Source organism: Notechis scutatus, chromosome 1 (genome assembly GCF_049901735.1).
Source record: "Notechis scutatus isolate UNSWTSFEM ecotype Mainland chromosome 1, rNotScu1.2, whole genome shotgun sequence".
Taxonomy (NCBI): Eukaryota; Metazoa; Chordata; class Lepidosauria; order Squamata; family Elapidae; genus Notechis; species Notechis scutatus.
Window position 1 is genome coordinate 278,200,847 of NC_142009.1, and position 72,089 is coordinate 278,272,935.

Here is a 72,089-nt window from a genome sequence, read left to right on the forward strand (position 1 = left end):
TCCCCTTGAAGCCCAGTACAATACTACTCAATGAATAACTCATTAATGATAATAGCCTGCTAAAAGCTGAATTAAACAGCTCATCCTTCATAGGTGACAGCCACTGCCATTTATGTACCAATATGACTTTTAGTATGTGTGTTTGTAAATTAAATAATGGTTTGACAAACACAGTACTAACTCCTTTTGTAACCTAAGGTTAATTTCAATTTATCTAGATCCCTTGTTTATGTGTCTCCTAGTACCAGGGAATGCATTATCCTACTGTATATATTAATTTTCTTCCTAAAGAGTGTTCATGGAAGGCAGTTGGCAATTTGTAAAAATTGAGTTTATGAGACTTATTTATTAAAAAAGAAATATTAGCAATAAAGTTTGAAATTGGTATTTTTATGAGTGCATTTCACTTGATTGATTTTTCAAAATTTATAGCCCAATCCAAGACTTTGGGTAGGATACAATAAAGTCCAAAGAAATATACTTTTAAAAACACGTGGACAATAATCATAATAAATGTTAAACAGGCATCAAAGACTTCGTTAAATTAATAGGGGTCAAAGGCTTACTGGAACAGTGCTTGTTTTCATAAACGCTGTAAAGTAGTGGCCACATGTTTTTATTCAATTAATTACCACTTTACCATTAGAAAAGAAAGGAAAACCAAGATGTAATAGTGGTTAAGATGCTTAACTAGAACTACTATCTTAGTCTACTTTTAGCTATGGGTGATTCTGGGGCCTAGTCATTCTCTTTCAGCCCAAACTCCTGACGAGATTGTTGTAGGGATAAAAATGAGCGATCCCTATGTAAGCCACCTTGAGCTCCTGGAAGAAAGGTGGCATATACTGTATAACAGATAAATTAAACCAGTAGAACCACCTAACTTTTTACGATTTATATTGACTGTTTCCTAGTATGATTTGATTGCTTATTGTACCCTATGACTATCACTAAGTGTTGTACCTTATGATTCTTGACGAATGTATCTTTTCTTTTATGTATACTGAGAGTATTTGCACCAAGTCAAATTCATTGTGTGTACAACTACACTTGGCCAATAAAGAATTCTATTCTATCAGTTGGAGTTTGCATTTATTTATCCATTACCTCTTCAAGCATAGCAAGCAATTGGGAAGGGGGACTGGGTGGGTGGATGATCTGTATTTAAGACTGCTGTATCAGAAAGATCTTTCGAGAGGGATACTGTTCCTTCTGCACTTGTGTATCATCAGTTCAGATTATTGGGTACATGGAAGATTTTGTAAAACCTTATTCCTTTAAAAGATATATCAAGAATGCACAGTTCTCAGGCTGCAAACAATTGCTGGTGGGACCTCTTGACCTTCCAATGACCTCCAAACTGCCTTTACTGTAGAAAAGCAGGGAGAAGCCGAGAATAGTGGCTGTTTTGCCACTGCAGCCATTGAGAACACAGCTGTTTTTTTTTTCCTGCTGATAAAAAAGGAAGCTTCACTGTTGCACTTTCCTTTCTATAGTAGTGTGGTCTGAAAATGGGGAGTACGTAAGAGAAATCACTGGCATGGAGGTGAGGGAGAAGAGGATGTGTGGCTTATGCATGCTGGTACTGGAAAGGTTTGGGTCTCTGAACCAGAATTTGCTGCAGCTCTAGGTTTCAAATGCATATGCCAACCCAGGTTGGATCCTGGCTTGCCGTCAAGTTTAGGCAGAAAGCAAGCTGCATGTGTAGCAGGTTAACATATAATTACATGCTTTAGATGAGACAATTAAAAGCTTTTGTAGGACAAGATATTAAATTAAATGATGGGCAGACAATATTCCACCCACTTTTTGATTTAGGATTTTTCTATCTCACATTTCTACGGTAGAATCAAAACTATGATTTATATGTAAGTTTGTATTTTTAAAGTTGATAATATTATACCAATATAAATTGGTTGAATAGATGGTGTCCTAAATACTAAGTTTGAGATCAGTTTGTGAAGTACAGAGAACTGATTAAATATTTTAAAAACAGATTAATTCTGGTAGCTCATGGGCCACTTTTATCTGCTGATAGTACAGTATATTCTGGAAAACTGATTCAGAAACTTGTTTAAGGACTTTAATGCTATACTAAATCACACGTAAGGAATTCATTCAAGTGATAGGCTACAAACTTTGCCTGTGAACTAGCATAGCCAAGCATCAGCCTGCACCTATAAATGCATTTATAGGCCAACAGACCGGCTGCATAATGTGGCATAATACCAGGTATAAAAAAAATATTAAACATAGCACATGATGCTTTCAACTCCCTATGCTCCTTCCTATAATCTTGAATGCAATTATTGTGGAGTACTTTGTGAAATATGACAGATTATCCCAGTCTAATTATATATTATTCTAAAATTGGTTGCTCTATAATAAATAGCTTTCAGGATAATATACAAGGAAATCAGAAGCCAAACCCCAAATCCATAGAATAAAAACAAAAGATCTAAACAATAAATTAAAAGGGATCGAGTTAAATGTATGAATATGCTATGTATCCCTTGTAAAGCAATACAATAATAGAAACATTCATTAATATGACCTGATTTATTTTAAATGATAGTTGAAATTCCACAGGAATTTATGGTTTCAAAATCTGCCCAATATTTCAATGACTTTTAATGGTTGTAAGACAATACTGAATGAAGAGTTATAGCTAAAAAGGTGCCTCTTGCCTCCACAGGATGAGGGAAGATTCAAGCTTTTATTTATGATCATATAATGTAAATGAATGTAGAAAGTTTTACCCACTTTCTCCTAGAGGAGACAGACATGCTAACAGTTAATGCATAAACAGAGAAGCAACAACTTTGTTTTATAATTGTTTATTAATATTAGTGATCTTACAAAGCTACCAATTTTCCCCATGTTTTACTACAGCAAAAGCAGCTTAAAATAGAAAGAACCCTTTTGTATAAAAAAGATCAATACCCTTCATAGAGACCTATGAAAAATCTCGTAAGATTGATAAAATGCTTTTTAAAGAATTGTTTTTTTTTTTCATAACTCTAGATACCATGTGGCAAGTTTTGGAACCAAGTTCCAGCTTGATTTGAATTATTAATAATCCCTTGCTTAATTGGCTGTATTACATAGTTCAATAGAAGAGATAATGTTATTTTATGATAACACTTCATGATCTTGAAGTAATTGATTTTTTGAGCTCAACATAGGAGAAAATTATACTGTTGCATTTTAAAACTTCATTTTTACATTGAGTAATTACTTCTATGCTGCATATTTAATACTTTAAAAAGATGAAGCCAAAGTTCACAGGCTATATGATTTGGAAAAACCATAATTGGATTGTTATGGAACATACTTAAAAGATGCAGTTCACAGGCGACCAATTGGTTGTTATGGGACATATTTTTTGTTGATTTAACAGAATACTGTATTGGAAGTTCTCACTTTCAAATGTAATACTTCCTTTTAAAAATTAACATTTTCAGGAATCCTATATGCAGTCTGTGAAATATATAATTTTTCCATTGAGATTTTCAAATGCATTTTTAAGTCAGGCACTGATTTCTGGAATGTAGAATTCATTCAATCGTGTGGATTGCACTGCAATCAAAAATAGGTTAGTTCATAAGCAACAATCCCTTTTTATTTACAACTTAATTAAGAAGGAAAAATTGGATATGAGTATTTTTTAAAAATGTATATACTCTGTGCTGCTGGTTTAGGACAAACATGCTTCCTGTATTTGGAAAAAGAATTACCAGTTTTTTCCCCCTCTGGTCAGACTGGCTGTGTTGTCATGGAATTTTTGCACCACCTTCTTGAGTTTAATATAGATTTTTCTTGCCTGTTCCACAGAAACTCTGGCATAGCAAAAAAAAAAAAAAAAAAAAGGTCCTTTTCCTACTTGCAATATCCTATATTAATCAAGGGGAAATTTTTGAGAGAATCAACAATCTCCCAGTGAAGCAGCTGCCTAATATTTTAATTGCTTCTGAAGTGATAAATAGTGACACTCTGACACAAATCAAACATGAAATGGCAGTCCATCAATAACTGCAAGCTTCACGTGGTGCTAATATACTTCAGTTAATACTGAGACAGAATACACAGAAATACATGCCTCACATTTTAACAATGTTTTAATAAATTATATTCAAATAGACCTAAAATTTCACAAAATCCAGTAATCAAAGATCTCCATGCATTCTACTAGCATTTTGGAAATAGGATGTATTAGAACCCCACTATTTCCATTCATAAAAGTGACACGTCAGTCAGGTGAAAAAAAAATGCAGTTCAGTGATTCTAACAAAGGCAACGTTTTAAACTGGATGAAATTTCAATCTTCTACAATAAGACTTGATGGCAGTTATTCACATCTTATACTTGAACCGCCTATTTTGTTCCACTGTAACTGCAATAGTCGTGTCTTCTTAAATTTAGCAGCGTAATAATTTCAAAAATGGGGTGGATAGCCTAGTATCCAGGTGAAAAGCAACAGTTGTGCATGGTTTGAAGATTTGGAAAGAAAAGGCATCCTGGTCTGAAGTTCAATTCTTCTTTACAACAGTCTTATCAAACAAATGCAGCATTAAATGCCCGACCAATTATTATTCTGCGCACCTCACTTGTCCCTGCCCCAATTTCATACAATTTAGCATCACGCAAAAAACGTCCCATGGGATAATCATTGATGTAGCCATTTCCCCCTGAAATGAAAGGAAAAGAGCTAAATGTTAAATAAGAGACAGAAATCCTGATGGTGGTCCAGCAAGGCAGGTGTTAGGGTGTGCAAGGCCTGGCTACAACTGTCCAAAGGTAAGTAGTAGGGCAGCTCCACCACCCCCAATCCCCACCCAAGCTTAATTTTTACCCCATGCACTCAAGTGGATGGGATCTTAAATAGAGCTTATTTTTTTTTGGGGGGGGTTAGGGTTTATATTGGGCACACGTGTAAAAATCAAGCTAGGGCTTACTATCAGGATAGGTTGTATTTTGGGGGGAACGGTACTAATAATGTATTCATATGCAAAGAAAGCTTGCATGCTAATTAATATCAATTTGAAAAGAAACAAATTATAAGATATAGTGGTAATCAGTAAAGATGAGACAGAAGTAGCTATATAATGATATGCAAACTTTTAATTAGTTGGTCTACTATACTAGTGGAACAATCAGCTATCTCGTCTCTTACCCAAACACTGGATTCCATCCAAAGCAACTTGAGTAGCACATTCTGCGGAATAGAGGATCACTCCGGCACAGTCCTGAAGAAAAAGACAAGATCACTTGCACTGAAATAGAAGGATGCAAAGCAATTCTAATTTGAAAAATAACCCAGTAGAATTGCATATTTCTTTCCATATCCCACTATGCATTTAAATATACATAATTATTACAGAGAAATTTATTGTTTTCTTAGGAGAGAATTGTTATATATTTGAATTTCCAAAAGAAGAAATGGCAGATAAAAGACAGCTCCGTGAAAAATGAAATGTAAGGCAAAAAATGGACAGCCAGTGAGTTGTCAGCCATCCCAGGTAAACCAGACAGGAAACACAAAATGTACTAATTATACTTTATTGCATGGCTACATTAAGAGAATTTTGCAAGTACAGACTTCCCACCGCTGCTTTTAACTGCTTGACACATTAGGGCAGGTCCTTCTTAATTTTCTTTTGACTCTTAAGCCACTGAGGACTCCTGCCTGTCTCTTCTGATTGTTTCCTAGGCAGCATCTCTCCCCAGTTTCTCAAGGTCATATTTCATTACATGAGCAGAACGGCTGTTCAAACTTTTCTGGACAAAGAGGGGATGGGAGATTGGCCACAAGTGCTCCAGATAGTTAGTTGCTCCCCATGAGGAGCAAGGCAACATTGGCTATGGCAGGTTTTGAGCAATGGGAGACAAGGAAATAACCATTTTGTTCATGCCATGGTTAGTGCCTTTTAAAGCAGTGGTCCCCAACCTTTTTGTACCAGGGACCAGTTTCAAGCAGAAACACTTTTTCAAGGACCGGGGGAGGGGGAAGAGAAAGAGAGATTCTATTTTCCATTCCCAAAACTTTGTTTACCCTACAACTAGCATTAAAGACACCTGACTGCAGTCTCTAGTTCTAGGTCTTGCCCAGCTGTGTAGCTACAAAATTTCATGCAGATGTTTCTCTTATCTCTGTTTGGTGAAAACAGGAATTGAATGAGGAGCATTTAGTCAGTGTGTTTTCCCTAGGAAGCTCCTGTAGTCCTTGTTTAGGGATCATTACATCAGCCCAGGAAGAAACTGCTTCAAAGAAGATGGGGGGCTTTTCCTGTCGCTGTAGCTCCTCCGAGCGCCCGTTCACCCCCACCCCTACGCGTCCGCCAGCGCGGTTCAACCCAGTGCTCCGTTCTGCCTGCCTGCCTGCCTGCGTTTCTGGTTGTTTCTCACGAAGGCAGGCAGGCAGGCAGGCGAGCACTGGGTTGAACTGCGGGCGGGCGGGCGGGGGTGAACCCGGTGGTTGAGGACCCCTGTTTTAAAGGACACTAAACTTATTACAGTGACTTCTTATGCTACACTATAAATAAATCTTTTGTAGATAGATAAAAACGTATTCTAGCAGTTAAAATGGAAAATGGGATATTTAAAATATGTTACACAGTTTGTGTCTTAATTTCCAGTAGTACTAAATCTTTAACGTACTCCTGGCAAAACAAAATACAGGGGAATGTGGAAATTAAAAATATTTTATAAGTGGACTCACAGTCTGGGAAACACAGTATGTTCATTTGGAAAGATGGGCAAAAGTGGTTATTGCCTTGAACGGATAATCCATTTAGTAATCACCGAATCAAACATTAAATTGTTGATTTTTTTTTAAATCTGATTTTCTGATAAGTTGCAGAGTTATGAATTTTACTGCTTTATTTGCTTTTATAGTTTCTCAGTTTCAGTGTTATGAATAGAAATATACGATAGAAAAGCTAAAATAAAATAAAAACAATATTTTCCCGCAAATTCACCTTTGCATTGATGTGTCCTTGATCACACGCCTTTGCTACGTTATATACATACTGCCGGCATGCCATCAATCGGGTATACATATCAGCCATTTTACCCTGCATCAACTATATACAGCAGCATAAAAAGGTGAAAAAAGCAAAATGTTTGAAGTTATTTTCAAATGTTATGTCTAAAAATCTGTATTAAATTGGCTTCCATTCCTGAACATCACTATAGTGAGACTTATAATAGCAGTAAAAAAAGAAACAATTAAAAATGTATTTCATTATTGGTATATAGAAGACAGAAGTAACATACATTTCCAGCTGCTGTCCACAAACCAAAGTGCAAAGTGAAATAGAAGCAAAACTACTTGTGTTGGATTAGCAAGCCTTAGTGAAATGTCACTAGAAGAACAGTTATTACCGGAGGAAAATGGTGATAATAGTAATTGGATGAAATCATCCCTTGAATCACAGTAGCCTTTGTACTGCTAAAGTACTTTGAAAATCCAAATCCCTACTTGTTCTCCAAAAGGGAGCTGCAAACTAAAATAGTTATTTGTTCGTTAAATTTACATGGTCCCCAACTCACAGCTATCCTGGGCAGTGGGTGTATGGAAGTAACATAAAGAGCAAATCTAATCCAAATGTTGCTTCCCAAAGATACTAAATTTCAAATTTAAGAATATTCTAGCAGTTAAAATGCCATTATTTTCTTACTCTGAATCACCCAGTATTGAAGTAAGGGGAAAAGTACAATGGTTTTGCACTTCGTTTCTTAGAATGCAAATATTAACATAACTAGGATAGAAACAATTAAAAGGCAATTAATTCAAAATCTATTTAATACGATTCTTATTGATGATCAGATACTAGCCAATTATTGAATTCTTCCCTGAAAGTTAATTGGTGTCTCTTTCATTATGCTTACCTGGAAGTGGCCAATTTTCTGCCCAAATGCTTCCCTGATATGCAGATATGGAACAGCATGATCTAGGACTGACTGCATGATTCTGCAAGGGAAACAAATGTACTAAAATTGATTTTATAAATTTATAGCATATTTCTGAAAGGGTGGCCCATAAAAATTCAATGAAAAACATAGTGAATTCAGAAAATCATGAAACTAAAAGGGCATTAAGAAAAATGATAGATGAGCAGTAGCAGGTGAATAAAAGAAACTGACCAAATATTAAGAAATGCTTTGAACCTATCCTGCCCACTTAAGCATTTCAGTAAAATAATATATTCCAGAAAAGGTAAAATTACAAGTGACAGAACTATACAAAACTGTGTTGGTCCATTTAGAAACTGTAGTAATTATAACAGGATGAAGGCTCTTAGGATAACCTATACCTCATTAAAATTAAAAAAGAAAAGCAAGAAGCCCATGTTGAGAAAGTCTTCTGAATCAGACTATAAAACAAAAGACTAAAACGTACAGTTATTTGACTAGATAATATGACCCTTCTTTCCTATAATTAGCTAACAATGTATTAAATAGCAAACTTTCAATTTCCTCAAGATAAATTAGGGGAATTGAAAACAGAAATTAGGGGAATAGAAACGTGTATATTGGGAAGGATGAAGGGAATCTTAATAATGATATTTGATTTCAAAGAAAACTTATTTCAAATAAGTTTTATCATTGAAACTTAGTATAAAATATTTCAAGTAATTAAAAGATTATGAAGTTGGAACCAAATAATATTTCCATATTTGCTAAATAAGCATAATTAAAAACTCATTTCACTCATAAAACTATTATGCAAACTTGAAAAATGCAACACAAAGTAATTTTTGGAAAAATTAGACAAAACAAATGCTGGGAGGCAAGGTGGGGGAGGAGGGAATTATAGCTTCCAGCTTCTCTATATAATGGTTCATTGGAAAACTTGGTCTCTTGTGTTTTTCATTCTGCTCATGGAATGCTGAACTGCAGTATTACTGTCTTATGATTCACTGGTTAGGCAGCCAGAAATTATGGTAGGCTGCACTACTCTGCAGATAAGAATCAATTAGATTAACCTTATCTTATTCAAATTTGACTCAAAATACTTCATTATGGTGTCTTATGCAGGGTTCTTTGAAAGCATAAAGATATCCAGCACTGGAAATAGTGCTCTGTATTGTGCAGTTGTATTTTAAAAAGTTTAGACATCACTTTTAATATCTTAATGTTAGGGACCCCACTTGCATATTTCCTGCTGTCGCTCTGGTATCCTCTTCCCTGAACACCCTTATTTTGGTGTTCAGATTATGCTACCAAAATTCAGCAAAAAGTGGCTATGTTTGGCAGAATGATTTTTCTTTCAAATCAAGCAGTAACATAACTGCACAAATCTCTTAACTCAAACCTTTAAAAGTAATACTTAGAAATGACAACTCACTCACTCTGGTGATGATCATTTCATTACTTCATACTGTTTTGTAACTCTCAGAATATTATTTTTTTTTAAAAAGTAAAATGCAGCCCTTCAATGTTGTCAGCCTCCTTAAAAAGTAATGGATGGTATTTATGGGCAATTCATGATCTGAACTTCCCCTGAAGTTATTACAGAGACAGACATTCTATGCTGACAGATGGCCAGTAATGGTACAATTATCTCAGCTACTGTTTTCATGTGTCTTAATAGCAAAAAGAACAACTGCACTTGTAAGTCATTGCTTTGAATAAATCACCTCAAAGCTATAAAAACCACGAAGGCCCCTTTGCTCCTAGAGACAATTGTGAGGGGAGGGGAGTAACTGTAGGCTAGTATAAACAGGTTGCTTAAAAATAATTTTAAAGATAAGGAAACTTAATGTAAGAAAAGCAAGTAAAAAGACTAATTGAAATGTAGGAATGATTTCTCATGTGAATAATACTTTACATAAGGAATTATTACCACCAACTGAGAGAACTGATGAAGTATCACAATGTTCTCAGAATAATAAAATAAACTCATATTTACCCTAGTGGTCCACCAGCCAGAATGAGTCTCTCTAGATCTAAGCCACTCATCAACACATAGACTCCTTTACTTAGTTGTCCCAATACATTCTTAGCTTTAAGAGACAAAGAGAAGTTGGTTACTTGTATAACTTCAACACTGGTTCAGATAAAGAAATGCACCACGGATAGATTATGTGTAAGCCTACATATACACAGCAGTATATGATATAGAGAGAATTACATTTTTAACAAATATTGTTTAGCAACGAAGAAAAAGCACTGTTACCAATGCACTTTCTTACATATCTTGACAAAAAATAATTAAACATGCACAATTTAAGGTTTAATCTCAGTATCATGGTGATAAAATCAAATTATAAATAAATTAGCAGTAATGGGAACCTGTTGTGTCTAATATGATGACATCAGTCAGTTCCAATATTAAAAACTACAGTACCAATAACCTGGTTTTAAAAACATACTGAAAAAAACAGCAATAGTGAAAGAAATGTACCTTTACCCATTGTTTATGCTGATACACAACTGTGGAATCACAAGGTGAAACATAAGGCTCAGCAATTGATGTTATTCTGCAATTATATATAGCTGTGCTGTTTGCCTAACTTAAACCCTAACACACACACACACACACACACACACACACACACACAATATAAGTAAAAAAAACAGTTGCAAACTATAGGTAATGCAATTACATGGAGTGGGTGCATTCCTTGTGAAATGTAGAAAAAGAGCAGTATCTTAATTCCCTGAGTGAATCTCAGAGAATAACTTTGAGTAAATATACCTCCAGCAGAATACAAGATGAGTCCTCTGAATCTGCTGTGGCCTTTGCTATATGGCCTAAACATATATTTCTGTGGGTGCTTATGGGGATCAAAGGAGCCTGTGTTACAGCCACTAGAGTATATGTGACACAAAGCCATGTGTTTCAGAATTGTATTTCTAAAATGCATTCTGATCCAAGTGAAAGAACTCTAAAAGCTCAGAAAATTACTGGAACAGGTCAATGTTGGACAACAATGCAAGTGACCCTGGAGATCAGGGAAGCTTAACTGGCATTTAGTAATACTGCTGTTGTCTTCCACTGAGCTGAGGAAATGGAACCAGTTTTTTTCAAAAAAGAAATGACACATTCTCAATTCTACCTAAAAAAATGGAAACCAGGAATCCACTTTACTGCCAATAAAATCTGAAAAATGAGAAGGTGCATTTTTAAGAGTATAAAGATGGCCTCTTCTGCAGTTCCTTATTAGCAACATGTACTGTGATCAAATGTGGGAAAGAATGGATTCACAGAGAAAACCAAGTAAAAGATGTTTCTTTTCCTTTCCTGAAATCAAATATAGGAAATTACAATCTTGAACCCTATGCTGAATGCTCAACAACAGGGGTCCCCAACCGCCGGGCGCGGACCGGTGCCGGGCCGCGGAACAAGCCTTACCGGGCCGCTGGTTGCTGGGCGCCGCCATCTTTTTTGGTAAAAAGCGCTTCTGGTGAGCTTTTCGGGTAGAAAGCTCACCGGAAGCGCTGTTTCGTCATAAAAGATGGCGGCGCCAGCGCCAGTGAGCTTTTCCGGGTAGAAAGCCATTTCTACCCGAAAAGCTCACCAGAAAGCGCAGCCGCCGCATATTTTTATGACGAACAGCGCCCGGTGACGCCACCGGAAGCGCCTTTTCGTCATAAAAGATGGCGGCGCCCAGTTGACGCTGCACCGGGCCGCGGCGCCCAGCTGATGTCGGAACCGGGCCGCGGCGTCGAAAAGGTTGGGGATCCCTGCTCAACAAGATAAAATGGGTGATGTTAACCATGAGCTGTTCTATTGAATGCTTTTAACATAAAGACAACACTGGCACCTTAATTATTAATACTTTTAAAACTTACTCAGACATAAGCTAAGCTAAGCTTATGTCTACCTCATTTTATCAGGTAGATGGAGGCATGACCCATGACAAAGAGGTCTTATGTATACATGGATGAATTAGAGGACAAGGAAATGGAATGGGAATAGGCAGGATTGCTATGGAAATCAGGAGACAGAATTACGATAGAATGGCCATAAATAAATTGTAGGCAGCAGTTGTCAACTCTGGCTGCTTTAACATGTCTGGACTTCAACTCCCAGAATTTCCCAACCAGCAAACTGGCTGAGAAATTCTAGGAATAGACATCCAAACATCTTAAAATGGCCAAGATTGAGGAATACCCTGTAGATTGTCTACTGTTATTTTAAAGGTCAATAAATCATTGCTGGGTAAGTAATATGTCCAGAAAATAGAGTCTGTTTAAACAAACCACTGTTGTTAGAAAAGAGAGGAGAAGGGAAACGATGGAGGGAAAATGAGATTCAGAAGAAAGAGTTTAAGTATAGAGAAACAATTTTTGACTGTTCAGTTTTTAAAATATTTTATTTAACATTCAGAAAGACAAACCTAAGAAGAGAGAAATAGGGGAGTTGTCATTACAGCTGAAAGCAGCACAGCTACTGTGTAACTCACCAGGAACTTTGCAATCCTCAAAGATTAATTCACAGGTATTTGACCCTCTCATTCCCAGTTTATCCAGTTTTTGTGCTGTGCTAAAACCAGGCATATTCTGAAGAAAAGAAATAGAAAATGCACAGGGAAACTCTCTTCCATTAGAGGTTAGACTAAAACACATTTCTTAAAGCTTCTAACTGAATAGTCTGTACTGAATAGGAGCTAATCACAGAAATGACTCATGCAAAGTGTACTAATGGCAACACGGTAAAGGAAGAGATCCTACACCTACAGAGATAGCAAAATCAGAGACCACAAATCAACATACATGTATGTACCCAATTCTTAACATGAAGCCAAAACAAGTTTAAGTTTGCGTTCCTGTCACTCTTACTCCAAACCCCAAGGTAACATGGCACTCTAACTAAATTAGGGATGTAAAGAGTCTGGGCTCATGGGTCTGATATGAAATGAAATCTTGTTCCAGTTTCCTGATTTCTAATGTTCCATTACTTGCCTTCTACTCATTCAATGCTCGATCTCTTCTATCTGTAATACTAGTTATTAAACTGTTTACAATATATAGTCAGCGGAGGCTTCAGGGTGATTCACTAATTATGAATATGCATATAGAAAATCATAATGGCTCAATCCTTTTAACAAGACTTTCCTATCGGATGTGGCAAGATGGTTCTTAATTTACACAAAGATGGACATGGGAATGACTGTAAAATTAGTTTAAAATAAAAATGCCATCAAATAGGTTTACACCATCATCATGTAGGCTATGTTGTTCCAGTTCAGAAACTCAGAGAAGAACTTCCTTGAGCTCACTGAAGTTAAACATCACAAGGTAAATTATTATTTTAAGAGGTCCTAATCTTGCCAGTTTAGAGCTATTCTTAAGGAACTCTTCAGTGGTGGTATTCTACCGGTTCTTAGCGATGATGAACAGTGGAAATCAATCTCTCCACCGCTCTGCTGTTGGGCCCACCCGGCCGCCCAGGCGCCTATACACACCTTTATCCTCTGCTTTTGAAGCACAGCTGCTTTGCGCGGTACAGCAGAGTGTTGCGCGGCAGCTGCTGAAGTGAGAGTGCAGGCTTGCAGGAGGTGAGTTGGAACGCCCCTGTGCCTACACAAAATGCACGTTTGATGTGCATGCACACGGAAAGTGTGTGCACGCACATAAAGTGCGCCCACCAAGCCAATAGTAAAACTTCTTGAATCCCACCACTGGAATTCTTCTTACTCTATGGGCAGAGGCAACTCTATTTCTGCAAAACTTAACACCGTTGCTCAGAACGCTCAAGGAAGGCCAGCGGAATGCCTGGTCTTTTCAGTTTCTTATGCAAGATTGGCCACAGAAGAAGGAACTGTTGGCCTCTATTTTGGAGACAATGTTGTTTCAATGAATTCAGGAGCATGGCTTGTTTTATTTTCTAACAAGTAAGTTCTTTCACATCCAGTTGAAAGGACATGATATCCATACACATGTGTAAAATATTTTACATGGAAGAGGAAAACAAGCTTTTTTTTTTTTTTTACAACCCTGGAGACTTGCCTTTTCCACAATGAATGCTGTTATACCGTGAGAAGCTGGAACAGCACTGGGGTCTGTTTTAGCATATACAATTAGAACATCAGCATCTGGGCCATTAGTAATCCAAAATTTGTTCCCGTTTAGAACAAAATAATCCCCTGGAAAGGAAAGATAACTGCTTAATTGTCTGGTTCACAAAACACCCGTAGTCAATGTATTTCCAGAAAGTCTTATACTTTCCAAGACAACTGAAATTTCCATAAATTTTTCTTCTCAGATTCTGGATACCTGTTTGCTTTTATGTTGCTGTTTATTTTTACAGTTAGATGTAGAGACTTACTATATAACTTAGCGCTGGAGCAGAGTCGTCCTACGCAAAAAACACATTCTTCAAAGGATTAGTCAGCTAGAAGGGTTGGTCCACAGATCAGTGCTTCTCAAACAGTATGAAGTTATGACAATCATATCTCTGTGCAATATTTTATTTTTCACCTCACAACTTTGCTCCATATAATTTTTGCTTAAAGCGGTTGAAACACTCAGAAACCTGTGTTCTCTGTGTTTCCCCATCCCTGCCAATAAACCCAATCCTCAAATCTGAAGCAAGAGAAAGCAAATGTGAATATCAAAAAGACGCAGAAATTACTTTCTATATCAATATACACCTGGGTGGATGCAATATCTTAAAGCCGAGTTTATATGAACTTCAACTAGATGGTCCTTCTACACCACTGCAATCAGCATCTTTTAACAACCCCATAATCCCTTGCAAGGCGGAGCCTGGGCAACTGAATGGAGCTAGCGGAGTGTTTTAATGGCCAGATGCCCTTCCGGTTGCCAATGCGGAGTTTTGTTCAGCAGATATATTCTCAGTGTGCCCAGAGAGAGAAATATCTGCCTCTACCCAGGATTGAACTCACAGCCTCCTGATTGTGAGGTGAGAGCTCCACCTCTAGACCATCATACCACTTCTACACCACTGCAATGATGGCCCAAAATTGGAGGATTGCGGGGAGGGTTTGAATCCAAAAAAGGACACATGGAATTCTACATCAGCAATGAGGATTTCCTGGCTTTGCCTACTTTGTACCTAAAGCTTGAAACTTGATAGAGCTTTTTAAACAGAATGCAACAAGTACAGGGGAGAGTTGCCAAAAGGGGAAATCATGGGCACATTTTCCCACTCACAATCAATAACCTTGGATGTGGGTTGATCGGCAGTGATCAGCAATGAAAATAGAGAAACTGAGGATAGGACAATAAGGATCCCCACTGGAGAACACATTGTCAGCTTCATTTAGCCTGGCAACAGCTGCTTTAGACAAAACTGTTATATTCACATCTGTGGCAGCTCATCAGCCTTTCATGCTGACTTGTGTTTTACAACAGCATTAGTTGTTCTCCATCCCTTTGGCTTGGGAATTGCTCAGACATACATCAGAACTAGCGTAAGTTAATTTTTTGGACATAAAAGAATAGTTAGAAAAGCTTGATGTATAAAAGTGGAAGCCCAAGGGGCATTGGATATCTTTTACAAACATTTTTTTTCCATGTATACACAATAATTTTTACCTTTTTTGTCTGCCCTCAGCTTCATGGAGACAACATCAGAACCAGAATTGGATTCACTCATTGCTAGTGCTCCAATATGCTCTCCACTAATCAACTGGGAAGATAAGATGAAAAAGAAGTCTATTTTGCTGCTATCATTACTATTTTTTTTAATTGTTAAAAAAATTGTTTTCATGCTTTGGGGAACTGCAATAACAAGTGTTATCACTGGAGAGCTGCTCCAAATAATTTTACTAATGACACCGTAGAACATCACATCAAGCAAGATAATATTCTGTAGTTCTGTTATAGCAAATGAATAATGAAACATTGTTTGGAATGGACTTTACAGCTAGGAGAAGGGTACCAAGACAAAAGTATTAGTAGCTTTCCATGAGGACTTCTCCCTTCTTGCCTTTTGAAAACAGGACCAAATTGATGTATACTTGAAAAATGACCAGATCATTGAAAACAGAGTTTAAAAATTGGACAGAAGCCATGGGTCTGGAATAAGATGTCAAAATCTCAGCCCATATATTAAAACTGCAATAGTTCTTAACTTTCACAATAGAATTGTACAAATAGTCAGTTTTGCTATCCTGGCACAACAGCTCTCTCATTCCCTCGCTTTCTGTTCTTTTTAGCCCCGCCATCTCCATATTTACATCTATTCTTTTTCCAAGCTTGTTCAGTACACTGGAATGAAGCAATATAGTTAATACTCTACATATTAATATTACTTCAGCCTTTCAATTTAAGACAGTGAGATGCTTGGGTAAACTTGTACATTTCTCAATAAGAATGAAATAGATAAACCATACAATTTACCCACTTTTGATAGCATTATGGGTAAAAATAATTTTATTAATTGGAGAAAGGATGGTACAGAATAAGGAAAATTTGCTTCATGGAATCAGAATGGGTTCTCCCTTAATGTTCCAGCCCAGATTTTAATAAATGGAAAACAACTAAGAAATTTTAACTGTCAGAGCATTTTTTTAAAAATATCACCAAGTCCACCATATAGAAACAGTCGTCCTTCTTTATTTAGTTTGTATTTAAAGCACTATTAGCTCATCAGCTCTGGCACTCACCTACTTAATGCAAAGTTGTTTTTAATGAAATGCTATCTTGCAATAATGGGTACTCACTTGGGGAAAGATGATTTAAATAAAAATAAAAATTAGAATATCCCTATTCTAAGTGAAAAATGTAACGGCGCAAATGGAAGATATTTCATTTTTGCATCAATTGGGCAGTGATTGCACTGTTCTCACTGCAATAACAGCGATGAGCAGTGAGGGGTAAGAATAGGGAACTAATCAAGTCAAAAGCCTCTTCATATCAGAAATTCATTCTTTTATTCGTTAAATAAGGAGAAAAACTGACATCTTTTTCAAGGTCTCCTGTAGACATTGTACATATTAGAGCTTTCCGATGAATTAAGAAGAGCAACATCCTGTAACTACTTTAGAACTGTATGGATATTTTCATAGATGCATAAGCACAACAGAACACAAGGTAGTAGACCCTCATTGTCTATGGAGATTCTTAGGGTCATGGTTGTCTCAAAGGTGCTTTTTTCAAGAGGCAACTGGACTTTCTTTTTTTTCTTAGAGGATGTTTTGCTTCTCATCCAAGAAGCTTCTTCAGCTCTGAAGCGCAAATGGTTCAGTTTGAGATGGACACAACACAGGCTCATCCCCAAAAGCCTTTGCTGTGTTCAATAGTGAAGGGACACAGGGCAGAAAACATTCGGCAGAAAACACAGCTCCACAACACAGTCCTTTCAGCAGTTCCAAGAAAGATCCACACCCATTTGCGCTATTCAGGTAATCCCGAGGACACAGACAAACCTCCAAATGGCCTCAAGGACTCTCTAAAAGATTGCAAATGACCAGCTGTCTGCAAGGAATATAAATCCTTCCATACCCCATCATCCAGTTAAAGCTGAAGCTTTTTGGATGAGAAGCGAAATGTCTTCAAAGAAAAACCAGAAGGTCCAGTTGCTTCTTGAAAAAGCATCTTTGGGACAAGAGCCTCATTGCAAAGACTAGATTCAATTTCAAGTTGTAATTGCAGCTGAACCCAGACCGGAAACTACAGAACCAAATCACACAGAGCTTGCAGAAGGGCATGTAACAGCTAAGGCATATTCTTAGGGGCTTCTTCAAAGTTGCCACCAAATGGAAATGCTTAATATGTTAAGGGAAATTTGAATGTTACGTTAGAAACTAAATAAAATCAAATTCAGTTTTTGTTGCGCTCACACCTTTTATTGATTTTATTTAGAGACTACCTAATTCCAAAGTGACTCTAGGTGGTTTACACTTTAAAGAGCAGAAAACAATAAAAGGAAGGGAAAAATCCGTCAATATTTGCATATGAACAACAAAAAACACAACTGTCATATATAAGACTAAAGGATCTTGACACACATTTCAAAACTAAGCAAGGTCTTTGGTCTCTAAAAAGTAGCATTGTTGACTGAAGGCCTCAGAAATGAAGTTTTAATTTCACTGTTCTCACACTTGGACTACTGCAACTGGCTCTACATGGGGCTGCCCCTGAAGATCACCCAAAAGCTACAACAGGCTACCATTAAGTTACCGAGGAATCATGAAAGAGTAGAAATCAGAAGAACTTTTTGTTTGGCATTGCCTTTTTCCTCACTTTTTTTTTTAAAGATCACATTCCAGATTCTTCATTTTTTAAAGACACCATCTGGAATCCTATTGCTTAGGATGTAAAATATTGTTTTAAAAATACATTCATATGGAAAATTTTGCATGATAAAAGAGAAAAGCAATAACTTTCAGTGCCAGAAAATAAATGAAAGGATGAAATGACTTAGCAGAAGACTATTTCTTTTTTTTCCTTGATACCAATACACAACAGAAATAGGCTTCCAGGGGCTTTGGGAACCTGCTTTTCCAAGTCTGCAGAAGTCTCCTGTGGATATCAAATACTTTCTCTTCCTCACTGCACCATAGGCTAGTCATGGCAGGAAACAAATGTGGAGGTAGCCCAGCCAAACATCTTGTGTGAGAAGTCTACTTGAAACACTGCAAAGTGTTTAACTTGCACAAAAGCAAATGAGGGAGGACTATAGAGGCCTGCAGTGTATGTTTCCTTATTACAGGAAAAAAATATTAGCTTCTGCATCTGGAGAAGCAAACAGAACAAGCTCACATGCACCTGGACACCACGTCAAGACTGACAATTGGTTATATGAACTGAGTTCATGGAAAAGGCTCCCTTCAAAGTGAAAAGAGACAACATGAGATACGAAGCACCAACTGAACTTGCTCTGTCATTTGTAAGGGACCAACAGATCTATAAAATCAGCCTTCAGAGGCAACCAGATGAGTGGAGGGAAGATTATATTTGAAAAGGAAGGCATGAGCTTAAAACTCTGAATTTTCCAACTTTCTTCTCCTTCATACACATGTACTGCAGTTTAGTTCAACTGCAGCACATGTATGAAAGGGCTCTTCTGTAGATGTTCGCTCAAAATTAAGCCCTACTAAGTTCAGGGGTGCTTATTCCTAGGCAAGTCTTACTGTATGTATAGACTGCTGCTATACATATAGTACTATATACTGCTATACATATAGTTACATATTTAACTGCTACTTAAATATGTAAGATACTTATCCTAACCTCAGTGTTAAACAGGCTCTCTCTCAAACCTAGAGGGACTTGGTAAATATCTCTTGCAGATATAAGATTGCTTCCTTTACTTATCATTAATTTGTAGCGACAAATCAGACATAAAAATTGAAGATGGTTTTTAGTCCAGATGTTTTTAAATTGTTTTCTACCTATAATACTTAAACAAAATACATTTTATAAAGATTAAGTAAAACAATTGAGGCAGAATAATGTGACTTGCTGTACTCTAAAACAAAACGAATACAGGTAGTCCTCGACTTATGACCACAATGGACACCCAAAATTTCTGTTGTTAAGCGAAACACCTGTTAAGTGAATTTTGCCCCATTTTACGACTTCTCTTGCCACAGTTGTTAAGCGAATCACTGCAACTATTACGTTAGTAACAAGGTTTTTAAGTGAATCTGTGAACCTTGTTGGAAGGTTACAAAAGGAGACCCCTTGACCCTGGGACACTGTGGCCGTCATAAATATGAACCAGTTGCCAAGTATCTGAATTTTGATTAGGTGACCATGGGGATGTTGCAACAGTTGTAAGTGTGAAAAATGGCCATGTCACTTTTTTCAGTGCCATTGTAACTTTGAACGGTCACAAATGATGAGGGAATAGAAGGCTTAGATGAGGGAATAGAAGGGGAACTTACCAAATTTGCAGATGATACTAAGATGTCAGGAATAGCTAACACCCAAGAAGATAGGCTCAAGATCCAGATGAATCTTGGCAGACTAGAACACTGGACCATATCTAACAAAATGAAATTCAATGTAGACAAAAGTAAAGTCCTACACTTAGGCAAGAAAAACCAAAAGTACACATATAGACTGGGCGAAACCAGGCTCAATAGCAGTAACTGTGAGAGGGATCTTGGAGTCTTAGTGGACAACCAGCTAAATATGAGCCAGCAGTGTGCAGCAGCAGCCAAAAAAGCTAATGCAGTCCTAAGTTGCATTAACAAAGGGATACAATCTAAATCAAGTAAGATAGTAATACCACTCTATAAAGCCTTAGTAAGACCACACCTAGAGTACTGCATCCAGTTTTGGTCATCACATTATAAAAAAGATGTTAAGACTCTAGAAAAAGTACAGAGAAGAGAAACCAGGATGATTAGGGGACTGGAGGCTAAAACATACAATGAACGATTACAAAAGAAGGACCAGGGGAGACATGATAGCAGTCTTCCAATATTTGAGGGGCTGCCACAGAGAGGAAGGGGTCAAGCTATTTTCCAAAGCGCCTGTAGGCCAGACAAGGAATAATGGATGGAAACTGAACAAGGAGAGATTTAACCTGGAAATAAGGAGAAACTTTCTGACAGTGAGAACAATCAACCAATGGAACAGCTTGCCCTTGGAAGTTGTGGGAGCGCCATCACTTGAGACTTTCAAGAAGAGATTGGACTGCCACTTGTCAGAAATGGGGTAGGGTCTCCCGCTTGGGCAGGGGGTTGGACTAGATGACCTATAAGGTCCCTTCCAACTCTGATTATCTGTTAAATGAAGTGTTGTAAGTCGAGGACTACCTGTATATCTATTCAAGTTGTTGCATTATTTTGTTCTACTGTGTAATTGGCTTATTTCTACACACCTTGGGTAGATATTTCTCTTTTTGTGCTTCGTTGCCATTCCTCACCAACTGATTGATGCACAGATTTGAATGAGCACCGTAGCTTAATGCAATTGCTGCTGAAGCCCGAGATATTTCTTCCATTATCAATACATGGTCCAGATAGCCCATCCCTGATCCACCATATTCAACTAGAAGGAATTGGGGAGTGGAAGGGTAGAAAAGTTTATAATTAGACAAATATAGCCTAGAAATATTACTAATTGCCCCAAGTCCAAAATATCCATATCGCCACGTATTGCATATCCATAGGCCACAAAGGCTTGTTCAATGCTGAATGCATGTACGTACCTGGAACTGTTACTCCCAGAACTCCTAGTTCCCCGAGCTTCTTCCAGAATTCCTATAAAGAGTGGAACAAAGCCTTAAGCAAGATTTTGGCCTAACGTAAGGCCACCCAGGTTTTGCAGTGTCCTTAAGTATCCCAGTTTAATCTCCCTTGCCAATATAAAATGCTGGGTAAAATATCTATTGCCCAACATTGCAAACAAAGGATTGGACAGTTGAAGAGTGGTTTGTTTGCAGTTCCATCCGATACAACTCTAAATAAACACTATCATCATTGGGTAGGTAATTAGCTCACTGAGATAAAAAAAACAAGGTTTTCCATGCAGCGAGACCAATTAATTAAATTTTGAAAGTGACACTGTTTATCAAGTACAATTACTAGTATCTCTGCATTGAAATATCATTTCAACATGAAGCGTCTTGTAAGATTATATTTCAGGTTTAGAGTTTACTTGCTGAATTGCTGTTTTCCAGATTAATTAGTGGCAGCTTATAAGCCAAAACTTTAAGAGGGAAAACTCTAAAAAGTCTTTTCCCTAGTCCCTTTTGGACTGCAAATAATTAATTTGCAAGCATATGGAATGCTAACATTTTTACAATATTGGTATTTGGCTTACTAATTCCGACTATGTTTGCCCAGTTTAACATGAACCATGATAAAGTATTTGCCCAGGAATCACACCTGATATATCACAGAAAAGTGCAATCAAATGCAGTTTGCCAGATAGCAATAGCACTATAGCAATAGCATTTAGACTTATATACCACTTCACAGTGCTTTACAGCCCTCTCTAAGCTGTTTACAGAGTCAGCATATTGCCCCCAACAATCTGGGTTCTCATTTTACCTACCTCGGAAGGATGGAAGGCTGAATCAATCTTGAGCCGGTGAGATTCGAACTGCTAAACTGCTGACAATTGGCAGTCAGCAGAAGTAGCCTGCAGTACTGCAATCTAATCACTATGCCACCACAGCTCAGATGTCCTAGCCAGGTGCTATTTTACACCCACACCCACATCTTTGCAAACAGCGTTACCACAGTGATCTGAGCAAGATTGTCACATACAGGATAATGGAAGGTTAATCCTTCCTCCAGTCTCTGTGCTTGAAAAAACAACATTCTAAACACGATTAAAATAGTGAGAAACAGTGGCGCGCCAGAGCTTCTACTGCAAAAACAGATATGCTTTATGGCCTTCATGAATGATGATGATGATGATCTTGCCTTTTTTCCGGGAGCTCAAAAGTGGTTTACATAGCCATTTCCCTTCATTTTTACTGTGCAATGGGACAGAGGGAACAAAGGCAATACATTTGATCCACGACAGTGGACATGGGACTCCACAGTCCAAATCTAACTTCTTAACTGCTACACTGAGCTGGCCCTTAAGTATATGTAGTCCTTGACTTATCACCATAATTGAGCCCCAAATTTTTGTTGCGCAGTGAAACATCTGTTAAGTGAAATTTGCCCCATTTTATGACCTTTCATGCCACAGGGGATCACGTGATCCTGAGACACTGCAACTGTCATAAATATGAGTCAGTTGTCAAGCACCCGAATTTTGATCATGTGGCTATGGGAATACTGCAACGGTCATTAAGTGTGAAAAACAATAAGTCACTTTTTTTTGCTGCTGTTATAACTCTGAACAGTCACTAAATGAACTGTTATAAGTTGAGGACTATCTATACAGTTTCCCTAAGATTTAACTGCTGCTCAACCACAAATTAACTATTAGTTTGGATTCACAGTCACTGAACAAAATGGTATCTGCAGCAGCAGCAATTGGTAGGGCTAAAAAGGAGTTTTCTTCCATTCATTATTTTCAGAAGTAATCCAATAAAAAATAAGATGTTAAGCAAAACAGAATTGTGCCAATTAAATTTTATAGGAAGATCTTGCGTTTTCTACAAACTTTAAACACCCTAAAAAAACCCCCCCACTTTCTTTCTATAGCCTTCTCTTAGATCGTTTTTGTGGTCTAAATGCTCCCTTGGGAAGACCTAGATGCTGCAAAGTGCAACCTAACATTATTTGGAACAAATATGAAGCTGCAACTGGTTTACTCAAGGGCCAGTAAGGTTTATACATTAAGCCTCTCCCAGATTTGCTATTTGGAATTCTTTAGCTAGACTCACTAGTAACTCAATCTAAGAACTGTCTCTAAGGAAAATGTGCATTTTATTACCGAAGTTATCATCCCTCCCTTGAGATAAAATTCTTGGATTGACTTTTGGCTTACAGTATATATAGAATGAGGAAAGAAATTGTTTTTGTAGATTAGAGAAACTGTAACTCTTAAGAAATGGCAGAACTGATTTACCTCACTGTATGTGGCTTCATTCACACCAACAATCCCCGTGAACAGTTTTTGAGTTAAGTCCCTTATAGTACTGTTTTAGTTCAGCTGCCCCCTCTTAGAACAGTCAGCCCTGATTTGAGTTGGGAGGCTGGGACCTTCTACTCCTAGGATTACTTTAAGTATCTCCCTGAACTCCTAGCTCCATTTACAATTTAAATAATTATGTAAGAAGTTATTTTTTTAGGATCAAAGGACCACATTATTTACGAAAATGGGTACCTTGGAAGCGGATATTCTTAAATGGTGCAAATGGCATTTCGACATATATGAAAAATCAAACACCATGCACTCTATCAAATTATCTGATAAAAATATACCCCAGTACTTATTAGGAAGTATAAACTTACTATATCAAATAACTTACATTGTAACATATTTAAAAAGCAGTCTAAATTTTTTACTTATGTTCAACTCCGTTCAAAGTGACGTCACTGAAAAAAGTGACTTATGACCAGTTTTCATACTTATGACCATTGTAGCATCCCCATGATCATGTAATCCAAATTCAGGTGCTTGGCAATTGACTCATATTCCTGATGGTCCCAGGGTTACTTGATCCCCTTTTGCGACCTTCTGACAAGCAAAATCAATGGGGAACCCAGATTCACTTAACAACAGTTGGATTAATTTAACAGCTACAGTGATTCACTTAACAACGGTGGCAAGAAAAGTCATAAAACAGGGCAAACTCACTTAACAAATGTTTCACTTAGCCACAGAATTTTTGGGCTCAATTGTGGTTATAAGTCGAGGCCTACCTGTATATTTTTAATAGTTAGCTGTTAATGTATAAGGTTTGTCTGTTTTGTTTCCAGGCAGGTATTTGTTGCCATAATCCCTCTCTAACATACCAAATGCCTTCATGTCAGAGGCGATATTCAGCAGGTTCTGACCAGTTCTGGAAAATCGGTAGCGGAAATTTTGAGTAGCTCAGAGAACTGGCAAATACCCCCTCTGACTGGAGATTTTGCAGTATCCTTCCCCTGCCACGCCCACCAAGCCACGCTCATAGAACTGGTAGTAAAAAAAATTTGAATCCCACCACTGCTTCACATGATGTTCTATCTAAACTGCTGCAAAATACTGCTCAAACGCAGTTACAATCAAGTATAAATAAAATGAAATACAGTATATTATAGATTAGTCTGAACTTTAGCATCCAGGAAGAATTGGTGTCTTTCACCAAAGTCTGTAAGTAAATTTCTGAATGGAAATTTTTAGTTCCACAAAACATACACCAGAGTTTAGGAAACTATTTTTTTCCTTTCCCATTGTTTTGGGAACAACAGCTAAATTTTCCTCAGATAAATGTAAAAATATATTACATAAAAATATAATACATAATATATTACACTATACCATATAATTCAATTGTCTAAAAGTGCCATTTACTAGTATGTAGTTGCTGGAATCATGAGTGGATAAGTGAAAAACTTCCTGCTATCACCTTTTTACTAATATTTAAAAATATTACTAATAGTAATATTTTTACTTACCATATATCGATAGCTAGAAAAAGCACAGAGATTGCTTTCGGGATGGTTCCTTTGGGACTTTTAGCTCAAAAGGAAAAAAGATAAGCTAATTGTGTGTTGCTTTTTATAACTGCTGAAGAAATATTTGAGTGGGTAAACAGAAGAGGAAGATGTACAAAAAGTGAAGGCTCATATATTTCAACAATAGTTCTGGCAGAGTAGCAGGCTAGTGTTAGCTAAAATGACTGAGTGAAATAAAATAAATGACTATCTAAAATATCAAGTAAAAAGTTTTTAATAAAATAAGCTAGCATTGAACATATAAGTTTCGAAGTTTTACAAAACTGAAACCACAGCATAAACCTCTCAAACTGGGATGTTTTCCACCGTAGTTGCTAGCAAAAACTTCATTCAATCCTCACCTAGCAGATGGACCATGATCCCTTGCCATTACCACTCCAATTATCATGCTCCTTTCTTCCTTTTACAACCCTGGCATATTTCCCTTTGATCACACGACACTGGCCTTATTTCATTATTTCATTCTGAGACCAAGATTTCAGTAGCCTTTTACTAATATTTTAGGTGTCACCATTTTTTTTTCCTGTTGGAGCTACCATTTCACCCAACCCTGTTTCAGGATAAGTTCCCAGCCATGATCACTTTTTAATGGACTCCAAAGAAGATGCCTATATTTTAGAAGAGAGGACAAGTAGCTATTTTGCTATGAGTGGGTCAGAGGAGAGAAAACCAAGGTCAGAAAGGAAATAGAATAGCGTGCTGGGGTCTTCTGACCCCAGCACGCAAATACAACAGGTTGTTTGAAAAAGAATAGTGCCCTGTAACCCTTAATAGGCTAGCTAGCAGCTTTTGTGTGTGATTGTACACAGTGAAGCTTTTACAAGCAGTGAGTGTATTTCCATGAAAATGAATGCAATGGCCTCTATTGGTAACCAGTGTCATATTCTATGCTATAGTTATTATTTAAGCTGCATATGCATGGTCATAGATTAGATTAGAACATCCAGAACTGATTTCAAAAACAAACAAGTGTATTTTAATAAACCTAACAAGGACAAAATGTACAAAATTCTGACGATAAACTTCTTAAATACTAAAGGGTTTGATAAAAACACAAGCAGTAAAATTATGTCCCATAAAATAACTCTCTCTTATAAAAAGTTACTTTTGGATGGAATTCCATGTTTTAGAAGATTAACTCTTAATACCATTTTTTTTTTTTTCATAATCTGAACGCCCTATTTTAAAATTTTTTAAACTGCAGTAAATTCCAAACAAAATAATCAGGGACAGCGTTGTTTTTGTCAGTGTTCAAATTGAGTTTACAAGAAAGACTTTACTTAGACATTTAATTAAATTTATTCTTTCTAACAAGTAATATTTCATAACAACTTGATTCTTCAGTATTTGTATATTTATGTTACATACATTTACATTCTAAAAATTTAATACATAGTTTTATCATCTCCAAGTTGATGCTTTCCAGGCCAATATGGGGTAAGAGGAATTGTGAAGTCTATCTGAAAGGCATTAGGCTAAGGAAATAAAATTACTAAAAAATACTGGCTGTATCACTGAGTCAGATACATGCATGTCTATTGAAAGCACTTACCCTCATATTTTTGAATTCATTATCCCGATCAATTTCTTGAGCCTTTGGAGCTAAGTGTTCCTGACAGAATTTGGTCATGGTTTGCCTAAGCTGTCCAAAATACAATAAAAATGCATATTAGAAACCAACATTTTCTTGCTTAACATTAAAAAGAAATATCATTTGCAATACAAGATAATTATCAGCTGAGTAGGAGGCTTCCCCTTTGTACTTGTGTGAATCAGTAAGTACTTACAGTTTTATTATTTAACAACTGAAATGAATTTGTGTCATTGAGAAAAAAAAATTGTGATGGACAGCAACAGTTCCTGTGGGACCTGCATAGCTGAGTTAGGGCACGATTTCATAGTCCTAACCTGTTTGCTATTATTCCCATAATCTCTGTTTCTTTGCACAATCCCTTGGGAAGTGGGGTTGTCCCTGAGTAGTTATCTGAACTTCCTCTGAGGGAAATTGGGATTTTGATCTAATGATTCAGTCTTAGCAGAGCGTTCAGTACTGCATTTGTTTGATACCTCAAGAATACTATGAGAGAACACCATAGAAGCTCTATTTATTGTCCATAATATTCCTTAGGATTTAACTCCATGGCTTCAGGAATGTTATCATAGGTACAACAGGAGAAACTATTTTAACCTGTTCTTAGGATATAGCAAGACTCTAATGAATAAATTATGTTGGAAAGCTACTGTTAATAATTTAGTATTCCCCAAGGTTGGCTACTTTTGACATAAGGAAAATCCAGCATCAGGAAGGGTCCTCAAAATCACAACAGGTAAAGACCGATTTTTATTTACTTTATTTGATTATCAAGCTGCCTGAGTCCCTAAAGATTCTGGACAGTTTTCAATTAAAAGAGAAAAAGCATATAGAGAAAAGAATAGTGGAGTAGCGGCCAGGTTTAAGCATTAAGGAATCTATGCAATTCCATTATTAAATGTTTATATGCGTTTTCCCAAAATCTGAATGTTCTTTCTGTAAGGTGTTAAAAAGACCTGGATGTACCCACAACCTTTTGGACGAGGAAATGAAGCAAGTACCACTGGCTTTCTTTAAAATATTGTTTCTAATTTAAAAATCTATGATACTAAATTTATGAATTTAGTCACATATGGAAACCTGTTTATTTTGTACTTTGTTTTATACTTTGTTTTATTAGTTTTTTTCTTCAATGAGATGGATGGCTTCATAATTTGTATAAATGAATGAATGTAAAATGCTCAGGAGGGATATATAGATAGCTTTTCACACTCATTTCTGTCCATCTAGCAAGAATCCTACTTTCTTTAGAGGTTTAGACTCAATAGAGATTCTGAAGAGCTCAAGAGGATGGCTCAGCCCATTAATGTTGACAACTGGTACAGTACATGTGAAATCAAGTATAGACAATACATGGTCTTCACATATCTTAGATCTCAATTCCCATCTACCCTGAGTTAACCAGCAGAGGGCACTGGGTTGTCCATCCTTGGTAATTTTATCTAATTTGCAGTGAAGGATTGTTGTGATGTGCTGTTTGTCAATATTTGATTAAATCTAATTTCTAAGGACAGAGGACAAAGGAATAAGATTTTTTTGAACAAACTGGCCAGGTTTTCTGAAGTTGTTTCAACAATGATATAAATTGATATTTTTTTCTCTTTTGTTATATGTGGATTCCTATACTATTATTTGTTAATATTACTTGAAACAGGTAGTCCTCAACAGAGAACCACAATTGAGCCCCAAATTTCCATTACAAAGCAAGGCATTTGTTAAGTAAGTTTTACTCCACTTTGTGACTTTTTTTTAACCACAATTGTTAAGTGAATCACTATAGCTGTTAAATGAATCATATGGTCATTAAAGTGAATATGGCTTCCCCCATTGCCGAAAGCTAGCTGGGAAGGTTACAAATGATGATTACATGACCTTGGGACAATGCAATTGTCATAAACACATGCCAATTGCCAAGCACACACATTTTGATGTGATTGTGGGGATGCTACAGCCATTGTAATTGTGAAAACCAATCATGTCACTTTTTTCAGTGTAATTATAACTTTGAACAGTCACTAAATGAATGACTACCTATGTTTTATGTCTTTTCACCACCATATTGTTGGTATTTATTTTCTTATTACCATAAATAGAATCAAAAGAGGACCAAAAAAGATTTTCTCAAAGCATTTATTCACCGATACATTGAATATAATTCAATTCTGCCTTTCATAATTTACCACTACCTAGAGGTCAAGCAGGTAAGTATAAATTATAATCCTATTTTTATGCTTCATTAAACCAAAGAGAGAAAATACAATGGATTTTTAGCTATCAACATAACCAATCAATGCAACATAGTAATGAAGATAACAAAGTGAAACAAAGCAAGCAATCTGTTTTAAAGGTTTTTCTTTAAAAAAAAAAAGCAAGCCAACAAGATCAACAGAGCCGTTCTAGACATAGCCATGTAAAGACATAGCTCAAGTCTGCTAAGAGGAACATTTGTCTTCGTTAATTAATCAATCAGAATAGAGCTGGAGGGGACCTTCTAATACAATCACCTGCTCAAGCAGGAGACCCTATACCAGTGATGGCGAACCTTTTTGTTGTGGTGTGCCGAAAGTACATGCATGTGCCAGCATCCACAATGCAATGCCGCCCTTGCGCATGCGCACGTAACCCCCCCTTACCTGCACTGCGCATGCACATACCTCTCAGTTGATTTTCAGCCCATTTGAGGCAGTTTTTGCCCTCCTGGGGGCTCAAGGGAAGCCTCTGCAGCCTTTGGAGGCCGAAAAACAGGCCCGTTTCGGCACTTCTGGTTTCAGCACTTCCGGAAAGCCCATTTTTCGGCCTCCAAAGGGTGCACAGGCTTGCCTCAAGCCCACAGGAGGGTGAAAAAGGCCTCAAATGGGCCGAAAATGCACAGTGCAGGTAAGTTTGGCTGGAACCCGTGTGCCCGCACAAATGGCCCTATACCATTTCAGATAGGTGGTTGTCCAGTCTTTTCTTAAAAAGCTTCCAGTGATGAAGCACCTACAACTTCTGAAGGCAACCTGTTCTACTGGTTAATTATTTCTAATCAAGGAGAGAAGCAATGTTCACTGCAAGTCAGATAACAAATGGATACACAGAGTGAAAATAACTCACTTGCAACAGCTTACCCCCATGCACATGAATATTCCCAACTCAGGATTTTATAGGGCTGTTAAGATCTGGTTTTTCTGGAGGGCTTTTGGACACAGTTGAGTATAGAATTGTTTTCAAAATGAAGTGGTGGTTACAGTGACTATTTTGTATTTGTATTATTAATTTTGTGGTGGTTTGTTTATTGTTGACTATTGTTCTGTTATCTATTATCTTTTAGAATGAATTAGGAAAACAATAATTTCTCAGCTGCTTGGAGACTGTAGACTGAAGAAGCACAAAAGCCAAATAAATACATAAATAATTCTGCAAATGAAGTTGCTAGTTTCTACAAAAGATCCATATGTGACGGCTGTTTTTCACTGTAGTACACTACAGATACTCAGCTGGAGAACTTTATATCTAAATGCCATGCAGTGTTAAACATATCCATAATAGTACCATACTGATTGCAAAACAAACACTTCATAGGCGAAATCTGGTTTATTGTTCAATGCCTAGTCTGTTTAAGCACTTAAATATACTTTGCAATATTGTAGAATAAGATTTAGTAGCACCAATTACAAAAATCTATGATTTGGGCATACCCAAAACTTTTTGTAATTCAAAAATATATATTATGTTTACCTTTGCAATCAAAGATATTTCCACAAAAGAAAAAAAAAGCCATGTGCTAAAATGAAATGGCGCAGTTTGTCAGGCTTAGTTATTACACAAACCACATCTCAAATCTGGTTCAAAGTAGGCTACTTGATATGTTATAATACCCTGCTATGCCCTTTGACTGACTTGCAGATTACACTAAGTGATAAAATATTTAACCATCTTTAATTAATAAAGCAATTCTGGCTAAGCCATAAACTATGTTTTACAAACCACAATGCTAGACTCAGACAATACATTAAAATCAAACCCAATATCACATTATAGCCCAGCAATAACTCATAAGAGGATTACATGTATTATCGTTGCCCACATGCCCACCAAAAAGTTCCACTGAAAATAACCTTGCTAATTTTGAATGCCACTCTACCACCCAAAAAATGAATTTAGAATATAAACTCCAATTGTCTTGGGAGTTATAAAACTCATCTCTGCTTATCTAGGTCATTCATGTTAACACCATTTCTCACACCTTGAACTCATTTTATCTGCGAACACTTTCTTAAGTGTATCTGACAGGGTAGATGCGTTTCTCATCGCCGGCGCATACAAGGATCCCCCGTCCGCCTCTTTGCGATTCTTATTCCCGCGTAATCCAGAGCAGAGTAATCCAGAATAGGTCCGGCCCCGTTCATGGAATCCCTGCACGAGCACACAACAGGAAGGCCAACAGCAGGTCGGCGGAGGCTGCAAGAAGGAAGCAAGGCAGAGGACGCTTGTTTTGTAACGCTATAAGAAGCTGCCGGGTATACCTGCCGCTGCTCCGCGTTCAAACCATTCACCGTATCATCCACCGGGAGCCCGGCGCAGCCCCGCCGCCAGAATGACAAGCCTCCGAGGAAGCAGCGTCGGGAGCAGCCGGTGGCGCCCTTCTTGATCAGCCCGATAGCCGCCATCACGAACTCCGCAGCGACCTCCCACTCCGGCCGATCCTGGCAGGATCCCCACCGCTTTCTTTGACCAATCAGCGAGAGGGGGCCAGGCTTAACTGCCCACTGGGAACTCTCGAAATAAAGGGGAGCAGCCAATCGACGGCAAGACGGTGCTGTGCTTCTCACAAAGTGTAGAGCCACGGTTTCTCTCGGCTGCTTCGCCAGGCTCACGGGAATTCGCTGCCCAAAGGGGCTGAGGAGGATTTGGCGCCGTCCTCCTCTACTCCGCTTTCAGCCCGATTCTTCTGCGAGGTTTCATCCATGCTTTTTAAGGCTCCTTTCTTCCACTTTCCCCGTAGTCATAGCAAGTAAAGCATTTTTTCCTAGTATCATTTAAGTTTCAAAAACCGAAAGAGGGAAATTAATCCGGAAAACAGGCAGATTCTCATAAATAGGGATCGGTTTTAATTAACAGCGCCTCCCTACTGACAGCAGAATGGCCCAATGCATTCCTGTGCAGGCTGACTAAAAAAAAACACAACCAACTTAACTTGAATGAAAGTCTTAAGCATTTTTTTTCTAATTATTTTGTTTATCCTTAGGCAAACTAATACAGTAAATATAATTGAATGGTTCTCATTATAGATGAAGCCTTAGACAACCTAGGTAACAATTGTAGGCATATCATGCTTCTCTTAGTCCCTGGAAAATCGCTATACACTGTCCTATTTAAAAGACTCCAAAACAAGACTGAATGATGGATACACGAAGAACAAACTGGATTCATTCCTGCAATGAACAGATCTTTTCACTGCGAAGTATCATTAAACAGAGTAAGGAATACCAAAATCAGAGGAGTTAACTTTATTGGCTTTTTAAAAAAACACTTGAGTGTATCAATAGAGAATCATTATGAAACATACATACTATAACCCTAGATATAAGTTAATATCTTTAGAAACTTTTACAACGCTAGGTGCTGTGTAAGAACTGAAAATGGCAGTCCTGACTACTTAATACTGGTTTATGTCTTATCCCTGTTATATTTCTCATAACCATTCTGATTAGCATGAAAAAGGCAATGAATAAATTGGACTTCGGCATTACATGGAATAAACAAGGTAAACTGACTTATATTTCACTGATGTCATTGCTTTGCTTGCAAACACTAAGACACAGCTGATACGACGCTGGCACTTGAAGCAGCGGCAGGTAAAGTGGTCTTAGAAATCAGTGAAGACAAGTCCAAGCAAATTGGAATGTTCAATACAATACCCCAATAACATTAGGACAGGCCTTAAAATTTGTGGAACAATTCAACTATCTTAGTGATATGATAGATGGGGGAACTGAAGCAGATGTGAAATGCTGAACAGGCAAAACAACTACTGTCTTCCAACAAATGTGTTCCGTATGGACCACAACCGCCATAAACACAGCAACTAAGATCAGATCATTTGATGCCATATATATACCAACTGCCATTATGCCAGTCAGATTGGAAATCTACAAGAGTTATTCATAAGATCAACATCTTTCAACAACATTGCTTCAGAAGAATTCTTCATATCTCATATTGGGACGACGTCACAAATGAGGAAATTCTACAAATAAATAATTCTTGAAGACTCTGAAACAGTGTCAAAACGAAGAATGGGCTTTACTGGACACAAGCTCTGCATGAATGAGCAACATCCAACAAAGTCTGCAATCAATTAGATACCACCAGATGGTCAGAGAAGATGAGGAAAGCCAAAGAAAAACTGGTGCCAAATATTTTAGGAAGATCAGAAAAAAAAATCAATCTTAAATGGAAGGATGTGAAGACTGTAGATGCGGAAAGAGAGCTGTAGAATACACCTGTAGCCAATGTGCTTAACAGAGGATGTGATGATGCAGCTTAATAATAAAATACCTTTCTTTCTGAAACAGAAACTGAAAGTGGATGGTCCAAGTCTTCAAAAATCTTACATATTTTAAAAATATGCTGAAATATTTTCACTTAGATGTTTCACCTAAGATGTTTTCTATACCTTCTTAGAGATTGCCGATGACATAAGTAATTAGAAGTAAAACTTAAATCAGTAAATTTGTATTGCCATTTACATCAAGAATTTATTCAAAATGTCAACTATACATAAATGCATTATTCCTTGTTTGCTGCCCACTGATACATTAAAATGGGCTACCAATGGAACAGCTTAAATATTTTATAATATAGTATAGATTGTTCCCCTTATTTTGGAAACAACTTCAGCAATATTTTGTCATCATATTAGCTAGGACTGATGAAAGCTGAACTTCAATCTGAAGAGCCTGCACATGACATATGTAAAGCTCTTCAATCCCGATAAATAGGAGAATAAACATTTCTGTCTGTAAATTAATATTTGGGGACTAACTAGGGTTCTTTTCAGGGACAGAAAACCGAAAGATTGAAAGATGTAAGATAACAGAGTATATCTCACATATCTAGACTAGCTTCTTCCAAAATCAGGACAAAACAAAAACATGAAAAACAATATTTTTTAAATTCCTCTGGTATGTACAGTTCAATCTTAAGTTTAGTATCTTCTTACATTTCTAACTATTCTGTAGAATATGAGTTATTGGTTAAATGATCCATGGTAAACTTAATCTCAACCTAAGTCTATGATGAGTTTAAGAAGTCAACTTCCTGGTTTAAGGCAGCAAGCAGCTCTTCCATTTCTCTATCAAAAGACTGTTGCTCCTCTAAGAAATGGGTCCTCTCCTCCTCTATCTGCTTCCATCTGGTCTGAGCATTCTGTAAAGAAAAAAGTGATTAAGTAGCAATGTCTACCTTATTACAATTGCATTTAATAAATTCTACAGTTGTGAAAATTGATGTACAGGTAGTACTCAACTTGAGACCAGAATTTTAACTGCTAAGCAAGGGAATTGTTAAATGAATTGCATGCTGTTTTATAATCTTTTTGCCATGGTTGTTAAGTGAATCACAGTAAGGTAACGACATAGTTAAACAAATCCAGCTTCCTCTATTGTTAGAATCTGGCTTGGATGGTGATCATGCTACCCCAGAATGTTGTAACCATTGTAAATACTTGTGGATTGCCAATTGCCCAAATTTTGATCACATGGCTCTGACAGTGATAAGTACAAAGACTGGTTGTAAGTCAGTTTTTTCAATGCTGCTGTAAGTTTTGAAGAGTTGCTAAATGAATGGTTGTAAGTAGAAGACTACAGGAAATCTCAGAGCTGGAGCAGACTTTTGTCATTTAGTTACTCCCTACTTTGTGCATGAATCCACTGATCTAACCCCCAACAAGGGGTCATCCACCTCCTTTCAAATCTTCCAGGAAAGAAAATGGATGTGTCACATTCTTCTAGGCACATTGTTCTATTGCTTAACAGCTGTTACTATCACCAAGTTCTTTCTAGTACAGGATTCAACTTGCATCTACTTTAGTTTCAACTTGTAGGTTTTTCTTCTGTCCTTAGTTTCAACAGAACAACTTTGTCCCTTCTTACATATAGGTGAAACTCGAAAAATTAGAATATCGTGCAAAAGTTCATTTATTTCAGTAATGCAACTTAAAAGGTGAAGCTAATATACTGTATGAGATAGACTCATTACATGCAAAGCAAGATAGTTCAAGCCGTGATGTGTCATAATTGAGATGATTATGGCTTACAGCTCATGGAAACCCCAAATCCACAATCTCAGAAAATTAGAATATTGTGAAAAGGTTCAATATTCTAGGCTCAAAAGTGTCCCACTCAAATCAGCTAATGAACCCACAACACCTGCAAAAGGTTCCTGAGCCTTTAAATGGTCTCTCAGGTTCAGTAGGAATCACAATCTTGGGAAAGACTGCTGACCTGAACAGTTGTGCAGAAAACCATCCTTGACACCCTCCATAAGGAGGGAAAGCCTCAAAAGGTAATTGCAAAAGAAGTTGGATGTTCCCAAAGTGCTGTATCAAAGCACATTAATAGAAAGTTATGTGGAAGGGAAAAGTGTGGAAGAAAAAGGTGCACAAGCAGCAGGGATGACCGCAGCCTGGAGAGGATTGTCAGGAAAAGGCCATTCAAAAGTGTTGGGGACTTTCACAAGGAGTGGACTGAGGCTGGAGTCAGTGCACCAAGAGCCACCACACACAGACGGATCCTGGACATGGACTTCAAATGTCGTATTCCTCTTGTCAAGCTGCTCCTGAACAACAAACGTCAGAAGCGTCTTACCTGGGCTAAAAAAAAAACCAGAACTGGTCTGTTGCTCAGTGGTCCAAAGTCCTCTTTTCTGATGAGAGCAAGCTTTGCATCTCATTTGGAAACCAAGGACCCAGAGTCTGGAGGAAGAATGGAGAGGCACACACTGCAAGATGCTTGAAGTCCAGTGTGAAGTTTCCAGTCTGTGTTGATTTGGGGAGCCATGTCATCTGCTGGTGTTGGTCCACTGTGCTTCATTAAGTCCAGGGTCAACGCAGCCGTCTACCAGGAGATTTTGGAGCACTTCATGCTTCCTTCCACAGATGAGCTTTATGGGGATGCTGACTTCATTTTCCAGCAGGACTTGGCACCTGCCCACACTGCCAAAAGCACCAAAACCTGGTTGAATGACTGTGGGATTACTGTGCTTGATTGGCCAGCAAACTCGCCTGACCTGAACCCCATAGAGAATCTATGGGGCATTGCCAAGAGAAAGATGAGAGACATGAGACCGAACAATGCAGAAGAGCTGAAGGCCGCTCTTGAAGCATCCTGGTCTTCCATAACACCTCAGCAGTGCCACAGGCTGATAGCTTCCATGCCACACCACATTGAGGCAGTAATTGCTGCAAAAGGGCCCCAAACCAAGTACTGAGTATATATGCATACTTCTACTTTTCAGAGGTCTGATATTGTTCTATGTACAATCTTTGTTTTATTGATTGCATGTAATATTCTAATTTTCTGAGATTGTATTTGGGGTTTTCATGAGCTGTAAGCCATAATCATCTCAATTATGACAAATCATGGTTTGAACTATCTTGCTTTGCATGTAATGAGTCTATCTCATATATTAGTTTCACCTTTTAAGTTGCATTACTGAAATAAATGGACTTTTGCACGATATTCTAATTTTTCGAGTTTCACCTGTATGTCAGTTAGGTGTGAAACATCTGTCAAAAATTGCTTGCACAAAACAAAGTGAGAGTCTTTTGGAATTCATACATACAAATAAATAGTAACTACTACATGCCAAAAGAAAATTCACAGATTCTTTTTTCTATAGATATACAGAAGTTGTTAGAATAAGGTTAGAATAAAAGCATTAAAAGGTTCAAACACGGATGTTGTATGGTAGTAATATACATATATCTGAAGGGGCAATCCATCCTAGTTTTACCTGAAGACTTTCTTTTTCCTCTTTAGCCATTTGGATGAACAATTCAAGATCAGCATTAAGTTTGTCTGATAAAACCTGAAAGGCAAAGACATTAGAAATAACACTTAGAAATCAACTTCTAATTCATAATTAAAAGTAAAGCTTTTGTATTCCCATGACTAGGTTCATAAACTAAATCCAACAGCTAGCCATAGAATAAAGAAGCCACCTCAGAAACAAGCACTGGAAAAAACACACTCAGAAAGCCATTCAACAACCTTTTATCACATAGCCTTAACTCTACACTCCCTTAGTTAGGCTACCACCCTCAGAAAAAATGGATAAGACTAACCAGTTGCCAATCCAGAAGTAAGATTCAACTATTAGTTTTTGTACCCTGTACCCTGTCCTTTGCTTTAAAAAGTTAAAGGTTTCTCCTGTCTAGTCATGTCTGACTCTAATGCTCATCTCCGTTTCCTAGCTGAGGAAGCCAGCACTGTCCAAAGCCGCTTCTATGGTCATGTGGCTGGCATGACTAAATGCTGAGGCCCGTAGAACTCTTACCTTCCTACCAAAGTAGTACCTATTTATCTACTTGCATTTGCATGTTTTGGAACTACTAGGTTAGTAACAAAATCTTAAGACTGTCTCAGATTAGATTAGATTTCTCCTTGGGAATAGTAAAAGAATCATATTTTTACCGTTATCTCCGTTTGTGTCTTCTTGTTCATTTCTTCCTCCTCCAAAATTTGTTCACCTGTAACTGATTTTCAAATATTTTATTGTATTTCAAATATACAGGCTGTATTCAGTTCAGTATCCAGTTCTCATTCAACTGGAAGCACAGAAGGCAAGCAACTCTGGAATTATTCTGCTGCCTCCTTTGGTAAGAAATTCCAAAACATCTGTTTCCGAATAGTATCGCATGAATCAGAATGATTTCATACAAGGGGATCATATTTTAGAGGCAGAGCATATGCTCTGAGTGAAAAAAGCATTTAACCATCAACCCTTCAGTTGGGCAGCAAAAATGGGAAAGATTTTTGTCCTGGCCTAATTATAAGAATTACTGATTATCTAATAATTTATTCAGCGGTTGAACTTTAAAGTGGCTTAGTCCATACATAACAAAACAGAGTACAATAAACATCTCCCTGCTTTTTACCACCTAGATTCTACATTGTACCACATAGTACATAGTCTAGGCCAACGTTTCACAAACTTTCTGCACTAAATAAACAGCAGGAAAATGTGGGGCCCACCCAATTAAATGATGAAATTTCTCCCTTTGTTTGAATCTCTGAGATGGACATTTTCAGCATATAAGATAATTGTTACAGTTGCATTTCTATATGATTTCCCATCCTCTCCATTTTTAAAGCATTTTTAAAATATTAAAAATTAATCTAAACTTAAAAGTTTATTAATCATTTGAATTGCTTTATGTATACAGTGCTACATAGTAATGGCTACTTTTGGCACCAATTCACCAGTGGAGAATGTTCAATAGATACCTTTAAATAGTGAGTCTCTCACATTAAAAAGACTTGAGCAGGTGATTGACAGTTTGGAAGCAGATGCAAGCTATAGTGGCAAACAGATTGTGTTGGACTACCTGGTGAAGTTTCCTAGAGCACCAATGGCTCATGGACCACCCTTTGGGAAACACTAGTCTAGGCATTCTTAATTACATGAAAAGGGCCCTACCATCATAGGAGTTTTAGCCTTCTGCTGGAGGAAAGAGTGACAGAAATAATATTGTATATGATTGTCTTGTTTGCAATTAGCACATAATGTTAAATGCTTTACCTGGGTCCCAATTCTTGGCTTCTAATATCAAGAGGCAGCTTTCCTGAAATTTTTTCAGCTTCTCATTTTCTTTTTCAAGACCATCACACAGCTTCTTCCTATCAGTCATATCCTTCTGCGGAGGCCAAACCAAAAGGCAGATTAAGAAAAGCGCCTATTTTTCTTAGGTCTTTAAAGAAATAAATAAGGGTGTAAGAAAAGATGAAGAATTGTGCAATAGAACTACCTTTTTATTTGGAGGGACATTATTTGCTCGTGGCTATTATAAATATCAGCAATGATAATGATTTCTCAAGATTTAGAAAATGTGCTACATGAAGTAGGATTTCACTAATCTCATAAAACAGTAGCTTAGTGTTGGTGGCTGGATTTAACTCTATGAGTGAATTTCATTCCCTACCCAGTATTCCATCATTTCAAAAATGTAGGAGGAGCGTGGAACTTTGGTGTACCTTGAGACAATTTTTGTTTTGGTATGGTAGGATAGCAAACTTAGGGAACAGGTTGCAAAAAGGAGGGTTGATCCATTTCTCCCCTCCTATCTGGAAGCCTCTCCTCCTTTATTTCATGAACTAGCTTGAAGTGTTAGGAAACATATTACCGTGAACATAACAAATATTTGAATATGCAGGCAGAGCCATTTCAGGTGCAAGAAATGGCAGATCTATGCTATGAAAATGCATTCTTAATGGCAAGTTACCAAATCCTCTTTTCCTCTCCTATGGGAGATATCCACATGGACACCATGCAAACAATGAACGTTAACAGTACCCTAGGAAGTTTAGGGCACTACACTTAGAAAGCAAATTGCCTACTTGAGGCAAACTATTTTATCATGCTTCCTTGCTTTCTCCTTGATCATCTCTGGCAGTGGGAACTATCAAAAGACCAGAGGAAAGAAGATTGCCGTTTTCCCAAACGTGACGCCCTTCAAATATGTGGACTTTGGAAAAATCATAAATGGATAAATTAATATCTGTAGAATGCTACATTTATGGAAGTGTGAGAAATGATTTTTTTAAAAATAGATAAACTAAAGAAAAGAAAAAAAACAGCCCATAGACTATTCCCTCTACTTTTAATTCTTTTTCTGGACTAAGCAAAAACAGGAAAGAATTGAAAACAAGTCTATAGAGGGAAATACTAGAGAATAAAGTTACATAGATTTTCTCCTCTAAAGAAGAAGAAGTCATTAATCTGCAAATATTTTCCACACCAAAGAGAAGACTTTAATCCTCTTATAAAATGATATATTGTGAGATGATATAAAACCCTTAAAGTAGTTCCAGCCTGTCATTCTTATACAACTAGCACAGCCCTCATTACTCTAAAAGATGATAATAGCAAAGGAGAGGAAAGACTGGGCTTACATATTCAAAAAGTTAATTAGAATTAGAAAATTATGAGAACTGCCCATACTCTACCTGGTTCATCTCATAATAAATAAGCCAGGTTTGCTTCCTACCTGCATTTCTGCCACTTTTAAACTCAGTTCACTCTTGACATTCTCCAGGAACTTGTTTTTGTTTTTGAGTTCAGTCTCCCGTCTGTATCTGTTCGTAGGGCTATCAAATCAAACATAATAGTGATGCATCATGGATGGCAATTTTGCTTGCATTTAGTAACAGATCAAGAACACTCATTATTTTACGGATGGAAAAGAGGAATATAGAGAAATTACTAAAATTGAAGATATTCACCACATAATGCCTTCATCCAGAAGCACTACTACTAGATCAGCCTATAACAGTATCCAAACATTCATTTATGTACAAGGCTTAGTATGCATTAATAATAATGCAAATCTACATGGTACAATCTCCACAATACAATCTAACCAAATATTTACATTGTGTGATATTTTCATAATTTATTTTGTCCTGCAATTATTGTGCATAGCGAATGCTGTACTCATGGCAGTTGCTTTTTTTAAATAAAACAGACATTTCAATAATTTAAGTTAAATACAGGTAGTCCTCGACTTACAACAGTTTATTTAGTGATTGTCCAAAGTTATGTCACTGAAAAAGTGACTTATGACTGTTTTTCATACTTATAATCATTGCAGCATCCCCATGGTCACATGATCAAAATTCAGATTCTTGGCAACTGACTCATATTTATGACAGTTGCAGTGTCCAGGGATAATGTGATTACCTTTGTGACCTTCTGACAAGCAAAGTCAATGGGCAAACCGGTTACACTTAACAACTGTGTTACTAATTTACCAACTGCAACGATTCACTTATAAACGGTGGCAAGAAAAGTCATAAAATAAGGCAAAACTCACTTAACAAATACAGTATTTCACTTGGCAATTGGAATTCTGGGTTCAATTGTAGTTGTATGTTGACGACTACCTGTATATTTTCGTAAAGAATTATAAAACATTTCAGAGTCCAACATTTGGGCTGTAGAGTACTCTTACTTACTTCATTGCTTTGGGCTTTTCTAATCTTGCTAAAACAGTTCTATTCTCAAAACAGATTGTTCCAATTTTATCAGAATAGTTTGTTTTGAAGTTGAAACAAGGCTTTAACAGTATTTTCAAATTCAAAGAGGACATTAGAAATTTGGTATATTTAAAACATGTTTTATAAGCCGTTCCAAGGCACTCTGCCACAAAGTGGGAGGGGGAAAAAAGGAGGACATTTTGTTTGCAAGTACTCACGATCGTGTAGTTGTTGGCATTCCTCTCTTGGGTGGGGGTGGCAAAGCAACATTTTTCCCTGATTTCATGGGTCTTAATACGAGGGGAACAAATAGATATTGCAACAGTGTAAGGATTTTAATATAAACATTTCAATACAACAAACATTATGGAGAACATATAGAGATGGACAGGCTAATGATGAAAATAAAAGACAGAGAAGATTCAATTTATTATAGGGCCTGGTATGCCTGGTATGAGTGGTTTAGAAATAAAAATAAAATAAAATGGCAATTAGGAAAAGAATGAAGGAATATGTAAATATGTAAATATACCACGGAGAAGATTTATATGTAAGGATATTGATTTATAGCAAGAATTAGATGTAATGGTAAAGGAATAAGTAAATACATATACTGAAAAATGTGAGGAGATGCAAAAGATATCTTGATGTTGATAATAACGTATAGTTTTATTTTATGTTTTTAAAATTTGAAAACTTAATAAAATTTATTATAAAAAAAACATCAAGGAGAACAAAAGAGAGAGAACAAACAAAGAATTTTGATTAGGGATGTTAATTTTAGCCGCCCTGACACATCAGGCACATTTTTTGGAGGGAAGGAAGAAAAAAAGTTGCAAATTCTCTCTTTTTAAAAGGAAGGTATATGGAACTGGTGGTATATGGAATGGAGTAGGCAAAGAAATACATATATTTTGGCAATCATAGCAAAAATATATATACCTTTGATTTGGGTCTTTGAGGGCAATACATGCAGTAGGATTGTTGGCACCAAAAGTAAAAACAGGATCTTTCAGTGGCATTGAGTCCATCCCTTTCTTCTGGTTTTGCCGCTTTGAATAATCACAGGGCTGCACTTCTGCAAATAAGGAAAATTTGGGTTTTAATTAAAACTCCTGCCCTCAGGTTAATGTTAAAGAGAAAAAGCTGAGGATGAGACCTAAATTGAAGGGGTGGTTTTATAACACCTATGAGCGAAATGAAAAAGTTGCAGGATTTAGCAATAACAGGAATATTGTGATGGCAGAAGAATAAAATAATGTTGATATTATGGATTAAAGCAATAAGCCTGGCAATATTCACCTGCCTCTCCCATCTCTCTATTCCATCAGCCAAAAGATAGCTGCTTCTAGAAGACCTGCATCCTCAAGGCAATAAAAGGGGAAACAGATTGTATCTTCCTTCCTGAACTCTTTTAATTTGTGCACAACTTTGGATAAGGCAAGAGACAGCAGAAAAATCTATTGCTTTTTCTCTTATTTAAATCCCCAGGAGAAGACATCACTTCTTCATCAAGTCCACTTACCAAAACTTGATTTGATTTCTGATTTTCAACAGACACAGCTTCTTATTCTTATATTTCACCAAATTTGAAGGCCTGAATTTGAATTTCTAACCTTTTTTCTAAAATGCAAAGCCAAAACTGATATTGGCCCAGAATATATGTACAGAACCATCCTGATATTTTAAATAGTATTTTCCAAAAAAATCAAGCTAGCTTGACAAACAATATAAATAAATATAATGGTTGCAGCCCCAAACAATTGATGATAACAGAATACTTACTATCTTGATATAAAATTCCACTCTTACCTGACTCTTATTTCAAAGGATGAATGAGGTTTAAGTACATAGTTCTAGTTATAAGTTTGATTAAATTCTAATTCACATCAGGCTGATCTAAGATTAGCTACCACAGGTAAGAAAAGCATTTGAAATTGTCTTTGCAAAGACTCTGCAACACAGGAAGAAATAAGATAATTATTCTCTAGTTGTAGGATAACGCATTAACAGACCTTTCAGAACACCAGTTGTTTTAGATTGTTGGGAAGTGTGAACAGGGATCTTAGATTTGACTGTCTCCATGATATCTAAAGTCTGAAAGATATAAAGTACTGTGGATCAATAGCTCCTACTATAACAGAGTATGCATGAAGCCAAGCCTGTTAAAGTTTATTAGGCACAATATCCTTGTAAAGGCAAAGGGAGAATAGCAATTTTAAAGGGTTTTGTTTTTCTGTATTAATTATTGCAAATTTCATATGCTATAGTGCAAGAAACTGCAATATATTTGCTTGTTTGGGCTTGGGCATATAGTATAAATCTAATCTTTATAGTTTGCACTACGCATAGCACTTTATCCAAAGTTTCTGATTTAGTTTGCTATTCATACTCTAGATTGCCATCATTTTGAATTTCTGGAAGCTTAGTTTTACAATCACATATGATTGTATGTATTTAGTATATCTGATTTAGTGTGCTATTCATATTCTAGGTTGCCATCTAGAGATATACTAAAAGACAATAATATGCAACACTAGGATATTGATAAAGTTTTAGGATGTGTAATGAGCATTGCAAACAATCATTGTTTTAATTTTATTTGCTACAACAGCAGTCTATTCTATTTTGAAGCAAAATAAGTATTTCTCGCAACCTTCAAAGTAAATTTACCTAGGTCATTAATCCTTTTCTCTTCAAATCTCACTTTTATCAAAAATAGCCATGTTCATGTTGCACACTGAACCATGGTTTACTTATTTATACCTTTACGAATAACAAGTAAAAAATGTATAAACTGCAGTAGAGGAATACACAAGGCAATCACATTCTGATGCAATGCATGTAATCTATGTTTGTTTAGAAATATATCCCAATTTCATGGGGTTTTAAGTTCATTTGATTTCATAGAACGTAATGAAAATAAGATTTTTCTAAAGTGTATTGAGATTCTATTCTAGGAGTAAAAAAAACTTTTACAGACCAAGCAAAGATACCAAGTCTCAGAGCGATATACTGTGCTGTCTTTTCATATTCCATCAACTCCAGAGCTTGATTGTTTTCTTGCAGACTTCTCATTACTCAAACTACTGTATCATCAATGCCAGGCTGATGTTAGTTTGGGTAATGAAACCTTGCAAGAAAACAAACTCAGAGAGTACCACTCCTCATTTCAACCCCAGCTACAAAATATTCTCCTTTATTGCTAGCAACTTCATACTAAAACATTTAAGGGGTCTTCAAACTTGACAGCTTTAAGACTTGTGGACTTCAACTCCCAGAATTCCTCCTCCAGTTATGTTAGCTCAGGAATCCTGGGAGTTGAAGTCCAAGTTTGAAGGCCCTTAGTAAATTTTCAAAACTTTTTCTTGAACAGCCCTCGGTTTAGCACATTGTGGTCCTCTGTGTCTCTAAGTGATGAATCGTAGTCAGGAACTCAGTTGCTTGTGAATACAGAATTATTTTAATTTCAAATAAATAAAGGCTTTCAGCAGAAAACCTTCCAACCATGTATATACACATACAACGTGCGCGCACCATCACTCAGGCGAGACCCAAATTTGATCCCCGAAACTCCTAACCTGTGAAATAAGGCACTCAGAGAAGCTCCCAGCACAGCCACCAAAGGCTGTTTCTACAACAGCGTCCCGCCGCCATTTGAATCACAAAAAAACCATTCCCACTCGACACAAAATAACGCGACAGCTAGAAAGCCCGGGAAGGCTCTCGCGCGCATGCGCGGAACAACTAAAACGTCCAGTTCTGAAATGGGGAAAACTACTTCCGCCAAACCTTCAAGCGCGTGAATGGCATGAAAAATGAGAATCGCCGTAGAAGAAGCTGGCCTGCCTCTTTTTACAGGGCGGGGTTAATTTAGAGTGGGAGTGGGTCATTTAATTCCTTGGCTTTTCTTGGAAGAAAAAAAATATGTTGTTCTAAAACAGCTTTTAATGTGTTGAAGAAACGGGACATTATCCCAAAGGGGCTTTTTGAAGAGGCAACTGGACTTTCTGGTTTTTCTTTGAAGACGTTTCGCTTCTCATCCAAGAAGCTTCTTCAGCTCTGGACTTCTCAGAGCTGAAGAAGCTTCTTGGATGAGAAGCGAAACGTCTTCAAAGAAAAACCAGAAAGTCCAGTTGCCTCTTCAAAAAGCATCTTTGGGACGACCGGATGACTGAGAATCTCCATAGAAACAGGACATTAGAGCGGTTATTAGCTCTCTGTTCAGAAGAAAGTCCGTCCTGTAAATCAACTGAGCCAGACGACTTCGATCCGATAACATGGGGGAAGGTTTAGAATAGCCCAGGGACTCACTCACCCGGTCTCTTTAAAACAAGCTGCAGCAGCACAGCGGCTCCATATGTGATGAACTACAGGGATCTGTAAGCTGTTAGATGCGCTACTTTAGGGGCCTTTTAGAAACAGAAGTTGCATATATGCTTTAGAATTAGTGACAGGAGGAGTCTGCTGAATTTTGACCTGTTGGATGGTAAATGACTCCTAGCTAATTTGTTCTAGAATAAGCTCTTATTTTGCAGTGAAATTCCCCCCCCCCAGGCAAATGTCATAAGGAAGGCTTCACCTGTTGAGTTTTTATTTGCTACATGGTTGTTTAAGTAGGAATAGTAAGAAACTATTAGGGATATTGCTGGAACACTGGATAACTTTATTCTCACCTTGACTTCCTTTTCAGAAGACGTGCTGCATTGTAAATAGCTCAGGTCTTTAGGATACACAATTAAAAGATAAACACAAAAGGAAGAAGTAGTAGAAAGCTCAGTGCCTATTTTGAGTATCTTAAATTCTTGAACCGAATGTAGTTTGGCTGACAATCATTTGTGTGGTTGGGGGGAAAAAATAACAAAATTTAGGGCCAAGTATAGTGTTAAATATTGAGTAATTTTAATCAGCTGAAATTACTTGCAGGCCAGAGTTTGAGGATCATTTTAACCCAGAGGTCTCCAAACTTGGCAACTTTAAGCTATACTATAGGCTGGAGAATTCTGGGAGTTGAAGTCCACAAGTCTTAAAGTTGACAAGTTTGGGGACCCCTGTTCTAACCCTTATTTAACCTTAAACTTTATTTATTTATTTATTTATTTTGTCAAGCGATTATAAACTCTGCAGCTTTCTATTAATTAGGAAAAACTTGATGTATATAGCTCTGGCTGCTTTTAATAATTGCAGAAAAAGGATGTTAGGAGCTTTAATTTTCCCCCAGAAAATGCCTGTGTCACATTTTACATGGGCACTCTTCAGATGTCTATTTATTTTGCAACATTTATATGATGCTCCAGTGTGATTTTGAACAGTTTAAAAAAACAAAGTATAAAACATACAGTAAAATGTTATGTAATATAACACCCAGAGCTGTATTTTTTTTCGAGCAGCGTACATTGGTAAGACTCATAGTCACAAGTAATGGTTCTCTTTCAGTGTTTATCCCTAGCAAGCAGATGTATTGAAAGTTGAAACTTAGATTTGATGGATTACCCTGAATTCTAAACTGAAATTTTTCTTTGTCCACATTTTTAATGTCATGCATGATTTTATATGTTCTTATCTTTCTTTACCTGCTTTCAGTTCCAGTTAAAAGCCCCAGATGTTGGTCAGAGTTACATTGGGCTTTTTAGTTTCAACGGAAGTCTGGTAGCATGACAAACTGCTCTAGATCTTTAAGAGTTTAGATTGTCATTTCCTTTAAATTTTCTAGGTATACAATGTAAATTTTACAGTGCAGTGATCAGAACAATATACATTATTTCTCGTGTAATATCACCATTGATTTATATAGGGATGGTGTTTTAGCTGCAGTTATATCTGCAGTTCCTTTTCTTATGATTTTATGTATTTTACACTAAGTTACATGACCATTTTGGAGCTCTGTGAAATCCTTTTTTGAACATCTTGGTATGTTCAGCAAACTTGACCATCTCACTGCTTATCCAAACTCCATTTATGAACATCTTAAAATTCATAATCCATGAATTGTTCCAATTTGCTCATCTCTTCAGTGTAAACTCTGACATTTATTCCTATTCTGTGTTCTTTAACCCAGTTACAATCCTTGTCAGCATCTTTTCTTTTAATCTCACGGCTCCAGTATTTGCTAACAACATTTACATGAAGGATTTTAAAAAATCCAGCTACTATATACAGTAGATCTTTCTGTAAAGTCTGAGTGTAACATGTCTTCAGATTGTTGTCAGCCTCGCTCCTGGTTTTTCTCTGGCTATTGGTATATCTTTATCTTCATCATGTTTGACATCTATCAAAGCCCCTGTGAAGGCTAGATAAGTTTCTTCAATTCCTCTTCATCTTTAACACACTTCTTCAGACTGTGACCTCTCTGCTTCAGGAGATTTCAAACTTCAAGAAATTCTAAGGATCAGCCACTTAGAAATCCTTTTCTTTTGCTAATACTTTAAAAATTCATGCTCCTTCCTTTTTTTCTTCTGACTCTTGTTCTCCCACCCACTCTCTCCATTACAAGTATTAAAAATCTGTTGTCTAAAAGATTGGTTCTCAGTTGGTGCATTCAGCATACAGGTTCCTACACATTGTTTCTTATACTACTTGTAGCACATTGTTGTTCTTTTCCAATGGCAACCTTCTTGCCTGGGGTCTCACTTTCTACTACTGACTTTGAACTTATTTTTTTTAATGGTGAAAGTATTCATTGTAACATGGGTTAATGTAGGGCATGGATAGGCAAATGATTATATTCTAAAAATTATTTAAAATGCCAGGATGAGGACCATATATCTGTGTACACAAACATCACCTTCTATCCTAGGTTTTGGTTATGAAACTCATATTTTCATAAAACATACCGAGTTTTGCATAGAAACGAACACAAGACCTTGTTTGTTTTGTAGTCAATGCAATTTTGTAAATAGCTTATTCCAAAATTAGTTCCACATCATTGGGACTTATTCCTAATATTTATATGCATTGCATCTTATTGCTACAATCCTGAACCTCTTTACTGCATATAGGCATTAAGTCCAAGTTGAAAGGATCATGTATAGACTGCAGGCTGTGCTATAATTATATATATTTCTATAAATACAAATTGCAGGTGCACTGCTAGTGACAGAATATAATTCTTATAAGATTCTTCTCTAAGTAGGCAGACAGAAAGATACTGTAAAAGTAACTCAAATTAGTTTTATTTAGCTCATACATTAATTTTATTTTGCCAATACATTATGTTGCATACAATTAAAGGGAGACTATGTCCTCCCCAATATAACCATGGTACATTCTTAGGAAGGAAAACAGTGTAAATAAAAGGGTGTCCAGGATGTGGATGTGATACAATTTTTACTGGATCTACACATGTCTACTAAATATTATTGAAGTAGTGAGGGAGGGAAAGAAGTGAAAATGCAGAGAATCTACAGGGTCCAAAGCTTTTTGTATATTAAAAGTACTGTAAATCATAGTATTCATTGTAAAAGAAAATCCATTTTAAGAAAAAAACATTTATTTTTTTATGCTAGGATATTATTACAGCTAGATGCAAGATAAACCATAAAAAGATGGAAAAGAGTGTGACCTTGCAAAGTGGAAAGAAAGTAAATGTAGAACACTAGGCTAAAATTATAGGTACCATTTTGAACAAAAATAATTAGTTGAAAACTGATAGCTTTGAATAAAATAGACCTAGCATGAACATTAATATAAATCAAAAGATGTACTCTATTTGATGAAAGACAAATTACTTGTTTCAGACAATGAGAAACATATCATGAAAAACTTGGATGAAATTTAACACGTGCTCTCCTTGCAGAAAAGAGTTTAATCACACTTCCAAGATAGAAATAAATTATACTGTTAACGTTTACTTTTAAAGAGCACTAATAATTATTTGAAAAGTTACTAAGAGTTATTTTTTTCTGTCCCTATCTGAATATACAGTAATTTCTTGATGAGATTTGCATAATTCATAGAAAGTGATTCAGTTAAAACGTTTTTGTCACATCAACAATATACAAGATCTTAATGACTCAACACCAAATGCTCCGAGATACAAAGTTCCCCTCTATTGTTCGGTAGCTACTAAGACATTTATTTCTGTGATCCCTGGGACTCTCTGCTGCTTCCAAAACCAAGTGATGTTGCAAAACAAATTACACCAGAGACAGTTACAAACAACTCTTTCTTGATTAAGCTTAACCAGGATTCTTTCTTTTTCTTCTTCCATTCAGTGGTATTGGCATCTCAGAGCCTCCCCGGACAAGTCCCTGCAGTTTCCTTGGCAAGATTTTTCAGAGGTGCTTTGCCATTGCCTCCTTCCTAGGACTGAGAGAAAGTGACTGGCCCAAGGTCACCCAGCTGGCTTTATGCCTAAGGCAGGACTAGAACTCTTGGTCTCCCAATTTCTAGCTTGATGCCTTAACTTTAACGCTAGAGCAAACCGGCTCTCTTTAACAAAGATAACTGAATATAGTCAACACCATGACACTGACTACAAGGGTAGTTAGTTGATTAGCTGACACTGCATTAAAACTTGCTTCTGATCTATTTCAAATTGGCTGGCTTAGTATTTTTTTAAAAGTGTTTTCTTCACTTCTGCAATAATGCACTTCATTTTCATGCTGAAAAAGGAAGGGTTTCACATCTGCTATTTGAGCTGAACCCTTTTCCTCCATGCTCCTGAAATAGCAGTTGTTCTACTTTGAGATTTTTCACCCTCAGTATCCAGAGTTTTGCACCCCAGAGCGTTTGATCCAAACATCAGGCATATCAGGTTTGCTATTTGGTAGAACAACTGGATCCACGTCTCCAAATCCTCCTAATCGTGTTCTTCTCAAGCCATTGTTTTGCTGGGTTGCTGATGCAGAGGTGTCAAAGACAGTCTCTCTCAGATCTAGCCTCAAGGTGTCTCTCTTTCCATTCAGGTGACCTCTCTGAGTGGAACAGCAAGAATCAACGACATCTAAATGATCTGGACAGGAGCTGTCTGATTCCACCATTTTTATGCTGGGTTCAAAATCACTGAGAGAGGTCTCACTGGAGACATTCTGAACACTGAAAGAGCTACCAGTGGCATAAAGGCATCTGTGAAGATCATACAGTTCAGCTTCTGGCAGATTACTATTTTCTGAGGTATAATCTGATTTTTGTTGATTGGCATTGCTGGAATAATGAGATTTATTGAGCAGTCTGTCATCTATTGTGCTGGCTGACTGGGAATGTTCCCAGGCTTTCGGATCATATTTTTGGCATCTGCACTCTCTACAGAGCTCATCCTGATGACTTTCTGCTTCTGTCCCTGAGTTACTTCCAGGCTTGTAAGGAGAAGATGTTTGCAAGGCAGGGCACTGACATAGAGATATATGGCATCTTTCAGTTTGCTCTCGCTTCTGTCTGTCTCTCTCAAAGGATGAGTGAAGCTCCATTCTAGGGCACCGGTTGTCCTGGAGCTGAATATCTTCCGATAAGACAGATGGACGATTGGACAGTTTGCTTGTGGAAGTGCTATTGTCAAAGCTGTCACTGAGTTTCCGGGCCAAAGGCTGGAGTTCATATTGTTCATTTGCACCATTGGATTCCTGATCTTTTGCTAATCGGTTCTGTTTCTCATTTCCTCCACAGGTGAAAGTTCTGTTGGAGGAGTGAGGGCTCTCGGAGTAGTCCTTCAAAATATGAATACACGGCCAAAGAATTTGCCCACAATTCTTATTTGGACCAAAGAAGCAGCACAGAGATTGGAAGAAGAATGTGGCAAAGCCACAGCTGATACATTTGATCATCATCATAAAAATCCCTAACTTCCTGTATGCCAGCACAGTGGCAGGTAACAAAATCACGCCTGCGGAAAACAAAGCAGAAGTTCCCATGATGGTAGCACAGCTCATCTGTTTCAGGGAAAAGGCTACCCGGCTCAGGCGGTCAGAATGGGAACACAAATGGTAGGAAATGCAGTAGTTCACTGTGAAGTCGATGGAGAGGCCCACGGCTGTTGAAACGAAGAGGGATTCCATAGCGTTCAGCTGCCATTCCAGCAGGACCAAAAGTCCAACCGTTACCAGAGCAGTACCTGCTATGGTGATAACCGAGAATGCAGTAAGGAGGACGTTCCAAGTGGTGAGCAAGAGAACCACAAAGCAGATGGCTATTGACAATCCCAGCACTACCATGGTCTCTGTGTCGGTGCTGTGCTGGAGATTATAGAGCTCCAATTTACTGGTGAACCAACCATTTTGAAGCCCCATGGGAGCTACTTTGATCTCTTGTCTTATCCATAAGCTAAATTCGTCATAGAAATGTTTCGCCTTGCTATAGTTGGAGCTGTAGTAGTAAGTTGTTTGAAACTCTAGCACCAGGGCAACGAGGTTGCCCTTCTCGTCGAATCGGAGACCAAAGTCGCGAGCTTCAGCTTCTTCTCTGTTGTGCTCGGTGATCATCATTTTGATGCAATGAAGAAAGACTTCTCTGCCATATGGGAAGGAGAAGTGATTACAGCAGAGGTTGAAGCTGTGGTCTCTCTTAGAGCACTGCCTGCTGTCCATCCACTGCTGAAATTCCTCCATGAAACAAACTGTGGGTTTTTGTTCCACGTCAGCATAGTAAAACGTATGATTCTTGACATTCTGGCAGAATTGCCACAGCCACTTTTGCGCTTCAGGATTTTCAATTGTAAAGGCTGAGTCCCTCACCAGAGTGCCATTACTTTCAGGATTAAAGTGATCCCCATTGTCCACTGGGAGTACACCCCATACAATAGAGATAGGCATGTGCATGTCTTCTCTTTCTAACCTTTCAAACATGAACTCATTGCAATATTCAGCATCATACCTCTCAAAGGGGTGATTTAACCTGAACACTTGTATAGATGACAGCTCCAAAGTTGGGAGCCTTAGTCGAGGACTTAGACAGGAAATATAGGCACCACCTATAGCCAAAGCAGCAAACCAACAGATCCAGATGTAACGGAATTTGATTACTCCACAAGGAAGAAGTTTCTCAAATAATAATTTGGAAGTTTCACGCCACGTAGTCTGGATATTCTGGAGGAGATGATGGAAAGACCGAATCACCCTTTTGTGCCCAGTATTATTCCAGTAGTGTTCTGGTTTGTAAACACACTTCCTTGCTATGAATCGTTCATACAGTACAGCTGAAGCTGGGAGCCACGTCAACATAAATATCAAGTTCACCAGGACAGAAGTGCCCATGTAGATGGCAAAACAGCGTATGGCCGTAATGTAACTCATGTAGCTTGTGTAGAAAGCAGCACCAGTTGTCAGGCAAGATGCCATCGTGAGGTAACCAAAATGATGCATGGTTGTTCTCACCCACTGCAACAGTCCTGCAGATGGATTCTGGCTCTTGCTACGATTCCAGAGGTCAAAAAAGACCAAGGTATGGTTGGCACAAATACTGCTGAGAATGATCACTGCAGATAGGTTTGCAAAAGGGAAATAGGAGAATTGGAAGGCCACCTTGTACAAGAAATACGAAATCATCAGGGTACCAAAGACAATCATTATGATGACAAAAGTGATAAAGACCGAGTGTAAATAACAAAAGATGCTCAGAAATATTGCCAGTATTGCCATGATTGGATACACGGTATCCAGGAAAAGGTAGTGCTGGAATAATTTCTGCTTAAGGCCCAAGTCCATCCCAATGATGGAGGTGTAATTATCAAACAAGTCCCCTGTCTCAAGATTATTTAGGTAGATTCCCAACATGGAAGCTCCCTTCGTGGTTGGCAAAAACAACAGGGTATATTTTAGTGTTGGCACTTGATATCCCACCGTCTGCAGGCTGAGAAAATCTCTGTCCACTAAGAAATGAAGGAGCTGGTAAACTGCATGGAACCGAGTGCATTTCTCTGGGAGTTTAGAACACTGCACGTGTTTGTCCCTTTCAGTCTTGAAACCAACGCACGAAGGAACAAGAATGCCTTTATGGTAGTCAGGGGCACAAGAACGTAGGAGGGTGAGGGTGTGGGAAACATCCGCTTCGGTAATATCGAAGCAAGAAGATCGGTTGTGTAGGGCAGCAATATAGTTCCCAAGAGACCAGCTTGGACAGCATTCGTTGGCTTCAGTACGTTGACACAGGTTCCCAAACTGTGGATGTGAACGGATCTGGAAAATGGCCAAAAAGAAAATTATAAAGAATTAGATTTTTCCACGTCTCTCTTCCTTTTTTCCTTCTTCTTCTCTCCCCCCGCCAAATATCCTCATTTTTTGTCACTCTGTGGCTTTGTTGTGCTGATGACAACATGAAATCAGATAATCTTGGGGTTGGCAACCAGAAATCAGTGTGCAAAAACTGTCAAAAGATTATTTGATGATAATATAGGAGGGTGAGCTGGAACTAAATTTCTATCCTCATCTTTTGCTGCATAACATAAGGATAAAGGCAGTAGATGATGATGATGATATACTTGCATGACGTCTGAGTTAAGAAAGATAACCACTTCAACCTTTACTCCACATGCCAATTACCTTTTATACTGGATACATAAGCCATCCAGAGTCGCTTTATCAGGAAGATGGACAGCGTATACATTTGTCTGATAATAACATGAAGTTTACAATGTCAAACATAATAATACTGTAACAGGATTTTAAAAAGTTATCAAGCATGTGAATGAAGTGGACATTTTCAGGTTTTTCTTAACTTTTCATCAGGCATAAAATAACATAAGCTTTGATACTTAAATGCTGTAGTTTCACAAAGCATAATTATACAGGTGAAACTCAAAAAATTAGAATATCGTGCAAAAGTTCATTTATTTTAGTAATGCAACTTAAAAGGTGAACCTAATATATGAGATAGACTCATTACATGCAAAGCAAGATAGTTCAAGCCGTGATTTGCCATAATTGAGATGTACTTTCATTTTAAAATTACCCCCAAATACAGATCTTTCACTTTAAAAATATCCAGTAATCAAAGGGCTAACTTTCCTTCCCTTTGTTTTCTTTTCCTTTTCTCCTGCCTTTCTTGTAGTTTATGCCCTGTTTTGTTTTTTAGAGCGGCAAGCTTTTACAATGAAACATTTAGATAGGTGATAGATAGATAGGTAAATACACAAATCTTGTTTAATCTGCTTTTTAAATAGAATTAATTGGGAATGGATATTTCCTATATTAAGAATGGCTACTGCTTTTAGCTTATTTCAGAATAAAACCCAAAACAAAATTTTCCTTTCCCTTCTCCTCCCTTCCCCTAGGTATGAACTAATGCATTATTCTGAGATTATTAAAGGAGATGGTTAATTCACCTGCCACCAGGATCGCTACGACTACAGAGTTTTGGTCCCTATAACAGAAATTTATGTATTGTTCGTTAGTTTGTTTATTTGACTGCCCAATTCTAGTGAACTAGACCTAGATTACTTCTACAGTACATTTCTATTGTAATATTCTTATCTTTTCCCCTTTCAAATTTTCTTTCCTCTTTTTTCACAAATCTGTTCTGATCAACCAAAAAAGAGTTTTTTAAAATTACATTTTGTTGTTCATTCAGTATTGGAAGATGCTGGATTCTCATTCCTTTGTGTGCATGTGAATGGTCTCAGAATTACATAAGTTTTTTAGAAGTGTGAAACTGGAATCTGTCACTCTGGGGAAATGCATCTATTCCTCAAAGCACTACAAACCTTATTCTGCTCCATTTGACACATGGATTGTATTGCTTGCAAATTCCATAAGCTCTCAGCAGTTGTAGACATGAAAACCAGCTGAGAATAATTCTTCCCTGAAAGGAAAACAAAATGCATGTAATAACAGATGAAGAGACCAGACAAATTATTTGGAATAAAAACAACAACAATAACAATGCTCTTTTGATTGCCATTGCGTAACCACTCTTTTGTGAACAATTAATTGAAGAAGAAACATTGTTCTTTACCTCCCATAAGAATTGAGCATCATATTGATTTTTTTATTATTATGTTGCTTGCACATTCAGACAGATGTTTAGCCTGGATTTTGCATTTTTGTCTACCTTTTGATCTGAGATAGCAGATGTTGCTTAATAATATTAAAGATATTGTGTTGTAGGATTTATGTTATTCCAAGTAAAACTGCCTTTTGCAATTGACTGATGGTGCTTTTGTCAATACTGTTAGTGCTTAATGGTGTTCCACATGTTTTGGAATTGCATCAAAGGCACCTATTACTATTGGTAGTATCATAGTATCTTTGATTTCTTTTGCCATATTCTATTTATTTATGTTGGTTGCAAATTCAGCCAGATGTTCAGAATGGATCTGGCATTTTTATCAGGACTGTTGGATGAGCATCCAAAGCTGCAGGACTGCAGGAAGAAAAGTTGTCTGCTTAATTACTATTAACCAGATGTTTGGCTGGGTTTGGCATTTTTATCCACATATCAAGTCCTTCTTAAGGACTAGGACAAGCAGAAGTTGTTATTTGATGGTCTTAAAGGTATCCTCACAGAATATAAGCTTTCCGTGTAAAGCTGCCTTCACAATTGACTGATGGTGATTCTGTCAATGCTCCAGATATTTTGGGGTGCACCCAAGATGCCTGTTAATATTGATGCTGTCTTTGCTTTCTTTTGCCACAGACATCCTACTTCTATTGTCAGCTCTTTGTAGGTTATGATTTTCTTCAGTACTTTCTTTCTCTTCTACTTCGTTGTCTCCAAGTACTGCAGTGTTTACTATGCAGACTTTTTTTTTGGTCTTTCTTATTGACAGTTGTTAAGTCTGAGTCAGTGGTGGGATTCAATTTTTTTTTACTACCGTTTCTGTGGGTGTGGCTTGGGGTGTAGAATGGCTTGGTGGGTGTGGCAAGGGAAGGATACTGCAAAATCTCCATTCCCTCCCCACTCCAGGGGAAGGATACTGCAAAATCTCCATTCCCACCCCAGTCCAGGGGAAGGATACTGCAAAATCTCCATTCCCTCCCCACTCCAGGGGAAAGATACTGTAAAATCTCCATTTTATGTTCCCACCACTTCTTGCTTGCAGGCAAAGGGTATTTCTTTCAAAGATCCCAATGCTCCATTGTTGCTACTTTGTCATGCCATTGTTTGTAGACAGTCTGTGTGATCTTTCTGCAGTAGCTAAGCAGGTAATCCACTATTTTTTCAGCTTCTTTGCTGAGACTATAATGTTTTTTGTTACTCAATTCTGGATTTGTATGCATTTGTTCTTAAAACCTTGGTCCTGTGCAACTAGAATTATTACTGTTACAGACAACAATATGAAATCACAGATGCCAGTTCATTAACTGATGTTGGCCCTCCTTACACATCCAATTCTTCCCAAGAACCTAAGATGTTGTAATATAGTGATGTAATATATGCGTGGATCCAAGCAATGTTGTCTTTTGCTCTTGACAGATGAAAATTTTGTCAATGGATACATTTTCTGAGCACCGACCAAGATTTTTTTGTATGGTATGCAGTGTGCCAATATTATTATTATTGTTGGTCCCCCAGTCAGCCAGATATTTAGACTGAATTTGGCATTTTTATCCACCTACTAAGTCTTTCCCACGAACCTGGGATAATGGTAATGATGATGATGATGATGATTAAAGCTTGGGTTTTAATGCTTGCTGCCTAGTTCATTGCCAAAAACAGGGGAAAAGATTCTTGAATATATTTAATATTAAGAAAAAGAACCCTCCACAGGTCTTCCAAAGATGAACAATGACTAGAACTGTTAGACTTTATCAGTAGAGATTATCATTTTCAAAAGAAGAACTGTATGAAAGTTAAAACTTTTTTAGTGTCGCATTATTAATGTAAATTTGTTCTTAGAAGACAATGACTCAGAGTTGCTTCATATTCAAAATATAAAGTATGGCCAGTGTTCTTGTCTCTGTTGATATTATTTATTACTTGTGTTTTTAATTAAATTTTAGTTTTGATTCAGCTACCAGAACATGTGTATATGTATGGAGTGTATATAATGGAGAAAGAAACGCACTTAAATGTAATTGTATTTCTTGTGCAGTATATGTCCTATTGCATGCTTCCTGGCACTCCTTTTTCTTTTACTAGATAGCTGCTACATTTTATATCTATTTCAGTTGATCACAACAATGAAACCAGGGCATATTATGTTCCTGTAATTATATGTAAATTACCTTGATCTTGATAGGATTTATTTCTATCCAGACATGCATAAAATTGAATGCATATGAGAGAAGTACATCCAAAGAAACCTTGGTACATTGACATTAATAATAAGTGAATTATATACTCTACACCCAAATCTGAAGGAAGCCCTTGGAATGAGATCCTTCTGAACTGCCACAGGATGTTCTGAGGACATCAGTGTTAGCCATCTGAGCAAATTAAAATGAGAAACATTTGGAAACGTTATCATGGAAATTTCTATGGCAGCCAACCAGCCATTCTCTCATCCGGGATACATTATTCCATTTCCTATCATATTCATATGGAATCATGCAGAGAATTTTGTGCTGACTGCATGCCTTCATTCATAACTGAGCTGTTTTGAGAGGATTTTTATTGTTGTAGTTCCTCAGAGTTTTCTTTCTGCTAAAAATAAAATAATGTCCTCTCAAATAAACTGATGCTTCCTCATTTTTCCTCCAGTATGTTAACTAATGAGGACCAGAGTGAATAGTTGCTAGATAATGGTGGTTGGAATGGCAATCAAGTTATAGGAAAATAAATATTATTTACATAACTCATGTAAATTAGGTTAGGTTTTTAAATTTTTAAATAATGCTGTTTTTAATCAGAATTATCTAGCATGCACACATACAACCTAGTCTTCAGCAAAAACTTTATGTGTCATTGATGACATACAGTTCAGAATCTGAGGTGTGTGTGTGCAATGATTATCTTACATTGTTGAAATTGGTTGGTATTGAAGCAAAGTTCCTGGTTTTAAACAGGATCACAAATGCACTTATTTTCAGAGATGCTGGTTCAGGGGTCTCCTGTCCAAGAAGACCCCCAAAAGAAGAAATAATAGACTACTGGGCCTGGAATCATCCATGGTTTATTGCTAAATTATTCAAAAGTTACCATTTGAAATATGCAATCAATCCACAGGGAGAGCCCTAGGCCCATAATAACTGTAGTACCTCATCATCTTTAAGACCCCAACCATTTATCTGCTCTTTGTGTTTCCAGGAATTATTGTTTTTAATGGCAACAGCAGAGGCACTAATTATCTGCTAGGCAAAATGAGGCAAATTCAGTGACAGCAAAGTAATGTGTGGGAGATAGTAATGGGCAACTGTGTGGGACAGGAGACATCGGGCAAATAAATAAGAGAAACTAGCAGTGGAGATGTTTTGTAGAAAGCCTGTAAAAGCACCTTCAAATGTGGGGTGCAATTGAAAAGAATTGTACTAACATTGTGACATTTTTTAACTAAGGAAAAGACAAGATCTTTGATATTGATATCTCTTTTGTATGCATGCAAATTCTCCCCTAGCTTCGTGTAAATTAGGAAACAGTAACATTTGTTTGGTTTTAGATCTATATTTAAATGCATTTATACAAGATAAACATTATTAAATGAGTATTTAAAGCCCGTTGACAGCTCCTTGTATTAAATAAATAAATTCTTTCCTTTTCATAGTCTGGAGGCCCAATCTATGCAAAGCTTATTTGGGTGAATCGCCAGAGAAAAAACCCACCAAAAATATCCTTTTGTCAGCCTAGTTTTATCATTCTCCTTTTTTTCCTATTTGCTATCAATCCAGAATGCAGAGTAATTGGTTTTCGTTTTAAAAAGACAGGTTACTGTTAAATATTAGGGGGGGAATTTTAACAAAGAGGAAAAGTTCAATAGTAGAATTGGTTCCTGAGGGAGGCGTTAATTTCTCCTTCATAGAATGTGTTTACGCAGAGAATGGTCAGCCATTTGTTGGGAGTGCTTTACTTTGAATTTCTATATAGACCATTAGGTTGTTTGTGTGTGTTAGCATAGTGGTCAAAATGGCATCTTTCATTGCTAGGATTATTTTATAAAAATGTCGCCATTCTTGCTGTTTTGTATTCTGAAGTCTCATTTCAAATTAATCTTACCTGGAGGACTACAGAAGAAGCCATCTTTTTCGTAGTCTGGCTCCACCATCCTCCTTATTCTTGCTTCTCGTTCTCCTTGTAAAGCTCTCTGCCCTTTGCTGATGCCCAGATCTCCAAAGCTAACAAAAGAAATAAGGCTATCTTTAGGAAACTCTAAAACTGAGCATTTTTTCTGTATCAGCTCAGCTGATTGATTTAATTTCATTACGCAGGGATGGAAGATAAGGCTTTCCTATTTTGATTCCAATGATATCCCTGATTTGGAATTTACAGATACATAGATTGCCATTATGTATCTTATTGTTATTTCAATTAATTAATTTCAGAGTATATCTGGGGGAAACAATTCTCTCTTAGAATATACCAAATGGTTGTTTCCAGCACAATCAAAATAAAAATTACTTTTATCATGCAGCAAAGTCCTTTTAAGTGGGAAGAAAAGCTCCCCCCCCCCCCAATATTGGACTCCATTACTAGTAGGCATTTTAATTCTAATCTAATTGAAAAAAGAAATACTAAGTCTTTTTGGCTGCTTGCTCAATTTCTTGGTTAATGTTTGTTGTCTTCCATGCCTTAACTAAAATAAAAATTAATACGAAACTACATGCTACATCTGGAGTGTGGAAGTGTCATGTATTGATTATATATATTGATGGTGCTATGATAAAAATATAATTAGAGAAATTATATTTTAGGTTTTTATATTCCATTTTTGATAGCTGAATATTTCTGGATAATTATTTCTATTACAATAATGTGATAGAAAATGTTTGATAACCATGGGCTTTTCTGATATTTGGGCATCCACTTTGCAAACAAGACCAGTACTTTTAGGAATCAGGACCATCAAAAACTGGCTACCATAGGGATGCTCATTCATGTTTGGTTGTCATGATAGATGTGGGTTGTCATAAAATACCTAAAATATGACAAAAAGGCAAACAAATATAACTAAAACTTAATAAATGAATACATAGCAAAAGAGAGTTCTGTGCCTTAAAATACTTTAAAAGTCAGACTTCAAATGCACCATTCTTTCCCATTAAGAATGTCCTTTCCTGCCACACTTTCAGCATATTAGAGCCATATTCACCAGAGTCATTTCTCTCTTTTTTCAGGATTCAACATTCTCCTGAGAATAAGCTTCTCACAATTACATACTTTCTTGTATGCAGATATGGGGCCTAGAAACTTAAAGTAAGTTTGAAAGATGGCACCCAACTAGTGGCCAGAAATTCTAGCCTTTAGTATTTTTAAAATCAGATGTTCCATTTGACAGAGGGAAACTATTCATGGGCTCAGTGGTGCCTATTTAATAGCAACCACTTATACTTATATTAAAAATGTGTGATTCTTAATCCATGCTTCCTGTTGTTGATCATCTTCATCAACAACAATATATATTTTGCACCTGGTCCTCAAGGAATGCCACTCATGTCTTCCAAACTCTAGAATCCTATCCTCTGAAATAAAGTCATTTAATGCATTCATTTAATGGCCACATAGTTCTCAGGCAATAATCTTAAGACTGTAGAAGTAGAATGCAAAAAAATAATTCATAGACATGGGTCTCTCTTCACAGAGACCCTTTTCTCATTATTTTAATGCATGAAATTATATTATTGTCACTGGAATAACAACAACAACAACAACAATAATAGAAATAATAATAGCAACCTGTTATCAATGAAGGGAGAAAGGGAAAGCATCTTTTTATAGCCTGTTTGGCTTTTCATATTCTTCCAAACTGTGAGCTTTCTGCCAATCTCTGTGTCTCGTGGTTCAAAACCCTATTTATAACGAAGAAAGGAAGATGTTAAAAAACATTAAAAGTGTGATATTTTATCAGCTACCACAGGTATTTTGGTACATGTTCAAATCAGTCTTGTTTTTTAAAATATGTACAGCCTTATGATCCCAAAGCCATGAGGATGGAAACATTAGAATAGGCCTGTTTCATTCTAATCAAGATTTTCAGAGTATCCTTAGACATTCTTGTTATTATCAAAAGTTTTGAATAACCTCAATTTTTTTTCATTTCAGGCCATGTAATTCTCATTCCTTCAGGTAGGCCTTAGGCAAGAACAATCTACAGAGAGTGGGGTTCAAAACAGGCAAGATGGCTGTCATGGTGGCACAATCCAAGCCTGGTGGGATTATTTTATGTGGGTAGATATGGATGAGACTTACACTGGGCTGCCTAACTTCCATTTTGTCTGTTTTGACACCTTTTGTAATATGTGAATGAGTCCCCTTACTAAATGACTACTTTTTATTTTGATGCTGCCTTGCAAGGAATCAAACCAATTACCAAATATACAATGGAGCCCATTCACAATCTAGAAAAGCCTATAATTTATCCCAGAATGTATAAAGGACATATGATTTAATGATTTCTAACCATCTAAAAGGGCAGAATTTAAAAACAGTATTTTAAAGTCTCTTAACTTTTTTCCCAAGCATTCTCACTGGTACCCTTTAGGAAGAGGAAAAAAGTGGACAAAGTAGCTAACAATAAACAAACAGTTAAGCACTCTGAATCTAGTTCGTCTTAATTAGTCTGACTAAAGGCCTTCAAGCATACTTTCAGTTCTATCTGGCAATTGAGTTTAGCTTCTTTATATACAAAGCACCGAACTATGTGGCCATTCACTTAACATTTTAGCTTAGGGATAAATTAATTAAAATCAAGTTTCTGGGAAAGTATGGTGAAATGCAGTTATCATCCTGAGATTTATTTCTGCATGCTGCTGGGTGGAGAACAGATAGCAAACTTTTAAAGTAATCACCTCCAACTGTAGTCCTCCAAAAGACTAATATCCCCACCATCTCCCCTCCCTGTGAATACGTACTTCAGTTGTAGTCTGGGAAGCATCATATTGGCATGGCTCTTTGAAATCGCAAATAAACTCCCAAGTTAAGTAATCAGTATGAACTCACCCACATGGGCTCAGAAAAATCTGGCACATTTCCTACTAGTAGGCCCACCAAAGTACAGATCAACACAGTCACCGAACAGAACACTAAGACAGCAATTGGCCACTCGGCAATCACTTGGGATAAACTAAAAAAGAAGCAATAAAAATAAAATAAAAACACAAGCAATTGCTTTTTCTTTCATTTTCTATTCCATTTATTTGATTTGATGACCTGTCATAGGATAGAAAAGTAAATAGACAAAATAAATAGATGGGTTTTAAAAATAATCTAGTGATGTCATTTGATGACTTCTCTGCAAAGAGAGTAAATGGTGCTATTGCCTATATTTGCTTTCTCACACTAGTATATGTTATCTTTACTTTAACTACAAGTAGTATTACACTCCCATAGGATGAGGGCTATATTGTAGCATGCTGGGATCCAGTTGATCAAGGAAGATTGTACCAAACTGTCATGCAAAATGTAATTGAACTCCAGTCCTCCAAAGGCAAACAAGCAAACACTATTGTGAGAACATAACCCTAATCTCTTGTGTTTCCTTCCTTTGATATAGTCTTTTACCTAATTTGGGAAACACTCTTGTTTTGTTTTAAAGATTTAACAGACAGGTGGTTTTTCCCTCTATCTGATCAAAATTGTTGGTATCTCCTGCCCACTACATAAACCCAGAACATAAGATCTCCATTAGGTCAGGCCAGGGGCCATTTCGTCCAATACTTTCCCACACAATAGTCAACCAGATGTCTTTAGGTGCCTCAAATGGACAGTAGTGGAGATAGGCATCTAATTACAATTTCCAATGTATTGAAGTTCTGTGAGATTTAATTTTACTTTTGTTTACACTATTAGGGAACATTCCAACATTCCTCACACTTATATTTTGAAGTAAGATAGTTCTAGATTTATTTTTCTTTTTTTCCTGAAATATAAATACTGGTGTAGTCCTTCATTCTCACATTACATTTTAGTAATGGATGCCTTACCATGATAAACAAGCAATGTCACCAATTTGAAGTTTTAGCATGTAAAACTCAAAACATGACTTATTTCATGCAGTGAATCAGTATATCCGGGTATCTGCAGAATACAGTAAGAAAAAGTTTACATGTGGCTATGGTGGTTTAATTGAAGCTCCATCTGGTTTTATGTGAGTTGTGATGGACAGAAAAAACAGGTGGAGCTTCAGACACACCATCATGGCTGCCATCTTGATTTTTTTTTTTTTGCAATTACACTCTGAAGACACTTGATATGTTCAGGAGGATGCAATCAGGAGTGGGATTCTACCAGTTTGGACCAGTTCTATAGAACCGGTTGTTACGATTCTGTGCAGTTCGGAGAACTGGCAAATCACGTCACTGGCTGTCCTCTCCCCTCCCCTCCTGTTGGATTTCTTGCTTTCTAGCTAATCTAAATCGTTGTTGTACTGCTTTGCCTTCACCCAGGAGGCTTTCCTGAGGCCCAGTCAGGGGTGGTATTCAGGGGGTTGGGGGGTGGGGGAGAAGTGGCTTGAGAGTAGAACTGAACCTTCCTTAGGACTGAAGCTTCTATTTTTCAGTGCAGACTCAGGCAGCAGACTGTAGAAAGGTAGATCTATGAGTGAATCTGTGATTTTGCAAGCAACTCAATCTGCTTTGCCTGATTTTGGGTAAAAGTTGCTCTTTTTTAAATAAAAAATTCAATATTTACATAATTTTTTACAATATTTACATACAAGGCATGCCCAGCCAGTCACATGACCACCAAGTCACCCTCAGTTAGCAAGCCACACCTACCCAGTCACATGACCACCAAGCTACACCCACAAATTAGGGCATGCCCACAGAACCGGTTGTCAAGAAATTTGAATCCCACCCCTGGACACCATCCCTGTTTATAGAATAGAGATACATTTTTGGGGTTAGAAATTCTCTGATAAGCCTTAGTATTCAACAATCATAGCATAACAAGTTTGCCACTTCTGACATTGGGCAGTTTTACTGGGCTGCATCTTCCAAACTTCCTAGCCCAAAGGGCACAGACTGGGATTATTAGCTACATAGATGGGAAAGTCTAAAGCATAAGAAATTGTATTTTAATAAATCTAGTATAACTCAAGCTTGAATATAAGAAAATGTACAAAACTGTGAAAGGAAATGTGTTAAAAGAAAACCAAACAAGGCCAGCTAGCAAATATGTCAATGACATACTGTAGTGTACTTGTGCTGAATCTTGACTCTTTAAAAAAAAGAGTCAAAAAAATTGAAGCATTAATAGAGCCAATTCCAAGCTAAATACTGTAAATAAGGAAAGTAATGATTACATGATGAAGAATGACTAGATATATTATGTAGGCATACTTCTAATTTGCCTGCTTGTGGGTACAGTAGGTTTTTTTTTTTTAACATGGGTCTGATTTTTGCAGTTGTCTTATCTGCTTTAGATAGAATAAACTGGAAAAAAAAAAGCACGCGTAACTCAGCCAATGCAAGGTGACTGTATGACCACTCTCCCACGTCCAAACTCTGAGGAAATCATAAATGATTCCAGGAATACTTACTATCATGGTGCATGAATAATACAGCAGGAGTGGTATGGTGGCCTAGAGGTGGAGCTCTTGCCTCACAATCAGGAGGCTGTGAGTTTGATCCTAGGTAGAGGCAAATATTTTTTCCTTTCTGGGCATGTTGAGAATATTCTACTAAATATAACTCCTCATTGGTGACAGGAAAGGCATCCGGCCAGTAAGCACTCAGCTCCATTCAGTTGCCCAGGTTGCAGCCCACAAGGGGTTTTGGGGTCGTTAAAAGGAGATGATGATGATTAGAGAAAGGGGCCCAAGCTATGACAGTATTTCTCAAGCTCAGCAACTTTAAGACTTGTGGGCTTCGTCTCCTCGAATTCCATAGCCCCCTTTCTCTACACATCTTAAAAGTTGCTGATAATGAGAAACATTGGGCTATGGTATAGAAGAAAATAGTGACAACAAACAAAGCACTATGCATGTGAGCAACCCATCCAGCAATGAATGCCATATGCAACATCAGGACTGATGCTAGGATAAATATGTGAAGTTGTTCTTAAACGAATATTCTAAATATATGGGAGTTACACTCCATTAAACAGATTGCTTCTCTAAAAATGTATGGGGCTTGCTTTATAAATCCTATAACCCAGATCCAAAAAGAAGCAGCTGACCAAGACCAAACCATGATCTATTTGGACAAGTACAATTTTAGGAAAGCAAAGTACATCTACCACAAAGTGGAATCCAAACAAGTGGGAAGCTTTTTAATGAGACTCATGAACTCTTAATCTAACTGCCTGCCTTTGCCTGCCTGGAATTATGCAAGAGTAATAATTTGGCTCATTCTAAATAACTGGATTGAAGGAAGAAAATGTGAAATAATAGAAGGGCATGAAATAATGGATTTTAACCTACCTCTTTGGCATCCTGAACACTTTGTCATGTCTGTGGGGAGAAAGATAATCATTGGCTTATTAATTTCATGCCAAGCATAGTTCTTTATTGATTTGACCATTTAGCCTTTTGAGCAAGAAAAATGCGAAGTCAAAATTCCATGATGTAACACAGGCAATAAGCCCTAATGGGCAGTATCTATACTTTGATTGTTTATTTCAGGAGTGAAATTTATTCATCTGATTGGTAACTATGTGTCTTAAATCACCAGTGTTTCTCAAACTTGTATTTGTGGGTTTAAATTGAACATTTTTAGACCATCAAAAAAGCTAGTGAGTGTTAACGTGGGGAAGGCTAATCTAATAATTTTTTTATTTTCCTCTGTTAAATTCAAAGTCATGCTAAATAAAAAAAAGTGATACATAATTTTCATCATCATATTTATGTTGAATTACATAAACAATACCTTAGTTAAAGAGTTTATTTAGATTTTCAAACTCATCAAGGCTTTCTTTGGAGATAAAACACTCACTTCCAAATCTTGCTTGACCTTGGAGATTCAATTTCTATGGTGTTGAATTTTGCTGTAGATTTGGAGTTAGTGTTAAGAATCTTTTCAAGGATTTTGTTCATACCTTTGAGAGATCAAGACTGCTAGGATTCCACCTCTCCTAAATCTTTATAAGATTTTTCTAATTGAAATTTGACTTGCAGTTGCCCCCAAAGCAGGCAATAGACCACAACGTACCTCTGATGGAGATCAAGAAGGCAAAATATTAACTCTTTTATTGCTCCTCAGGAAAGGGATACAGTGCACTCTTTCATAATATTTTGCCTCCTTATGGCCAGCTCAGGAAAAGTACAAAGAATATCCAGATTAAGAAGTTTGCACTGCCAAGACCTCTACCAAGAGCTAGGCATGAATAGAAAGTTCAAAGAATTTGCAAGCTCTACTGGGGCCATAATATTGACGTGACTTTTTATGATAAAATGGAAGTGAAATATGATATCCATTAATATGTAGGCACCTTTTTAGAGATCAGGTTTTACTGAATCAGTTGATTCATCAGTTGATTAATTTATGAATTAAGTGCTCAAATTCTGCTTCTGAAATATAAACACAAGCATTTCCATTGAAAGCATGGGGCAGCTTTTCCCAGCTTGGTGCCTTGCAGCTCTTATCATTCTACATCAGTAAGGGAATGTTCTGGCTGTATAGGGTGGGAGTTAAAATCCACCACTTCTCTAGGGCACAAACCATGCTTTTATGGACAATGCCCTTCAACATTGCCTATACTGTTTGAAATAGGAGAGCTTATGGGGAGCAGGAGGATGAATGGATAGGAGGCAATGCAAACATAGCACAACATGCTAGGAAACAGCCAAGAAGCTAGTGAAAAACTGGATTTACCAGTTTCCTTAATGTTAATAATGCTCAGTAATACTGATGACACAGAAATATTTTAAAATACAAAAAAGGTAAATACCAACTTCCCAGCTTGTGATTTTTATCTATTTAAGAAACATCAGCATGCGGCATCCAAAACTGAAGATGTTGAAAATTACTTATTTTCTCAATCTCCCCATTCAAAAATAAAAGCAGATTGCTCGCCCAATCAGGAGAAAAACCTATATTAACCATATATCATACAGCATTCTAATAATTAAAATAAATATTCCAGAATTTGTTTCTGCCTCTAAAATTTTATAAAAAATATGATTTTTAAGGACTTTCTCTGGAGTAAAAACATACAAAGAATAAAACTGCAAAACCCACTTGGAAAAGGCAGATGTATTGATTTATGGTACATGGAGTTTTAGCGCTAGACTTAGGTCCCAGGGGTGCACTAATGTTTCAAAATAACACAACAAGCAACCCTTAGATTGGCCTGATGCCAGGAAGAGGATCATTAAACTTCAGCCACTAATGTTGCTGTTGGATAAAAATAAAATGTCTGTTGTCATTAGGTATGGTCCAATGAGAAATTAATGAAGGGAAAGTTATTAAATGAGAATAAGGCCAGTCTATAAACCCTCTTGTATCCTGAGGGTCTTTTCATACCTTTTATAGTGTCATACTCAGGCTTTGCTATTGAATTTAGTTTGGCTAAGGAGTCATACCCAATCTTAATTTCCAGAGGAAATGGGAACATCTTCATGATATTTACTGGATTGTTTATCATCTATTTGAACAGGTACCAACATCCAAAGTCTCAAAAAATTCAATGGCTACTGTATTATGCAGGTAAAGTAATGCTCTAAAATTAAGCTACTGATGAAGAGCATATAAAATTGGGATAGACATGGAATGGCTATTTTAGAAAGAAATGCATCATCCATTCCTCCCCAAAAGATCAAAGAGTAAATGAAATATCTGTTTACACATATACATATGGCTATTATGATTTCATTAGAATTAATGTAGAGCTTATCATAGTGGGAAGAGAGTGAGCAGGTGATAGGAGTTCCTACTGCTCAGTCCATTGTCCAGTACTACCCATGAATGGACAGCTTCCTCTTCCTTCCCCTTCTTTGACTCTTATCTTTCATGCAGCTATCTACCAGACAGACCTTCAGACTGTCTTGTGTAAGGGAGAACAGATGCCTTCCATATGGCCCACCTGACTCTTATAGAGACATGCTAAGCTGTCAAAATGTGTGGTTCTTACCTGACTGTTACAACATGGTGTTGCACTGGCCGTACATGCTGCTGGTCGTGTGGCCATTGCTTCCATCTATTCTCAGTAGTCTCATGTCGGGGAGTTGATAATGAATCCCCACTGGAGCGATGGGAGCACAAAGTAGCTCGGTCCCCATGTCCTGGCAGAGGGGGCAAGGCATAGCTGCTTCTGGTGGCTTCTTGGTGGTTGCAATGATAATACAGGTGAGGCTGGAAGGAGTCCTGAGAGCCAGATGGCACCTGGCCATTGGACCGAGTGGAGATGGGTGCAAGCTTATGACTGGAACTGGGCTGATGGTATCTCACTGTGCTGGGAGAAGCATTGAGCAGACAGTGATGGACTGGGCATCTCCTTCCCCAGGAAATTCCACTGGGGCTTGACTCAGCCTTCCTGATCTCTGGTACATTAAGACAGGCTTGACCAAGCTCTGGATTTGCTTTCTCTCTGCAAGAAGAAAACATTAACTTTGCATTTTTCCTTTCTGTTTCTATCTTTGCCACAAAACATAGCAAAATGAAATAAATGATATAATACATAATATAGAACACTTGACATTATTCCTTAAGTAAAAATACAATTTGTCATGACCTATGTAAACATTGAATGAACAGACTTGAATCTTCCATAATTAGCACAATACCATCAAACTGTGTTCCAATTTCCACCAATATATCTTTTAAACTTGTATTATGCAGGCAGCAGGGCTCCTGACCAAATGCTTTGCTCCTCAGATAGAATGACTGAAGAATAGGATTTCAGCCTTGGTAGTGCACCTGCCATTTGATTCTACTGTTCCCATCAGTGGTGGAACAGAAGAAAGCAATAATATTCTAGCATCCAGATGGGAAGAGAAGAGATGGAGTAATGAAGAAGCAAGTCCTGTTGCCCTGCTCAAGCCAACTTTATTGTGACTTCTAGAAAAATCTGCAGGCCCCTCCCATCTTAAGAGAAAATCAAAATAATTAGCAAATTTTATCATTCACAAACCTATGTTCTCAATGCTTCAAAAACTTAGGATTGCGAGTCCAGAGAAACAGATGAGTCAAATGAGCTCAGTTTATAGATTTTTCAAGTAGCCATACCAAAAACATTTATTTTACTCCTGTAATTTCTTTACACTGGAAGAAGAAATGAACATGCAATAAGTTTAACCAATATCTTTTATACTAGTCACTTTGAGCTCCTAGAAGGAAAGCATGATAGTGCTAGTGATAATCAGTTCAAGGATCATTAAAATAAAACATTTTCTGAAGAAAGATGATCTATGAGGGCTGAATGAAAACCTCCAATATTATATGTGCCAACAGATGGCAGCACTGATGTGCTGACAACAGATCTGAAGTGTTCTTTAGCACCTGTTTTTTTCACTCTAGTTGGTAGGAAGTTGCTGTAAGAAAGTTTGTGCTGCTATTGTTTTTGAAACAGAAACTTACAGCAGTGATCCCCAACCTTTTTTACGCCACGGCCCGGTATCCCCAACCTTTTTTATGGCGCGGCCCGGTACCGACATCAGCTGGGCGCCGCCATCTTGTTTTGATGAAAAAGTGAGCTCACCGGAAGCACTTTTTCATCAAAACAAGATGGCGGCGCCTAGCGCTCCGTGAGCTTTTCCAGGTAGAAAAAAGCTCACTGGAAGATAGCGCGCCATCTTGTTTTGATGAAAAGTGTTTCCGGTGAGCTTTCTACCCGGAAAAGCTCACCGGAAGCACTTTTCATCAAAACAAGATGGCGGCGCCAGCAAACCAGCGGCCCGGTAGGACTTGTTCCACGGACCGGGACCGGTCCGCGGACCGGTGGTTGGGGACCCCTGACTTACAGCATGTACTTATCAGTGCACTTTAAGCAATGCAACATGATTGATTCAGGTTGATTATGGTCATGACTTTATTGATGTGAGTCCTGTGCATTGCTTTAAAAAACAATAACAAAGACAGCAAAGTGGAAGAGCTGATTTGTGTGTTCAAGAACAAAGTGGATAACCCATGACAACAGCCAATAATTTCACATGAGACATAACGATGAACTAATTAACTGGCAATAGGTGGAGTGTTCAAAAGGAAATTACTGACAATTGCATTTCACTGGAATGTGTGCATTACGTTACTGACATTTTTAAATATTAGAGGAAACATGCCTGATGGGTTCATCACATAATAATGGCAGAAATGGAAGCTTCAAGAATTGAAATTTGCATCAGCACCAAAGAAATATGTAAGTTATTTTTTCTATATTTTTCTTTTCCATTTCCTTGTTTGTACCCATAATTCTGTTTTTTTCCTGCTTGTCCTCTTTTTAATTGTTTTTCTTTGTTCTTATTTATAAAAAAGTATTTTATACTTTTGTTGAAATTTAATAAAGTTGTAAAAATAGAGTTGACATTTGCCAGCAATTGTTTTGTAGTGCTACTACAACTAAAGAGAGGGATTTGTTCACAGCATCTTGACAGCTGATTAGTCCTTGAAATATCATCACAAAGCTTCATCTGCGGGCAAAAAAAAAAATTCAAAACCTAGGCTTGGCAAGAAAATAAGAATTACAGATTTATTGGGATGCAGCTGATATTATTCACATGGATTTCCTGGAACCTAAAACTACTATCAATTCAGAACACGAGATTGCAACACATAAATCTTTGAAATATTGATTATGCAGAGTTTGAATGGGATTTTTACTAACAATACCAGGCTCATATTTCACAACCCACCTAAGAAGTAATTGCATAGTTAGATCTCACCATCTTACCTCATCCACCATTCAGTCCAGACTTGTCATGCAACTTTACCTTTTCCCTAAATTGAAAGAATGCCTTCATGACATCTGTTTGACTCAAATACAGAGGCAGAAAGGACTGTCGGAGCTTAGTTGAAAAGACAAATTTCATGATGGTTTTAAACAATTTTCCATTGCTGGCATGTAAATAATAGTGTTGTGTGGAGAAGTAAATAATAGAGTTGTAACTGAACTCATTTTAAGGATTGCTTTCCTGTTTCATTTATTTAAGCTAACATGGAGGTGGAGACAATACTTTTTATTCGACTCTTGTAGATCAATATGTTTATTCCTATTACACATAAATGCCTTCAACCCATCTTTCATTTGCTGGTTGATATCACACATCCTTTCTCTTCTTCTCATGATCTACACCTGGTGGCTAAGATGCCATTTTGTATATAGGGTCATAAGATGGATCAATGCATTGATACATAGATTTTTTTTTAAAAAAATACTCTTTGGAATCTTATAATGATCTCAAATTACACTCAACTTCATGTTTTTAAGCTAAAGATAGGGGCAGACCAATTAGCCAGACAGGGAAAAATGCTAAAAAGCTTTGACACTTTATAGGGCTTATCTCCGAGCAAATAGTTGGCCAATGATGTTCTTATACCTTAAGGGAAATTGCAAACCCATTTTTAAATTGTGCACTAAAAGAATTCACATTTTCTTTTTAGTTTGTAAATTGGTAATGCCGTTAGGACTAATTTGTCAGAGGCAATCTATATATTCTTTCCTTTGGGTGTCACTTTTAGGATGACTTTTTAACATAGTCATTTGGTCCATTCAACCAAGGAAAACAACTGCCTCCATTACCCCTTCAGATTGTCGTATTTAAGGTAATTCATTGATTTATGGATAATGATCTATCACAATGTGCAACAAAAAGAAAAGATCTTAATGGATAGTGAAGTCTTCCATTATTATAGCTCTGTAATAATAATGTTGATGCTGTAATGCGAGCTGAAATATTCCCCCAATCATAGCACAGAGACAGCAGCAGCAGCAGCTTCCAAATGTTGGTCTCCCAGCTTCGTTTGCCTTGCCCAGCTGGTTGCGACCATGAAACAAAGAAGAGAATCAACAAAGCAGACAACACAGAAGAAAAAAGGGAGGACAACAGCTCGACTTTGGCAATGCAGCTGCTTGATTGCTTTTCTTGATTTGTCTCCCCTATAATTTTCATTAGCAGAAAACCTCTCTGTTTGTACCAGAAACCAAAAATATTCTGAGAAGCAAAACAAGGAAAAAGCAAATAGTATGGAATGGGGAGAGGTGCATAATGCATCCTCTTCTCCTTCTCCTCCTCCTCCTCCTCCTCCTCCTCCTCCTCCTCCTCCTCCTCCTCATTTTTAGCCATTGTCTATCCACTGCAGGATGAAGGCCTGCATTTTTCCAACCAACACAGTCCTGAGCTTTCTTTTACCAATTGGGCCTGCAATACTT

General features: G+C 37.2%; 3 protein-coding genes across 8 annotated transcripts in view; all 3 read right to left on the bottom strand.

The window, feature by feature from the left end:
* Positions 1-2,821: 2,821 nt before the first annotated feature.
* Positions 2,822-31,266, bottom strand: IVD (isovaleryl-CoA dehydrogenase). Its single transcript, XM_026664569.2, has 12 exons — positions 31,098-31,266; positions 26,554-26,643; positions 21,083-21,134; positions 20,753-20,922; positions 15,511-15,604; positions 13,960-14,096; positions 12,414-12,510; positions 9,914-10,007; positions 7,891-7,972; positions 6,978-7,082; positions 5,174-5,246; positions 2,822-4,688 (listed from the first exon to the last, which is right to left on the bottom strand). The coding sequence occupies exons 1-12, from the start codon at positions 31,239-31,241 to the stop codon at positions 4,555-4,557; spliced, it is 1,272 nt and encodes a 423-aa protein (XP_026520354.1). The 5' UTR covers positions 31,242-31,266; the 3' UTR covers positions 2,822-4,554.
* A 2,046-nt stretch (positions 31,267-33,312) lies between these two features.
* KNSTRN (kinetochore localized astrin (SPAG5) binding protein) lies at positions 33,313-44,593 on the bottom strand. 5 transcript variants are annotated; one of them, XM_026664284.2, is made up of 9 exons: positions 44,411-44,593; positions 42,845-42,926; positions 41,772-41,907; positions 41,048-41,119; positions 39,842-39,941; positions 38,377-38,491; positions 37,269-37,330; positions 36,589-36,663; positions 33,313-34,002 (listed from the first exon to the last, which is right to left on the bottom strand). In XM_026664284.2, the coding sequence occupies exons 2-9, from the start codon at positions 42,912-42,914 to the stop codon at positions 33,868-33,870; spliced, it is 765 nt and encodes a 254-aa protein (XP_026520069.2). In that variant the 5' UTR covers positions 42,915-42,926; positions 44,411-44,593; the 3' UTR covers positions 33,313-33,867. The 5 variants fall into 5 exon arrangements, with proteins under 5 accessions (XP_026520069.2, XP_026520072.2, XP_026520071.2 ...); XM_026664287.2 differs by lacking the exon at positions 42,845-42,926 and adding an exon at positions 42,642-42,783 and having other exon boundaries at positions 44,411-44,551; XM_026664286.2 differs by lacking the exon at positions 44,411-44,593 and adding an exon at positions 42,132-42,186 and having other exon boundaries at positions 42,845-42,929.
* A 4,537-nt stretch (positions 44,594-49,130) lies between these two features.
* The window catches only part of DISP2 (dispatched RND transporter family member 2), a 36,931-nt gene continuing 13,972 nt past the window's right edge, over positions 49,131-72,089 (bottom strand). Inside the window, exons 2-8 of one of the 2 annotated variants that reach the window (XM_026664315.2) lie at positions 67,857-68,312; positions 65,209-65,238; positions 61,788-61,911; positions 60,525-60,637; positions 58,848-58,966; positions 54,460-54,557; positions 49,131-52,936 (exon numbers count right to left, since the gene is read on the bottom strand). In XM_026664315.2, coding sequence (XP_026520100.2) covers positions 49,529-52,936; positions 54,460-54,557; positions 58,848-58,966; positions 60,525-60,637; positions 61,788-61,911; positions 65,209-65,238; positions 67,857-68,312 — 4,348 coding nt within the window. In that variant the 3' untranslated portion in view covers positions 49,131-49,528. The remainder of the gene's footprint in view (positions 52,937-54,459; positions 54,558-58,847; positions 58,967-60,524; positions 60,638-61,787; positions 61,912-65,208; positions 65,239-67,856; positions 68,313-72,089) is intronic. The other variant, XM_087951715.1, reaches the window with a different exon arrangement.

What these genes read in the sequence shown, in the direction of transcription:
- IVD (XM_026664569.2), bottom strand. Translation starts at nt 31,241, where the DNA reads ATGGCGGCTATCGGGCTGATCAAGAAGGGCGCCACCGGCTGCTCCCGA. An exon ending in GCTGAGGGCAGACAAAAAAG is followed by an intron (nt 14,097 to 15,510) that starts GTAAAAATTATT and finishes TTTCCTTTCCAG; the next exon opens with GGGATTATTTTGTTCTAAAC. An exon ending in TGAGGATTGCAAAGTTCCTG is followed by an intron (nt 10,008 to 12,413) that starts GTGAGTTACACA and finishes TGTCTCTTAAAG; the next exon opens with CTAAGAATGTATTGGGACAA.
- KNSTRN (XM_026664284.2), bottom strand. Translation starts at nt 42,914, where the DNA reads ATGGAGACAGTCAAATCTAAGATCCCTGTTCACACTTCCCAACAATCT. An exon ending in AGCCAAGAATTGGGACCCAG is followed by an intron (nt 37,331 to 38,376) that starts GTAAAGCATTTA and finishes TTTGAAAATCAG; the next exon opens with TTACAGGTGAACAAATTTTG. An exon ending in AGGAAAAAGAAAGTCTTCAG is followed by an intron (nt 34,003 to 36,588) that starts GTAAAACTAGGA and finishes TTTTCTTTACAG; the next exon opens with AATGCTCAGACCAGATGGAA.